At 36.8% G+C, this 60,821-nt stretch overlaps 7 protein-coding genes across 8 annotated transcripts; 5 read left to right on the top strand and 2 right to left on the bottom strand.

The window, feature by feature from the left end:
* The first annotated feature begins 7,622 nt into the window (after positions 1–7,622).
* LOC147864692 (acid phosphatase 1-like) lies at positions 7,623–11,046 on the top strand. The gene is made up of 4 exons (XM_087318820.1): positions 7,623–7,833; positions 8,906–9,371; positions 9,760–9,969; positions 10,619–11,046. The coding sequence occupies exons 1-4, from the start codon at positions 7,713–7,715 to the stop codon at positions 10,794–10,796; spliced, it is 975 nt and encodes a 324-aa protein (XP_087174946.1). The 5' UTR covers positions 7,623–7,712; the 3' UTR covers positions 10,797–11,046.
* Positions 11,047–12,824: 1,778 nt separating this feature from the next.
* On the top strand, positions 12,825–14,711 carry LOC147864691 (uncharacterized). Its single transcript, XM_087318818.1, has 2 exons — positions 12,825–13,056; positions 14,039–14,711. The coding sequence occupies exons 1-2, from the start codon at positions 12,946–12,948 to the stop codon at positions 14,492–14,494; spliced, it is 567 nt and encodes a 188-aa protein (XP_087174944.1). The 5' UTR covers positions 12,825–12,945; the 3' UTR covers positions 14,495–14,711.
* Positions 14,712–18,874: 4,163 nt separating this feature from the next.
* On the bottom strand, positions 18,875–24,492 carry LOC147864690 (uncharacterized). The gene is made up of 5 exons (XM_087318606.1): positions 24,348–24,492; positions 22,277–22,472; positions 21,946–22,152; positions 21,497–21,688; positions 18,875–19,180 (listed from the first exon to the last, which is right to left on the bottom strand). The coding sequence occupies exons 1-5, from the start codon at positions 24,428–24,430 to the stop codon at positions 19,034–19,036; spliced, it is 825 nt and encodes a 274-aa protein (XP_087174732.1). The 5' UTR covers positions 24,431–24,492; the 3' UTR covers positions 18,875–19,033.
* A 2,035-nt stretch (positions 24,493–26,527) lies between these two features.
* On the top strand, positions 26,528–29,365 carry LOC147864689 (pentatricopeptide repeat-containing protein At2g03380, mitochondrial-like). Its single transcript, XM_087318817.1, has 2 exons — positions 26,528–26,726; positions 26,940–29,365. Exon 2 carries the CDS (start codon positions 27,648–27,650, stop codon positions 29,337–29,339), a length of 1,692 nt encoding a protein of 563 aa, XP_087174943.1. The 5' UTR covers positions 26,528–26,726; positions 26,940–27,647; the 3' UTR covers positions 29,340–29,365.
* Positions 29,366–35,851: 6,486 nt separating this feature from the next.
* On the top strand, positions 35,852–40,098 carry LOC147864688 (two-component response regulator-like PRR1). Of its 2 annotated transcripts, XM_087318816.1 has the most exons (7): positions 35,852–36,171; positions 36,728–36,898; positions 37,079–37,240; positions 38,189–38,322; positions 38,413–38,592; positions 38,768–38,849; positions 38,931–40,098. In XM_087318816.1, exons 2-7 carry the CDS (start codon positions 36,739–36,741, stop codon positions 39,899–39,901), a joined length of 1,689 nt encoding a protein of 562 aa, XP_087174942.1. In that variant the 5' UTR covers positions 35,852–36,171; positions 36,728–36,738; the 3' UTR covers positions 39,902–40,098. The 2 variants fall into 2 exon arrangements, with proteins under 2 accessions (XP_087174942.1, XP_087174941.1); XM_087318815.1 differs by lacking the exon at positions 35,852–36,171 and having other exon boundaries at positions 36,276–36,898.
* Positions 40,099–41,139: 1,041 nt separating this feature from the next.
* Positions 41,140–49,236, bottom strand: LOC147864687 (kinesin-like protein KIN-5C). The gene is made up of 23 exons (XM_087318813.1): positions 49,087–49,236; positions 48,552–48,681; positions 47,564–47,722; positions 46,732–47,066; positions 46,133–46,271; positions 45,716–45,813; positions 45,402–45,558; positions 45,243–45,312; positions 45,074–45,150; positions 44,940–44,993; positions 44,740–44,820; positions 44,548–44,659; positions 44,367–44,453; positions 44,104–44,279; positions 43,863–44,024; positions 43,674–43,781; positions 43,356–43,514; positions 42,840–42,923; positions 42,548–42,753; positions 42,271–42,372; positions 42,033–42,142; positions 41,801–41,949; positions 41,140–41,669 (listed from the first exon to the last, which is right to left on the bottom strand). The coding sequence occupies exons 1-23, from the start codon at positions 49,158–49,160 to the stop codon at positions 41,418–41,420; spliced, it is 3,081 nt and encodes a 1,026-aa protein (XP_087174939.1). The 5' UTR covers positions 49,161–49,236; the 3' UTR covers positions 41,140–41,417.
* Positions 49,237–54,426: 5,190 nt separating this feature from the next.
* On the top strand, positions 54,427–59,741 carry LOC147864686 (UDP-D-apiose/UDP-D-xylose synthase 1-like). Its single transcript, XM_087318814.1, has 9 exons — positions 54,427–54,851; positions 56,191–56,283; positions 56,646–56,753; positions 57,340–57,454; positions 57,735–57,868; positions 58,256–58,357; positions 58,439–58,531; positions 58,774–58,909; positions 59,243–59,741. The coding sequence occupies exons 1-9, from the start codon at positions 54,573–54,575 to the stop codon at positions 59,356–59,358; spliced, it is 1,176 nt and encodes a 391-aa protein (XP_087174940.1). The 5' UTR covers positions 54,427–54,572; the 3' UTR covers positions 59,359–59,741.
* Positions 59,742–60,821: the final 1,080 nt, after the last annotated feature.

Below are 60,821 nucleotides of genomic sequence, written 5' to 3'. Positions count from 1 at the left end.
GTTTAGATACACTTTATGTTTTTAGTTTGCATTTCTATTAGTGCAAAAATGTCTATATTTTAGTCCACGCCAAACGTGGTGTGGTTTTTAGATAATGACATTAAGGCTCTATTTTTAAGTCCGTGACTATATGCTTTAGGCAAGTGGCCCGTTTAGATTGGTTATGTCATTGCTTTTGAAGGCTACTTCATCACTTGACGATACATGACCATCCAATGTCCATGACCCATGGATAACCTCTCCGTTCCATACACATAAAAATATACAGCAAATAAATATTAATACAATGGAATAACATAATAACAAAAATGCCTCTATAAAATATTGAATAAAAGCCAATTTATCAAATTGAAATAAAAATAAAATAAATATCTTTATTTAAGCATTTTTTTTTGAGGGAGGATATGCTTTAAAAAATGCTTTTTAAATATATTTTTTGGGATTTAGCTTTCGTCCAATGGGCGAATAAACCCCTCTAAAAAAAAGATTTATTTATTTATTTTTGCATAAAAAATATAATACATTAGTATTAAGAAATCGCCTTAGGGTTGTACAAGAAATTACTTTATACACATGATACCTACCTCCCCCTTGAATAAATGTTTCAATCTCGAGTAAAACTACTCCATCTTATTGAAAAGCTGCTAATAAGATATACATGTGTCCAATATGGCATGCAATTACAGTTGTTGCAATCTTGTTGGTTGGGTATTGCCTTTTATATTACCAAAACAACCGCTGAGATTATACAAAATCTTTGTCCGAATTCTAGAGGTTGTTTGGGTAGACCGTAAGCATTTATGTCACATTTTGGAATACCTTCAAGCACCTTGCTTTCCGAATATACCAAATCGTAATGCTACTTACTAATTGCCATATTTTAGTTTTAACAATAGCTAGTTTTAGATTGAAGGGTATATTTGCTTTTTACATCCAACCATGTCGAAAAGAAATAGCATCTACAACATCCTCATGATACAACATTGGTTGCCCTTAACCCCCATGCATACACTACTTGATAATATACTAATGTTAATCTTCTTCAAATTCTCTTCAAATTTTCCATTGCAAAATCACAACTCCACAAACACTGATTAGTAGTCTCCATTGGATGCATACAAAAATGACACTTTGTTGTCTGCATTCGCACCACCATTTTTAGAATTGCTTGAATGTTGTGGAGAATTTTCATTCCTCCTCCATAAAACATTCACAACAAGTTCCTTCCTCAAACTATCACATATTTTCCTTCCAATCTTCACAAAATATTGAAAAAAGACACATGTTATTTGGTCCTAAACTGGCGCTTCCCAATAAAGTTTTTTGAGGATCCCAAGTTCCAATCTCCTTCCATATTCCAAAACCTCCATAAATGATCAACCTTTTGTGGATTCACATATAAGAACCATGAGTTCAATCCATCATTTTGCAACCACCTTTGTAAATAACAAGAAAACAACTCTTTTTCTTTTTTGAAAAAATATCCTCCATTGGTATTAAAATTAAAGTGGCCAGAGGCAATATATAAAAACAGTCCAATAGTCCAATCTTTCTAGGTAAAGATAATTACTTTTCGCACACCCTCAAGTTGCATTCTCTCATAAAGCTTGAGAGCTTCATCTCCATTTCCATGCTCAGCATATCATATCCAGTAAATAAGTGCCGATAACTAGATCCTTTTCTAATATTCCCTCTCTTGCAATGACAACATGTATTTCTATCTACAACTTGCATGCTTCCACAAACTTTCAACATGGAAACAAATGCTTAAGATGTGTAGGAGAACTATCATCTCTAGTTCAGCTTCAATCTTGCCCTTATTATCCAACAAAAGTAATCTTGTATTAGATGTTAAATGCATGAATTCTACCATGTCAACTAATCTGATCTTAAATCACCATCAAGAAGGAAGAATGCTACAGCAAGATCACGATGGTGTTTTCCATTAGAACATATGCATTTTAATGCAACAACCTATTTTTTCTACTCCTGAGAATCTCGAGTTAGAAATACATGCGTTTGTGTAATAACCGACCATCATTATGTATGTCAAAAGTCATAAGACGTCCAATCAAAACATCCAACAGAGTAAAGAAACCTATCCACTTATTTGTCTAAATAATAATAACAACAATAATAAAAGAAATTTATTTTGTTTCATCAATCTAATCATTTTTGTTTTTTTTACCATTGTAAGGGTTGTGGATTAGGTTATGTCCGTCTATATTCCTTTAGATGGGAATACTCAATGTAAACCTACTTCAATTATCTTTTAAGAAAAGCAATAAATAATTAACTTATGCTTTTTTACAAAGGGCACAAATTGCCTTATTTCATGTTGATATTCTTACTTATTCGCTATGTTGTAAGATAGGAAAATGAAAAATGATGCAACAATCAATTGCTCAATAATGTTCACGAAGTCAATTTTGTAGGATTTTACCCCATTACTCTTGGCTACTCCAAAATTTTCAAAGCCCTTTATTCGATGATGCTAAAGGATTTCATCTTTTCTATCCTTTTTCCATTTTTCAAATTCTAATTACCCACCACTCTCATTACTTATTCCTAGAATAATGTTGATCCCATACAATATACTATGTTGTACAAAACCTTCAATTGTCTTCTTTAGTTTTTGTTCTTTTTTGAATGATTACTTGCAATTACACTTTATTCCTATATAATTCATGTCTTGGAATGACTTTGTACCACATATGATTACAACAATAATATGAACTTGATCTGATGTGTCACGACTCATGACTATTAAAGCACGTCATAATTTGCCCATCAACTCAACGATTGAGACTTCTTATGATGTACTTGGACTTTGACTCTACTTCTTGGTGAGGATCACAAGGTAAGGTGGGAAATGTCTACGGTGTTAATCTAATTGGGTGCAAGTAAAACAAGATCATGGAGTGGGACCTCAACAAAGTGAGGTAAGAAACATTGTATTATTCATGGGAGTGGTGTTATCCAATATACATACACATAATGGAAGCTACATTTCTTATGATTTTATCGAATACCACTTTTGTATTTCTTATGATTTTATAATACCAAAGCTACGTTTCAAAAGAATACAAGGCAACCACATCTCAAAGTGTATCAAACTGTGATTCAAACTCGTGAATGGCCAATTGCAACAAGAAAACAAGCCTAGTGGAAACCTATGTTTTCAAGGGTATCATCACCATGTTATATCAAAAGAATACAAGTTGACCATATGTCAAATGTAGAAAACTTAGATTTAAACTCGTGAAGGCCCAATCATAAACACTTGCACATATTTTCCTGTCCCTCTTTGGTTTCCACTTGTGAATTTGTCCTCTCACACTTCTATAGTATGAGGACAAGCAACATGAACAGGACACTAAACTAATGTTGGATATACTTTTTGATTAATTGTCATGATAGATTGAGATTCACATGATGAGTCACTTATTCACTCATCGTCTCTCTAATTCTTGGTGGGTTTACTTTAGTAGTTGCCTAAATGTTAAGGTCATGGTTAAATGTTCAAATTCTTATTTTCACACATATTGGTTCATGCCACATCAGTGTATGGAATCAATGACCTCATGATCTCAAACCAATTTGTGTACACGTCTCAACTCTAGTTTATTCTCTCTCTCTCTCTCTCTCTCTCTCTCTCTCTCTCTCTCTCTCTCTCTCTCTCTCTCTCTCTCTCCTTCCTGTCTAATTTATTGTAGTACCAAAGTCATAAATATGAGAGAACTGAAGGTGGATCATTAACTTTTGATATATCACAAAGATTATGCTGCCCATCACAAACCAAGCACATTTGAAATCTCGTACCAATTCATATGAGATATTGGTTGAGATAAGAAGGTGAAGATGGAGTATTTCCCTTCAAAGGGCAATTTTGTATATCACTTTATGAGGGTTTGATAGAACCGAATAGATTGAGAAGTTATTTTGATAGAAGAAATTCCTATTTCACATGAACAATGCAATATCAAACATCACATTTGGTTTTTTAAGTCACTAAATGTTAAACTTGAGCATAAGATAAAGGGAAACCATTTTGAATGAACAATAGGATTATTCCTAGAATCCACAAGATAAATGATGTAAACATCCTTCTTCACATGATGGTCTAATTTTACCTTCCAGTTGTGGGTTCAAGTTTTGGAGTTTTGTTTCTCTAGGCATCACAGGTATGGACTTTTGTGTTCATAGAAGTTATTCAAATATCTAATTGATACGAAGAGGAGCTCCCCTTAATATACCATTGAATATCTTTCTTTTGTAGTTGGTCACATGTAGAGGGCCCTAATGTGATCAAGTTGCAACTTTCACTACGCTCATGAATTAATATATGAAATGTTCCATAAGATCTTGCCATTTTTCAATTGACTATTTTGCATTAGCAACAACTCTTGATATAAAATAGCCAAAATAAGCATTGGTTTGCTTAAAACCCCTTGATTGGAAAACAAGATATTGACGATACTATGTTTCATTACAATAGAATACACATAGGTTGCAGATATAAAAAATGGAATGTGTCAATGTTGTAAAGCTTGCAAAAGTATTAGCGGTTGTGATCTCAAACTAATAAATTGTGCCTTGACCTCTAAGTCATAGATGGATCAAATGTGTTATTCACCGCTTAGAGGAGGATGCATATTCTCGAAGGTTTAATAGTTCCTTGGTAATTGAGGAGTTTTTCCACAATGCCATTATATCACAACTTAGGAAATTTCTAGAAACACACTTTTTACACATTGCAAAAAAACACAAAACCATTTTCTTCCTCAAACGAGCAAGCCACCCTTGCACATATATGCTAGAGTTTGACTTAGTCCCGACTCCCACACACATAATGTGTAAATCTTCAAATTTGTCCCATAGGCCATATATAGCCTCTAAAGATGATATCGTAGTCTATCTATTTCTTTTCTTTATTTGTAAAAGTATTCTATATATACCAAGACAATGTGACAACACAAATAACCTTGTTGGTCCTATGGTAAGGTAAACCATCTAAAGAGTAGTAAGACTAACCAACATGGGCCAAGTTGCCAATAGAGCTTAGCTAGAGAAACTCCCAAGTTATTTTTTCTAGCTTACACACATGTTGTGGTACTCCTTGGACACCATGAAACTCAAACACATTCTCATACATTGATTGTATCTTAGACACTAGTAATGCCCAACGTAATCCCACACCACCTTATACAACGAGAAGATTAAACCTTCAGCATTTGGAGGTAAAACCCACTCGAAAGGTGAGAAGCATGATGTGCTAATTGTGCCTAAAAGGACAAATGCAATAGAGCTTTAGCTAAAGGTAGTAAGTGATTGGAATGTTGAAATAATATGGACTTTTTTAATCATAGTCTACAAATTTAGGGTCTAGTGAGTGGGATGTTGATGTTTTTGCATACTTAATCAATTTCATTTTGGACTAACCATGAATATTAACCATGGCATTTTGGTAGTAAATAAATGAGACTAACTTAATGGGTGAACCAAACCTTTGCATTTCCTACTTTGGAACGATACATAAATCATATTTATTTGAGGAGAGGATCAAATAACAAGTGGATGAGAAGATGATCTATTTTAGTGTGTAATGTATTTGTCCTGAATGACCTTTCTTAAAATTTTAATCACGTGTCCATCGTTCTCCCTAATAAACTTAAACCAAATTTGTGGAACAAAAAAACTACATTTGTATCTAAATTTTCAATTGAACTTGAGCAACTATTTGAACATTAGTGAACAACTTGCATACCAACTTCAACACTACCAATGACACATCATGAATATCAAACATTTAATTTAATATTTCAAAGTCAACCTCTATGTAGACATGCTTATTGAACACATCCCTTGCACTTCAAAGAAATACAAAAGAAAAACCACCTAGTTTTCCACCCTTATACACACTAATTCTCATTGTTTAAAAACACATTTTCGCGTGTCTATATAGGGAACTTAATGTGATAACTCCTAAGAATCAAGATGCGAGTCGATTCTTTCCTAGATAAAGTTAAGTGTGGTTTTGTATCTAACAAAACTATCTTGAGATGAACCAATAAGCTAACCGTGGCAAATTTGTTTGCAATATAGAAAAGAATGGTTTGGTGACGAAACCAAACCGTTTCACATCGTTGTTTGTTGGCGAAGCAAGAACTGGTGCGTAGGCTTTATGTCACTTACTGTATGAGAAGGGAGCCCGAAAAACATCTCTGAAGTATCATCAAAGAAAGATGACGTTTATGCATTGATGCAAAGCAAGAAGGCATTGAAGAAGTTATCATCAGAAATGTAGTCATTATGCTTCTGTTATGCAAATGTGTGTTGTTTCTTGCAAATACTTTAGATGTTGTCCAAAAGCATACGAGTGTACTAAAATAATTATGTATACATAGTAAGTTGTGTGTCAACAACACCAAAACAAAAGTTATGGTTCAACTTCAAACGACTCAAAACAAGGATAATTGTGTACAAAAATGACCCATAAAACCTATAGAAAGCTTAAAATATCATGGGTTTAATGTCTGTCTCCTATAGTTATTTATAGATGGGATGAATGTGCTAGCCACAACTTGTAAGTAAGAAAGAGGGATTTACTATGCATTAAAGAGCATATGCAATAGTGAAGAAATTAAATGTTGGGTTGTCAAGAAATACTTCTTTGACACATTGGTAACATTGACATTTTCTTATGGGGTGCTATTAGCGAACACCCCTAAGTCCACTTGAAAAGAGTTTCAAAACGGCAAAAATGCTTTCTTATTTCTTCAAGTCAATCTACAAATGCCTATAGATTCTCCTACATTTTGAAACCGAAACATAAGGCAGTTAGAAGAAATGGACGGGCGGACTAAAGAAGCCCTCTTGGGTAGGAACCGACAATAGTTCAGTTTTGGCTAAGTCGGTTTGGCTTGGTTCAAACCAAACTGGTTAAGCCTTAATTGGTTTGGGAGTTCGCAAACTTGAACCGAACCGGGTTCCTCAACCAGTTAAGCCTAAACCAAGTTGATTAAGCCTTAACTAGTTTGGCCCAAATTGGTTCGGTTTGGGCTCGAGCCATCCCAAACCGAGCTCAAACCGATTAACGAAGCTCAAACCTAAACCAGTTTGGATGGCTCGAGCCCAAACCGAACCAAATTGGGCCAAACCAGTTAAGGCTTAATCAACTTGATTTAGGCTTAACTAGTTTGGCCCAAATTGGTTTGGTTTGGGCTCAAGCCATCCTAAACCGAGCTCAAACCGATTAAGGAAGCTCAAACCTAAACCGAACCGATAAACCGTGTTTAAAAAAGAAGAAGCTAGCGGTTTGGTTCAGGCTTGAGCCGAACACATATTTTTACATAGACACAAAAATGCAGCTCCTAAACACAAACGCACAAAAAAAGCAGGAGGAGGAAAAGCAGGCAAGAGAAAAGCAAAAGATTCCAAAGAAATTGGGCAAATTAATTGGCAAAGAAAAGAAAAGAAAATAGAATAGAAATAAATAATTTAAGCCTTTTTTAATTTTATTTTAATTTTTTTTTTTCTGGTTGCATAGATGTGCATATGAATCAGAGGAGCACAACACAGCGCAGAGAGGAGACGAGAGGAGAAAGGAAGACTGAGACAGAGATCTTGTTCTTGATCTTCATTTTAATCTTCATCTTCATCTTCATCTTGATCGTGATCTTCATCTTCATCTTCATCCTGATCGTGTGGACATGGCTTCTTCCGACGAAAAGCAGGACCCCGAGTCTGACGTCCCCCCCCTCCCTTCCAACCCTTCTTTCAGATTCGATCAGAACGACTCGCAGCAGAGCCTCCTCAGCCGCAATGGCTCTGGTCAGCCCCTCTCGCTTCCCCTGTGTTATGTCTCTCGATCTCTTTTGTGTCTGTGCTTCTTCCTTTTTTCTAGAGGTTTGGGTGTATCCGGTTTAGGGTTTTGACTTCTTTTTTGTATATTTGCTTAGAGTTTTGGTTTAGAATGTATTTGGTTAGGGTTTAGGGACTTTTGGAATTACGGTTTAGGTATAAGATTATAGGGATAGGATTTAAGCTATTCTGGTTAACGATTAGGGTTATGTTTATTATTAGGCTGGAGGCCCATTGGGTTAGGATTTGTGCGTTTTCGTTTTGAAAAAGACAATCTGAATCCCTCATTATGCTCTTGACTACGCAATGTCAAAAATTGCTGTAGTTCTTCAGTATATTAGAATCTGGACTGTCCAAATGGCGAGTGATGACAAGGTTTGAACTGCTCATGTCATATTTGCTAAAACTTAACCACTTGTTCTTCCTTGCAATGTGTTATGTATTTTCAGGTTAGTTTTACATACAGTGATTTTTGAAAGTACATTCTCGAATAATGGGAGTAAGGGATGATTTGAATTTATTGAGTGTTTGCATGGCTTGGTTTTTGTGCTTTAGGGAAAGGCTATATGAGTCACTCATCTCCTAGATTGTTGAAAGGTTACTTTTGTTCTTCTTTATAGTGTATAACTAAGGCTAGTGGAACCACTTGTTGCAATGTGTAATGTATTTAATCATCAGGATTAGCTCCCCTTGGTGTATGGTGAATCAGGGCTCGTTTATGTGTTTACATCCCTTGAGATTTCAAAACTCCCCAAAATAGCATTCCCAATGAATTAGGGTTTGCATGATGGCGTAGAATTCGTTTATATCATGTAAAGGGAAATTGGAATGATTCATTGATGTTTTTGAAAAGACTTGAGTGGGAGGGCTTTAGTTTAGTAAGTAACAAAGGCGGAGAATGGAAAGTATCTATACCTAAGTGTTTTGATTTGATACTTGCATTGTGAACTGGGGTTTATGGGTTATGTGCATTGTCAACTAAAGCTTTCGCTTGTATTGTTAACTAAAACATGAAAAGCAAAATGTACTATGGAATATGCAGGTTATGAAAGTCAATATGGAAGCTTATTTGGAAGCAGGTTCAGTATTACAGATGGATCAGGCATATTTATATCTTCATTGGCTATAACTATTATCACCTCAGCTATTGCAGTCGTGGGCATCATTCTGGTTGCAGTAATCATCACACTTGCCGTGATGCTATCTTCTTGCGGAAATCCCACGGTTAGTTTGGGATCACAAGTGTTGCCCAGTATGTGTTCCAGCTACCATTTAAACCTCGAGCTAAACAATTTGCAAAGATGGGAGATTCCTTTGGCTTGCGAAAGCCATATCTCAAATTATATTCATCGGGGCCAGTATTCCAAGGATGTTGAAGTGGCTGTAGCTTCAGCACGAAGCTATTTGATGAATTTGAAGGTGGATCACGAACCACATTATGCTATCATATTTGATATTGATGAAACAGCTCTATTGCATTCACATTACCATGGGAACCCTGCGATAGAGTATGTCCTTTGCTTTTGTCCATATTTATTTTACATTTTGTTCTATCTTTTGTTTTCTAGTAATGAGACTGTATCCTTCTAGTTGCTCTTTGTAAATAGTGGTATCTCTACATTCGAGAGAGAAAGAAATGAAAAATGTGGATCATCAAAATAGCCTATGAGATCTAAAATGAGGTTACAACTAGAAAAATGTTTGTATCAGCTATGAATACAATGAAGGAATCGAAATGGGTAGAACTACCCGATGACAACTTATGAAACAACAAACCTAGACATTGGCAATAGTTGCTGAGTGATACTGGCCTCAATTTAAAAATGACGAGAGTGTAGGAGATTATGGAGAGAGATGAGAGAGACAAAGATACAAGAGTTTTCTTGTATTCAACAGATCCATTAGCCTTGATAATTACATGTGGGCTATCTCCATGAACAAAAGCAACACTTTGCCAAATGTCCACGTGCTAAATCTATACCGTGAAGTTCGTGCCGCAAATTGGAGTGTTTTCTTTATTTCAGAGAGGCCTGAGAGCACATTCGACTTAACCAAGAGAAATTTAATGGAAGCTGGCTATGAAGGTTGGACATCGTTGATTTTGAGGTATGTACTGTTTTGTCAGATTCTTTTGTACGTTCCGGGAAGGGATTCTTCAGAGCCAGCTTGGCATTGTTAAATTTTTCAGCTTCATGTAAACACTTAGGTTGGTGAAACCTGAAGTAATTATAAGATATTATAATAGCCACAGTCCCATTACATTGTGTGATAGAGCTATATTAAAACTTCAAAACGTTATTTAAAGAATCATCTTCTCACACCTTTCTTCATGTTTTAATAAATTTCCACAGCATGTCCTTTCTATTAAACCTTTTAAAATACTTGGATTTTAATTAATATTAATGAGATTTTAAGCACAGTAACCAATCAAATTTCTCTCATCTCCAGTGGAAAGTGGAGCTTCCTGTTTTTAATCCATTTTTTCTTTCAATTATATTCAAATTTTAGGTCTATGCAAGGCTAGAATTGAAGAGATTTAGTAAATACCTTTCATAATGATTTTGAATTTTAGAAGACCAGAATATAAAACATGCTAGCATTTTTTTGTTTCTTAATGATATTAATCTGTAGTGTAGGGAAGTCTTTGAAAGGGTTTTTGGGATTAATGATGTGTTTCATAAATATATATTATTTGGATTCAACATAATTGGTCATTGTGATGTTATTTGGATCTTTGTTGTTGCATAATATATAGATCGAATGAAGACACTGGATTGAGTGTTCAATCGTACAAAGACGGAAAACGGCGTGAAATTCAAAAGCAAGGATATAAAATCCTTGCTGTACTGGGTGATCAATGGAACGATATTATTGGTTGCGATTCCAGTGTCCGAACATTCAAGCTTCCAAATCCCATTTATCAGATTCTCTAAGTGGCTGGTAGTTTCTTTTATCCAGATGGGGATGATCTACCACGAATCAAATCAGTCAATGGTGATTTAGATCCTCTTATTTTTTTTATTTTTTTGTAAAATTTTATGCCAACGATGAAATCAAGGGAATGTAGCTCGACCCATTGCGAATATTTTCTTTTTCTTTTTCTTTTTTACAAAGTATGTATGATGATTATTCATATCTGTTTTGGATTTCAAAGGCATTATTATTTATTTTTTGTTTGATTAATTCTTGACTACTGGGGGCATATTTTGCTTAATTGGAGGCAATCAAATGTTACCTACAGGATAAGGGGAAATTAATTACGATTTCATGACACTATGCTCAGGTAAATTAGTTTGTTCCATACATCATGTTCGTAACTGATGAGAAAGATATGAGTACGAGGTTTGCTTCCAGAAAAGAGAGGCAGGCATTTTTGCAATTACAAAAACACTCTGTGGAATTCTTGTAGATATGGGTAAATGCAGTTATAGAGTGGCATTTTGGCAATTCTCAATTATCTTGTATGTCTGTCAAGTGTTTTAAACTTACATGCAAATGTCGTATTGCGTTGATCAGATTCAGCTGAATTCTGTCGTATGTTTGATGATGACCAATCTATTTGCCCATTGCCACCAAAGAAAAGAGTCTCTTATTTTATTTGTATGGAAGGGTGAGTATATCAAGTCATTTTGCTATCCTCTGATTAGTTAGTAGGTGATGAATAATTGACCCAATAATTAAAGGAAGTGCTAAGAGTACAGAAAGCTGAGTGTGAAGTGAGAACAGTATATGTGAACAAAATATGTGGGTGATGTCTGTGTTCGAATCAGGGTTTCTACCATCAAACATGAAAGCATTACGCATATTCCAATGTGGTTGGCATGGCATTTCCATTTACCATTTCGTGCAAAGGTATTCATATGGAGAGGTATGATTGGTGGGCTCCCATTAGGTTGAGCCTTAAAGAGATGATGACTAGGGTCAGGAACTTGTTTCTTTTGCACTATTTTGTTGGAGGATAGTACACATAGGTTCATTAAATGTCCTATAACATGTAACATTTGGAAGTACTTATCGGAAGTTTGGCACGTTATAACCCATCATTATTTGAGGCCTCAACAATGGCTTTTTTCTCAGTATGCTCAAAATGATCCATGTGGCGAGATGGAGATACTGTTCCAATTTTTACAATATCGGGGACTACAACACAATTGGAATATGCGTAATGCTTTTCATGTTTGATGGTAGACATGGGGTGAAAGCCTATATGAAGAAGTTAAAAGGAATTCTTACGTGGAATTTGTAGATGTTAGAGCATGTGGGGATAATTTCCTCAAGTGCATATATTCAGGTTTTCTAGTGGTGTTACAAGACGTCCCTCTCCCTAAGAATTGTTGTAAGACATGGATTTTGGCATACAATTAATATAATTGTGTGCTTTTACCAAGGAGAGAGAGAGAGACCCCTACATTCCACAATGGCATCTAGTGAATTAAGAGAAATGTATGGAGTAAGAAAGAGGGTGAGAAAATTAGGTTTCGAACCCAAGACATAATAATGCTAATAGTGTAAACAACTAGCCTCTAGGGTAAGCTGATAAGAGAGAGAGAGAGAAAGAGAGAGAGAGAGAGAGAGAGAGAGAGAGAGAATTCAAGCTCTATATTAGTGGGCATCTAGCAAAATTAAGAGGATAAAGTATGTATGTATGGAGGAGTAATATTATAGAGAAGTGAGAAGATTAGGTTTCGAACCCAAGACATAGACATAGTGGTGTATGTGGTAGCTTCCAACTCAAGCTATGAGTACATATGTGTGTAAAGATGGGAGGGGAATATTCCCTCTGTTTGTCCTTTGGTGCTGCTTGTTGTCAACATACATACATACATACATACATACATACTATGTATAATTACGATCTTCTCCATGACCCATCCATCCATCCATCCATCCATCCATCAATTCTAGACTCCATTCTATATATTCTGAAACCCAAATTCACCCTCTTTACACATTCACCCCCCTTTCACCATCAAATTCCCCTCCTCCTCTGCTGCTGCTGCTGATTCCTCTTCAACCCTAAGTTTTGTCTCCACCAAAACCCTCCTCCTCCTCCTCCTCCTCCTCCTCCTGCTGCTGCTTTCCATGGCCTCTGATGCTGAGTATCGTTGCTTTGTAGGTGGCCTCGCTTGGGCCACCGACGATCGTGGCCTCGGTGATGCGTTTCGTTCTTTCGGTGAAGTTATTGAATCCAAGGTGCTTAACCTCTCTCTGCCCCCCCTCCCCCGTTTCCGATCTGTATTTTGCTCATGTCTGTTTTCTTGCTCAGATTTGTACGTGGTTAGAATATATTTCATTAGAGAATTCTCAGGTTTTGCTGTGGAATCTCTCTGATCTGTGTACTTTTGAGGACTAGATTTGCTATGATTTGATGATGGAATTCACTCAGATCTGTGTTTATTTTGTGATCAATTAAGAATATTCACTCAGATCTGTATAGATATAGGATAGATTGATGGAATTCTCTGAGTTTTGTGTAGATTTAGGATAAATTTGACGACGCATTGTAAAAGTTCTTTCCTCCTCACTGACGGAGATCACCTGTGCTAGTAACCTTGTGAAATTGCACAAGAAGGTTATACAGTATACTGGAAATCTTATACAGCTTTATTTTGACCCCTTAAATATTGAAAATTTAAATATTTTGGGATATTTTTGAAACAACTTTAAAGATATTGTTTAAGCATTGTCGATCTTTGGGAAAACCTATGCACATATGGGAACCATATATATTCGTATGTGTTAATATGGAAACTTATATATCCCTTGATTGTTGTTCTTTAAACTTCCTTTTTTACATACATTATCGAGGGAGAATTATAGCCCCTTTGTGTATGCCCTTCCTTTAAATGGTATTCTTTACTCTATTCACACACTATAAGATGAAATTATAGTGTGCTTCCTTTTTATCTTTAATATTGTGATTGAAGAATTCTGAGAGATATACTCATAGAAAAGAAAGGAGATGGTTGTACATGGGTTTGAAATTTCAGAAAGATATTTCAACATCCACATAGTTTGTATAGTCACATACTTCTAGTGGTGCAAGATGTTTGTTACAGAAAGATGTGGTGCCATATCACGTGATTGTTAACATGCATTTGGAGTTTAGGGTTATGGATTGTGCACATATATAGCGCTAAAATATGCTTCTTTATGTTATTGTGTTCAATTCTAGGTTATCAATGATCGTGAAACTGGCCGATCTCGTGGCTTTGGCTTTGTTACGTTTGCTGATGAGCAATCTATGCTCGATGCCATTGAGGCTATGAACGGAAAAGAACTCGATGGCAGGAACATAACTGTAAATCAGGCACAAACCAGAGGTGGCGGCGGTGGCGGTGGCGGTGGCGGTTATCGTAACGGTGGCAGCGGTGGTGGAGGATATGGTGGTTCACGATATGAAGACCGTGGGAGCAGAGGGGGCTATGGTAACAAAGAGAGATCTGATCGTGGTTATGGTGGTAGCCAGGGTGGCCGTAGTAGTGGTTATGGTGGTGGAAATGGAGGATATGGTGGGGGTGGGGGTGGTGGAAATGGAGGATATGGTGGGGGTGGAAATGGAGGATACGGTGGTGGAAACCGAAGTGGTGGTTATGGTGGAGGGAATTCTGAATCCAATTGGCGGAAGTAAAAGCATAATAGTTTAGTTTGGTATAGCTTGGCTTGGTTTGTTACTATATTTAAAAGGTTACTGGAGATTGGCCGTGTTTTATTTCCTTTGTTTGTATGATGGTGATGATGATGATGGGGAAGGAAGGTTTCTGCAGAGGAGCTGTGATTTCTGGACTAATGGTTAAAGAAAAGTGTGGTTCTTAACTATCTTATAAAAAATGCTGCGTTTCTCATCATCATCATCTAAGCATTAGCATCATGAAGAACCCATTTCTCTCAATGTCTCTTTTCGCAAAAGAGAATTAGGGAGATGGATTTGTGTGAAAGTGGAAGACATTCATCTTTCAGAAGCAGAACGGAATACCCCCTTCTTTTCGTGTTTATAACTCGATCGTTTTTCTGAGGCTGTGTATTCCCTCTCTGATGGTAAGCAAAATCTACTTATCGTTTTCTAGCTACATGAGATTGATGATGGAATCATTTGGTCCTACTAAGGGTCTCCTTTCCCCCGTTAATCCTTTACCAGGATGAACTGAAGTCAACCAAGTTGAACTGAAGTTGGAAAAAGGATGCCTTTTTCCCAGATGGATACTCTTATTATTCACTGTAGGTTTTTGCTGGCTGAATTGTTCTTTGTTCTATTGTGCTTAGCCATGGTTTTTCTCGCATTTGTTGTAACTACAAGTACTTGGATCTTATCACAATGGTTTGATGAGAACTTGGGTTTTCAGATATATTCTTGGATCTTATCTTGATGCTTTTATGGGAGCTTGGGTTTTTGCATAGAAACTCAAAGCTTTGGGTTTATGAGAACTTGGATTGCTCGAACTTATCTCAAAGGTTTAATAAGAGATTGGAGTTTCAGATAGACCCTCGAATCTTATCTCGATGCTTTTATGGGAACTTCAGTTTTTGGATAGAAACTTGGATCTTTGGTTTTTGTGAGGTCTTGGATTTGCTGGAAATTATCCCAACTATTTGATGAGGACTTGGGTTTTTGGATAGACGGGTTGAATCCTATCTCAATGGCTTTTATTGGAACTCGGGTTTTTGGATAAGAGCTTTGGATCTTTAGTTTTATGAGAACTTGATTCGTTGCAGACTATCTTGATTGTTTTATGTGACCTCAAGTTTTTGGATCTTATCTCAATTGCTTTATGATACCTAAGATTTATTAATATTATCTCAATGGTTGGTGGGTTAATGATACATCTGGTAATTGGATATTATCTGAATGCATTGAGGGACCTTCTGTTTTTGGGGTATCAGCTGAAATCATTTCATGATACCTCGAGTTGGTTTAATGTGACCTCGAGTTATTGGATCTTATCTCGGTTGCTTTATGATACCTAAGGTTTTTGAATAGTATCTTGATAGTCAGTGGGTTGATAATACCTTTGGTAATTGGATATTATCTCAATGCATTGAAGGATCTCCTGTTTTTGGGTATCAGCTGAAATGGTTTTATGATGATATCTTGAGTCCTTGTTTTTTTTTTGGAAAAAATAACTATCATTGGTTTTGATGGTATCTGCTCCAGAACTGTTTATTGGGTGGGATCTTAAGTATCTCTTATCAGGAAGGCAATATATCACCATGTTTTCCAGACCTTTTTTCCAACTGATCTATCACTAGGTCATGTACAGATTTTGATTCATGTGTAAAAATTCATATTAATTTCTTGATCCAAATGCTTGAAAATGCATGTCTAAATTATTGTGTGAGTATCATTTATATGTTGCTTGGAAGTTTTTGTTATTTCTTTTGATTATTGAGTATTGCCTTTTTCTAAAATGATTTGAGTTGGCTCTGAAGAAGAAACTCTGAAATACCCTGTCAGGCTGTCAAGACTCAGGACTCAGGGGCCTTTCTTCATTTCCCAAAGGCCATTGAGTTTTAGTTATCTCCAAGAGTAAAGGAGCACTCCCCCAAAGTTTACTGTAGTTTTTCCCAAACATTTGTAGCCATAAGACCTATAAAATTAACAAGCCTATATGGAAAGTACAATATTCTACAATGTTTTAAAGATTTTCTCTACAGTTTTCCTAGATCTTACAACTTGAGATGTGAAAAATACAGTGTTATGGAATGCCTAATATGTTAGGAATGCACCTACAACCCACATTTAAGACTTGGGCTTGATGGTTACAGGCACACTTCGTGGTGTTCACAATCAAGTTATAGTATTAGATATAATCTCCCATAGTTGGGGGAACACTCCATACCCCACACTAGAGTTAAGAAGAGTACATCTTCAAATCACAAGCCATTGCATGTAAGAAACAAAAACTTGAGATTCGACATTTTTAGTGAATGGTTTGCCTTGTGATCATATCCTTGACATGCTAGGAATAGTTTGAGCAACCAGTATTAGAAACTTCATGAAGATTATGTAGTTGATTGATACTTATTTTTTATTTCACAATTGTGGGTTGTAATTTCAATCACTCAAAAGGTTGTCACAAAGGCAACATTGCGATGTAGTGAATGGTTTGCCTTGTGGTCATATCCTTGATATGCTAGGAACAATTTGTTGAGCAACTAGTATTAGAAGCTTCATGAAGATTATGTAGTTTTGTCAACAATTGATACTTACAATGTTGCAATTGTGGGGTGCATGTCCATTTATAATGTGCATGCCAACTCGTTAGATCTCATGTTCCTCTTTTCATTGTTAAATTGAAGCCTTAAACTATAGCATATGCACTTCTTTCAAATTGGGATTATGAATTTGCATCTTGAGGTATGCTTACAAACTACTTTCTTACATGTTCTATTCTATTCTATGTATGTATGGATGCCATCAAATGTAGTCATGCTCTCAAGTTGGTTCCCTATAATACACACTATCTTCTTTCAAATTGGTATTCTAAATATCCATCTTTAGGTGTGCCTATATATGTCTTTCTCTCATCTTCTATACCATGTATGGATTGAAGCTATAACATATGGAAATCCTCTCTTCTCACTAATAATTTAATTATTGTCTTCTCTTGTGACAATGTAGCCGAACTTTCCAACACATTTTCCTAGTATCTTACATATGGACTATACTACTAATATACGCTAAACAATAATAGAATTGCTTAATCACAATGATTTGCAAATGAGAGAGAGAGAGAGAGAGAGAGAGAGAGAGAGAGAGGCATTTTGCTTTTTCAATCAAAGTTACAATGTGGTCGGCGAGCTCACCTATAAAACCATGTACACCTACACTCACACTTACACATATATATTTCATACATCATTTTACCAACTCATATATATAACACAAGTGTACCATCTATGTAACGTAACTATAAATCATACATGTGTGTACTAATATAATCCAAAACATAGCCTACAAGGCATCAATCTATTAGATAACCATATATACACTCATGCATACATGTATAAGTGCCCAAGAGATTGCCAATTTATCTATAAAGCTATACCATGTGAACATTACATAGTGCATCCATATTACCTAGATGTATGTATATGCATGATAACTACATGATATGCGTATACATTGTCAACCCAATCTAGGGCACAAACATTTGGAATATTACACCGATACTCTCAATTAATAATAAAATAAGCTCCCATAAGGGAACTTTTGATTGAACTTTTGCTGTTACATTTTAAAGAATTTTTAAAGAAACATTGAAACTTCATTGTACATTTCCAAATTGAGCGATCCTTGCGATTAAGACCTTTCCAATTATAGTTATATGATACGTTCAAACCTTCATTCACCACCACTCAATGCCTAAGTATTTGGATGGCTACCATTACTCACAAGCCCCAATTTTGTTGAGAACTATTTCACATTAAAGGTTTTTATGAATTGTGTGAAAACACTTCTCAAGAGAGAACTATAGGGACAATAATGAGCCAACAACTTACCCTCATGCATCTCAAATTCATACTGTGAACTATAATGTGGGAAAATGATGGAGAATAATAATAATACAACATAGTTGCAGAATTCCTATTATATTTTGAATTCAAATCATAAACCATAATGTGAGAGAATGAATTCTTTTTGCTCTTGTACAAGATTTCATATTTTTTAATCATGGTCTCTTTTAAACTTTGTACATGTCCATTTTCTCAAGAATTTCCTTTTTTAACTCCAATTTTCCTGTGTTGAGACATTGAAGTAAAAACCCATCAAGACCTAAAATTATCTATATACTAGCTACACCCAAAACTAGATGGCAAAAGCTCAAATACACATGAATCTAGTGAAAACCTCAAACGTCGCTTACGAATACTAGTGTGCAAATTTGACTGCAATTCAATTTTTGCCTCAAGCAATTAATTGAACATGAAAATGAAAGAAATTAAATAGCAACATATCATCATGCAAAATTCGACTCTTCACAAACATTCATTACGATTTCATCTTACCATATTATACATAGTTAGAATTTCTTGGTTATTGATAAATAACCAACAATAACTATCATCGACTTTATTGGAACATATTAATTCCTTTCAATGCCTACATTTTATCGCAAGAATCCTTCATTTACTGATGGATAACCGAATTGTTGCATCCATCATGATGGGCTCATATATCCTTCCATAGCTCTTGTGGGATCTTGAAGCCAAATTCATGCTCCTTCCAGCAATTATTTTCCAAGAACCTTTCATAAAGACTTACTTGGCCATCATTGTCAACAAAGAACAATATCATGCTTCTAGTACCATATGGTCCCTGTAAAAATAAACTCATTAGCTATATGAGGAGAAAGAAGAGGTAATATTATTAAATGCACGAAAGGAAGAAAACACCTACATTAAATTCCAACCAAAGTTACTATGTAGCCAGGTTAAGGGCAAAATGTAGCACTGAAACTATATATGCAAAATATGATAATTCCTATGACATAAGTATTGGAACACCAAATAACACGTAGATTGCAATGTTAACAAAGGAGCAAAAAAAAAGTTCTGATTGACTTTCGTGACAAGTGAGCTCTTGAATTAAAAAATTCAAGCACTTCATAATGAATAGCAACTATCATGGATCAAGATATTAACAAGGTTTTCCAAAAGATTGTATCATGGACAAGATTAAACCAATTCACAAAGGAGGAAACAAAACTCAGATGTCCAATTATCGTAGAATCATGGTTAGCTCAGGTATGGTCAAGTTATATAACAAGGTTTTCCAAACGATTATATCGTGGACTACATTAAACCAATTCACGAGGAGATAAAACTCAGATATCCAATTATTGCACAATCATGGTTAGCGTAGTTACGGCCAAGTTATATAGCACTATCATGGATCAAAATATTAGTTTATGGGCTCAAAAACATAACAAATCAACATTCTATTCTCGTTTTGTAGATTTCAAGGAATATGGATTCTATGCAACACTTGGTGTTTTGGAAACATTTTGTCAAAATAATGAACTAACTAAGAAAATGAATAAAACAAAATGTTGGCAGTAAGGATCACTCAGCCAAGAAACTACCCAGTTTTACATGTATCTAGTGCAAAGCTCTAAATATCTTGGTATTGCTGTCCCACCAACAAACAAATGGAGTCTATGCTATATGCCTAGACTTCAAAGAGGTTGGAACATGTTTGAGAATCAAACTTACCAAAGCAATACTCAGTGATGAGAAGTGAGATTGATGCTATTTAATGCTATGGTGGTCCAAGAGTTGCTTCAAGGAGTGGAACTATGGAGTGCCGCTATGGCACTTAGCACATTGAATGACAAAAAGAAAATTCAAAAAAGTTCACGAGGAGACAATTAAGAGTTCAATCCTATACAATGTATGAGGATCCATCCATAGAGGTGTTAGCATGAAATAAGTATATTACTTAAAAGTCCAGAATATGGCATAACACCAATTGCGAAAACTTGCATGCAACATAGGATTCAAGATACAAAAACTAATAACAGAAAAATCCTCTCACCTGGTAAGGTGTTCAGAAATTTAGAAATAGTTTAAAAGATGGGGACTGTAAGTTTTATTGGAGCCCTCAAGTGATGCAATGAAGTATCTAATTATTAAAGACTGGCTGATGGAGGCATTGAGGAAGAAATGGTAAGATGTTAAAATGTCAAAACTGGAATATGACATTGTGAAAATCAATCCTGAATGTTACTGTATCTGATCATTAAAGACTGGCTAATGGAGGCATTGAGGAAGAAATGGTAAGATGTTAAAAGCCAAAACTGGAATATTACATTGCTAACAGCAATCCTGAATATTACAAGGTAACAATGCCAGAACACATCCAGCCACATCTTACCACTCCCATAAGCCTCAGCTCACGTATAGCCCTTACACTTCTAGTTACATATCGATGTAGTGTCATAAAAAACATATAAGGATGCAATGAAGGTATGCAACAAAGACTAGTGGAAGAAAAAACTCACTTCTCATATACTCAGCATATAATGTGACTTGCAACAATTATGAATTCTTAAGAGAACGTGTTAACTTAGGTGCTACACTCGTAGCCCGACCTGGAAGGTTGAGCATATTTGTGCATGCATTATTTTCTCATAGAGATTTTAAAGCAAGAATTCCCCTACTCAGAAAGCAGACACATAAAAGATGTATGTGTTTATTCTAGTACCACCGGTTAAATTTTGGCCTTGTGGACAATAAATTTATAATTCTATGCCATGGGGCAAGCCAAGCCTTTACCTACCCATACACTCCGGTTCAAACCTCACTAATGCACTACTTTATTTAATGCCACTGTGGAAGTTGGGAATCGAACATTTGACATTCTGCTCTCCATCAGATAACCTTCAACTGAGATACATACAACAACGCATCCTATGAGAGCTAAAATCCATTTTTCAACACACATGCAACAAGATTTCTGAGAGGCATGATGCATGCATAACTACTTTTGTCATAAATTGCTCCACATTCTAAAACATAGGTTTCATTTTCCCTGCATATATACGTAGGGAAATGTATGCACACGTTTGTAGGTGTGTAAGTGTGTAATATACAATACATGTCTGTATCATTGTATATAGAGTATGTTGTGTACCTCATTGCTGTTGCAATTCACACATATCGAGCTCATTTTGTGCTCCCATTCTAAGCTGCATCCAGTTTTTGGCAAATGTGCCTTGTCAGCTTTCACATCATCCATGAGCAACTCTAGTATTTGCGCTTTTGGTATCTCGTAAGGCCCTATATCATCTATCAACTGTTGCATTTTAGCCTTTCCTCTCATGACCTTGTAGAATGGGGAAATAAAATAGCGCATTGATCAAAAAATGAAAGAGATCAACAGTAGATGAACCAAAAACCAGAATAAAAGTAAGGGAAAAAAACATCAAAATACCCCTAACTTGTTGGATTTTACCAGAATGGCCATACGTTTTCAGAGGGGTATTCTAGTAAAGGTTTTAACCTCACAGGTATTCTGATAAATAACCAAAAGGTTATGGATACTTGCATGTTTTTATCCATAAAAGTAAACAAGAAATGCACCTTTGGCCATGGTGTATTTAATGAGGCATTGCAAAGAACATGGAATCCAGGCAATACATTCTGTGTCTGAATTGGGTTCTTTTTTGGTCGATTCGAGACATAAGCCATCTTTCCAGTGCAAAGATCAGCCACTAGAATGTTAAATCCATTGTATTTTTCACCCACCTCTGATACAGCTTTCACATAGTCTGAGGGGGTCTGAGAGCCCTAGATTATTATAAGATATAAATTAACATCAAAAAAATCATTTATCATTGAATATTTTAAAACATATAAATTATCAAACTGGTTTTATTCCATGCAGCTTCTCTCTGTAGTGCTTCTAACTAACCTTCAAAAAGGTAGTAACTAGTTCGCCCCTACTAATTGCATCATGGGAATGTGAAACCTCCCGAAATGTTGTGACCAGCGCAACCCGGCCATTCTTCGTGCAACCGAACCATGTGCCACCTTTACAAAGGTCTTTCCCACTCAGGATGTCAATGTCATCTTGGTCTGACGTCCACCAATGTACAGGAAGTGTAGGCCTGCATTCCATGTGAACGAAAAATCAAACTAGACACTTCATATTTCTAAATAAATGCCTGAAACAACGAAGTTTTAATGTGCAATTAAATAATGGGTATTGAGAGTTTGTAACATCCATAAATAACTATCAATCTATTTCTACATCTACAGTTACATCTACATCGACATCGATCGATGTATAGATAGATAGATAGTTTTGATTCTCGAACCACAGAAATGTGGCATTTTTATCCCTAGGTAGAGTAGTTTGAACTTCTGGCTTTTCAACCTTATCAGTCATAATTTGCAGTGTGCGTGAGAAGCCCCTTAACTCAAAAAATGAATATAAATATATATGCATAATTCATGCATGACTATGGATATATAGCACATGAACACATGGCCCATGCATGTATAGCACATGGATAACATTATTATGCGAAAAATAAGAACTGTTATACTTTGAAATACCATGTGATTAATCATGGGCATTGAGGAGATTGGCATCAAGAATACATGCATGCATGTGATTAAGAATGGTTATTCAGAAGGTCGAATCAAACATAGATACACAGAATAGATGCATGACCATGCACATGCATACACACACACATATGTGGAAACAAAAACAGTAAATAAGAATAACATGCGATTAATTAATAATGGCTCGATCAATTATGTATGGCCAACCATGGTGATAAGAGGTTAGTGTCATATTTTGTGATCTGCAATATTCATATTTTCGTATATTCGCAGCAAAGACACATAAGCATGAATCTGTGTACACATCCATATATCACTGCAGAATGGATGCACAAACGTATCTATATCATACAAAGAACATGAGATTTATCATGCGCATAAATAATACAGATATTCATGTAAATGCAAAACAAAATAGATAAATAAACATCCATAAATCTGCATAATGAATGCACATAATGTAAAAGTGATATACAAACATCCATAAATCTGCATAATGAATGCATATAATGTAAAAATGATATATAAACACCTAAATGTCTGCAAAATGGAGGCATAAACATCCACATATCTTTACCATTGATGGATATAAAATAAGAAATAGACGCATAAAAAATCCATTTCTGCATAATAGACGCATGATCAAGCACATATCCATATACATGCAAAGTAGTTGCATAAACATCCATACATCTACATAATAGATGCACTAAAAATGCACGTAGCAAATGCATATATGTACGCACACATAAGCATGCACACATCCATATACATTCAAAAACAGATGCATAAATGCCTACACATCTGCATAATGGATGCATAAAACGTGCACACATCCATCTGCAAGCAAAAAATAAACATGACATATATACATAATCAAATTTGTGATAAGAAAGTAAGGGCATATATATACATAATCAAATTTGTGATAAGAAAGTAAGGGCATATATATTGTGGTGTCCATTTCACAATATACATAATCAAATTTGTGATGTAAAAGTATGGGCATATACATATTCAAATTTGTGATGCATGAACATGCACATATCCATATTTCTGCAAAACGGATGCATAAACACATGTGTACGTATCCTAGAAACTGGATTCAGAAACCTGTGCATATCCACGAAAATGGATGTGTAAACATGCATTGCCATACGAAATAGGCTTACACATCCACATAGCAAATGCATACAAACATACACACACACACACACACACACACACACACACGTGTGTGTGTGTGTGTGTTGAGCATATGGATCACACACGTGTGCCCACACACAAGCATAAATACATATACATATACATGTACAAGCACATGTGCGTACAGATATACACATGCACACGTACACACTACATACACACACATGCCTACATGCACATAGTGAGCATGGAAAGAGAGAGAATACCTGGAGAGGACCTCATCGCGATTAAGGGCAAGGTACAGACGGTATTGGGGGTGGTATTGCCACAGGATGAAAGCTATGCACATGATTCCTACGGCAGAATCACCACCGTGATGACATGAACCGATGATATGGTGAGGGTGAGGGTGACTGCACGATGGGTGGATGGATGGATGGAATCTGGAGCATCGATCCAGAAGCGCGGGTAGGTACTGTTGAATCTTGATGATGAGTGTGACGGGAATCTTGCAAGGGACCCGGGATTTGTGATCGAAGCGGTTACTGTTGAATCTTGCTGATGAGTGTGAGACACGAAACTTGCAGAGGGACCCAGGATTTGTGGTGGGTGGGGTCCAAACCCGAAACCCTAAACCCTCAAAAACCCTAAAACAAACCAAGAAATGTGCCGATATGGTGGAACAGAATTGGCTGAGATATTAGTTGCCACAAGAATCAAAGATTTTTGGCTGTAGCATGAGAGAGAAAGAGAAACATTTGCATTGATACGTGGCGCGCACAAATTTATTATGATTCCCCACCCCCAATAGCTTTAGCCTTTAACTAACTAATTAACTAACTAACCGGACATAATTGGAATTATGTACATATAATGAGGTTCTAATGCTGTGGAACCCAACTTCCTTGGTTGCACAAAAGACACATTGGGAAGGTCTTGTATTATGTATTATGTATTATGTATTATGTATTATGTATTATGTATTATGTATTATGTATTTATGTATTTATGTATTTATGTATTTATGTATTTATGTATTTATGTATTTATGTATCATGGGTCTTTCAACCTCTCTCTTGTGTTGTTGTGCTCGTCTCTTGGCATGCATGCTCCCCAATCGTATGGTCGTCACAGAAGGCTTCCAATTTCATCGGGTCATACTACCCAATCATATGGACTTCCGATTCAATCGGGCCATACTACCCAATCATATGGTCACAGTAGACTTCCTTTTGGATCGGCTCATACTACCCAATCGTATGGTCACGATGGACGTCCAATTGAATCGACTTGTACGACCCAATCATAAGGTCTGAGTAGACTTCCAATTGAATCGGCTCATACTACCGAATCGTATGGTCACAATGGACTTCCAATTCAATTGGGTCATACTACCCAATTAGATGGTCACAATATACTTTTGATTGAATTGTGCCATAGTATATACTTCCTTCCAACTGAATCATGTCATGCTACCCAAATGTATGGTCATAGTATGTTTCCTTCCAATTGAATTTGGGTCATACTACCCAATTGTATGGTCAAATTATACTTCCAATTGAATCAAGTCACAATATACTTCCAATTGGATCAAAGATCATACTGCTCAATAGTATGGTTGCAATTGCCTTCCAGTTGAACCACTTTGTCGACAAACACAACCCGAGTGACCGACCAATCATGGCCTCCATTTGTCAATGTAGTAGAGAAGAAGAGAATATACAACATGTGTAGTCACGACAGAGCAATAACAAGACAGGAAAAGAACGAGAGAAGGTCACTCAAATCTTTTATTCTAAAGATGACAACAAGCAATCAAAAAGCAAGCTAATAATGGGGAGAATGTGGATCTAAAATATGTATGTAAATGCACATATATCACTCCCGAGGGAACGCATTATGTACATATTTGTATTCTTCGTAATGGCCAACCGGGTTTTACATAGCCACTCGGACATTAGGGTTAGGGTTCCATGCTAAACCTTCAATTGTCAATGGAACTCGAGCAGTAGTAGTAGTAGGCCTTGGCACGAGCCGGCGCCTGAAAGTGGTCGGAATCGGCCGCGGATTCGGAATCGGGCCTCGGGAATCCGTGGAATCTCCTATTAGCTAGCTATATGTATGCACATAACCGGTAGGAATTGGGTGCTCAGAGAGGGGCCCTCTCCTCGCCTCTCTGTATGATATGTATCTCCTGGATTCTTGACGAAACACCCAAAACCCTAATAATAACATTGAATTCCTCAATTCTGTGGTTTTTCTGACGCTGGAAGGCACATCAGGACTCTGTGTCGTACGCAAGGTAAGAGGCTTAAATCTCTCCTTGTTTCTTTCTGGGTATATTTTGATAGGTTTCTCTTGCTTTAAAATGCGTGTGTTTACGATTCTGTGAGTTTAGTCCTTCTTTGTTTAATCATCTAGGAAGTTAGAAGTATCATGTGTTGTTATAAAGAAACATGAACTCTGATGGTGACGATGCCATAGCTGATGCATATGTTGCCTTTCAATATGTATGGCGAGGGTTTCTTTCATTACATTGTTTATTGACGCTTTTAAGGCTTGGTTCGTCATCCTTTAATCATCTAAAGAAGTAGAAATATCATGGGGTAACGTAAAGATGCAGCTAATGATGCCACTTTTGACAGGTCTGATGCTTTTCTGCTTATATTTTGATAATTATTCCCTTAAAAAGTCTTGGCTTTTGCAATTTCTGTTTTCTCTCTTCAAGCATCTAGGAATGTAAAAACTTCACGGGCTATAGTGCCATTCCCAGCTATGCATATTTTGATGATTCATTGTATTCAGAATTGTTATTTTTCAGAATTATTTATTTGGGTCTTTTTTCTTTATTCATTTAGGAAGGTAAAAATAATATGGATTATCGTGAAGATGGAGGTGTTGATTGTGTCATGACCATTCCTAATACATCTGATGCTAATCTGGATCAAAATAAATTTCATGTTTTACTTTATGATAAAGATCCAGAGTTAGACCTTCATGCAATGAAACTCAATCAACAGTGTTTGTATCATGGTACGTGTAAAAGCATATGAGCTTGCCGATGTGCCAATGGAGAAACCTTCTCATGATTCAGGATTATCCATGTTATGATGCTTTTTCTCATTGGCGAGTTTTCACTGTTTGCTCCAACATGACTACATCTCTGATCGATCCAGTTAGACTTCAAGGAAGTCACCAACCATCCCAAGCAAAGATGCAAAAGGTTTTCAAGTAAATTGTTTCAACTTTTGCAGCTATTGACCAAGATTCTTCGATCAACTTGAGATTCTTCTTCTTCTTCTTTATGTACATATTTAAGACATGGATAGTATCATGAAAGGTCCAGAGCAGATCTTCTTTTCCACTGTGAACATTTTGAACATGTGTTTCAGCTTTTACCACCATTACCAATGTATGCAATGCAAAATCAGCAACAAAAGATTTGACTGCATTTTCTTGCCTGTTCCAGTAATCGTTGTACTGATGCCAGATCAATTTCTTCATTGTTTGACATTGTATTATGCACAATTAGTGCTGTTTTCTTTTGAAAAGTTGCATGTCAGGTCATGAACTTGGAGGAGGCACTGGCTGTGCTGAAAGGGAAGGCATGTCGTGTGTCATTCTCATCATTGAAAGATGTTATCCATGTCTTGAATATGTGCAGAAAGAAGAAGAAGCTTGAGTATGCGAAAATGGTATATAAGCACATCCAAAATTTTAAATTTGATGTAGAAGAAGCACTTGGAAGCCACCTTGTTGCAATGTTTGTTGAATGTGGTAGTGTTCATGATGCTCATACAGTGTTCAGAACCTTAACATACCGAAACGATTACTCATGGACATTTCTTATTCGAGGATTTATCGAATCTGGTGATTGTAAGCATGCCTTGGAATTATATTGTGATATGAAGAAGGATGGTGTTTGTCCCAACAGTTACACATTCCAGTTCCTATTGCACGCTTGTGTTGTGGTTGACTCGTTGGAAAAAGGAAGGAAATTGCATGCCGAGGTCGCTGAAGAAGGACTAGAAAGACATCCTTTCGTTGGCACTGCATTGGTGCATATGTATTCTAAGTATGGATTTCTTGAAGAGGCACAAGATGTTTTCAATGAATTGCAAATCCGGGATGTGGTCACATGGACTGCCCTTATCACTGGGTATGTTGAGAATGGATTCATTGAAAAAGGGGTAAATTGCTTCAAATTGATGCAAGGTGAAGGTGTCTCTCCCAACTCTACAACACTTCTTAGCATCTTGCGAAGTGGTTGTAATGCTTCTACTTCTACTTCTTCTGGCGGTGCTGGGCAAGAAATATATGCTGCGATCATCAAATTAGGGTTAGAAAAAGACTCCATCCTCGGAAATGCTCTGGTAGATATGTATGTAAAGTGTGACATGCCCAAAGATGCCTGGAAAGTGTTTGAAAACATCATTACTCGTGATGTGGTTTCATGGACATCGGTTATCATGGGAGATGCCAAACATGGATTCAGTCGAGAGGCATTTGTATCATTAGAGAGGATGAGGCTTGAGGGTGTGCTTCCCAACAATATCACATATATGTGCATCTTGAAAGCTTGTGGTAGCTCAGGAGATATTGATATTGGCCAGGAAGTGCATGCTCATGTTTGTATAGAGGGGTTTGATGGGAATATGGAGGTTGGAAATACCTTAGTTTGTATGTATGCTAAGTGTGGTTCACTTTCGGAAGCATGGAGGATATTCAACCAGTTACATGTTCGAGATATAGTCTCGTGGAGCGCTCTTATTGCTGGCCATGCCGACAAGGGAGAGAGCAAGAATGCACTCGATTTGTTTGAAAGAATGAAGGATGAAAAGATTAAACCGGACCATGTCGTATTTCTTAGTGTTCTAAAAGCATGTAGTCATGCGGGTCTTGTTGTCAAGGGTCAAGATCTATTTAATGACATGTATGAATTGCATAACATCCCACCAACAATAGAGCATTATAATTGTATGGTCGATGTACTAGGTCGTGCTGGGCAACTTCAGGATGCATTGTCGTGGATAGAGAAAATGCCTGTTAAACCAAACACTGTAACTTGGAACGTTCTCCTAGCTGCATGTCAGAAATGGAGAAATGCTGATGTTGCGAGGCATGCCTTTGATCGAGCTTTGAAATTAGATGCTAAACAAGTAACATGCTTTATTGTAATGTCTAACATCTACATTGATGCCGGCATGTTGGAGGAGGCTATGAAGATCAATGCAATGCGAGCAACCTTACATACATAATTATATGTTTGTTAGCATTCTTATTTTGGGATTGTTGGAGAGGAACGATGGAGGCGGACGAGCTGCTGTTTTCCCTTACCTGCAGAGAAAATGTCGAACAGCACACAGACAGAAAAATACACAAAACAACTTTTTGGGGGCACACAGAAACCCTCGTTTCTATTGCTTTTATACCTATGCTTAATAGTAAGAAATTATGTTTTTGGCCTTTTCTCACTATCAATCTCCCACTAAAAGGCCAAACAAGGGATCAGCAAAGCTGATGGGAAGATTGAACAAGACCAACACATCCTACTTGATGAGTATGTTACACCATATACAAGAAACAATGTGTAACCTCATGACCTAAGTAATCCCCATCAAGTGGTAGCAATGCTCTAGTGCTTCATGCGGTAGAGCTTTGGTCAATGCATCTGTGGCATTTTCTTGAGAAACAACTTTCTCAAGATTGATGTAGCCAGCAACTATGCATTCTTGAATGAAGTGATATCTCACTCCAATGTGCTTGGTCTTTGCATGGTATATTGGGTTTTTAGCCAATGCAATGGCACTCTGACTATCACAAAATAGTATGGGTACAAGCTCAGATATGCCCATGTCACAAGCTAATCTAGACAGCCATACGGCTTCCTTACATACTCCTATCGCGAGTGATACGCATACCAAGAATATGTTTTGCATCTCCCAAATCCTTCATGTCAAAGTTCTAGCCCAAGTTTTTCTTTAACGAGGATAACTCATCCTTGTTTTTACCAACAATAAGCATGTCATCAACATATAATATCAAAGTGATAAAACTCCCATCTGAACAGTTTTTTGTATAAAGACATGCATCCTCATTGCTTCTAATATATCCTTGAGCCTTCATAAAAGCATCGAATTTCTGGTACCATAACCTCGGGGATTGCTTAAGCCCATACAAACTCTTCTTGAGTTTACATACCAAATGTTCTTTTCCCGATACTCCATGACCTTTTGGTTGTTCCATATAAATATCCTCATCAAGGTCCCCATGCAAGAAGGCAGTCTTCACATCCATTTGGACAAGTTCCAAATTCTGATTTGCAACCATGAAAGCAACATACGTAATGTAGTCATCTTAACTACAGGAGAAAAGGTTTCATCAAAATCAATTCCATATTCTTGTTTGAAACCTTTGGCAACCAAGCGTGCTTTATACTTTGGGGAAGCACTATCAGATGTATACTTATACTTGTATACCCATTTGCATGGCAATGCTTTCCTGTCCTTTGGCAAAGGTACTAAATCCCAAGTACCATTTTTATAAATGCTATCCAATTCATTTTGCATGGCTTGTTTCCATTTAGTATGGTCATGAACAAATATGGCTTCATTGTAACATGAAGGCTCACCGGCATCTGTTAGCATTACATAATCAACAAACTTACTAGGTGCCTTGGAGACACGTAGATCTCCTCAATGATTCCTGAACCTGAATACCATCAGGTTGTGCATGAGAAACATCATTCTGAGCATCATCATTATGAGCATAAACATCATCTTGCACATCATTGTGCTGAGCATCATCATTTTGGGCATCTTCATCCTGACCAATAACAGGTTTTTGTGACTGCCCACATGTAGAAGCATCTACATCAGTAAGATTTTTCTGTTTTACATCAACAAAAGGCGTACTATCTTTAAATGCAACCTTTCTCACTTCTACCTCCTTTACGGTCTGTTTATGCATTTTGTTCTCATCAAAAACAACATCACTACTTCTGACCACAGTACGTGTGTCAGGATCCCATAAGCGATATCCAAACTGCCCATCAATTCCGTAACCAAGGAATATACATTTTCTTCATTTATAGTCTAATTTCTTTCTTAAGGTTTTTGGAATGTGTACATATGCTTCGCATCCAAAAACTCTAAGATGAGCATAATGAGGTGTCTTGCCTGTCCACAACTCTTGTGCCACTTTTAGACCTATGGTTGTGTTCGGTGATAGGTTAATCACATGGACTGCTGTTAAAATAGCTTCTTCCCAAAAACCTTGCGAGAGGTTTACATGGTGTAGCATAGAGACAACTTTGTCCTGGATGGTTCTGTTCATCCTCTCAGCCACACCATTTTGGACAGGGGTGTAAGGAGTTGTAAACTCTCTCTGAATGCCTCTAAACTTACAAAAGTCATCAAATTCATGAGAGGTATACTCACCTCCATTGTCTGAACGTAAGGCCTTGAGCTTTATGTCCTTTTCCAGCTCAACCGAACTAAGCCATTTCTGAAAGTGGGGTATACATCATCCTTTCCCTTAATTGGATAAGCCCAAACTTTCCTAGTGGCATCATCAATGAAAGTAACAAAATATAGTGCACCGCCCAAAGATCTTGTGGGCATAGGTCCACAAACATCCGTGTGGACAAGATCCAATGGTTTAGTGGATGAGTTAACACTGGTCTTATGTGCACTTCTAGTTTGCTTACCATGTTGACAATGTTCACATAAAGCAAAATCAGAGAATGACAACTTAGGTAAGTGGCCATAACGAGATAGGATTTCCATGCCATTTCTTGACATGTGACCTAAACGACCATGCCAAATGCTCGTCATTGGTTGTTCTATGACAGCCAACAAGTGTTCCTTTTGATGAACAAATAAAGGGTAGAGGGAACCAACTTTGTTCCCTTTTGCAACAATCATATTTCCTTTCGTTATACGAAAGGACTGAGAAGCAAATATCACCTTATATCCATTGTCCTCTAGCTGACCAACGGAAATCAAACTACGAGTTAGTTGAGGAACATGGCGTACATCTTTAATGGTGAGATGAGAACCATCACTAAAATGCATTGAGATATCTCCAATGCCAATCACATCACACTGATGTGAGTCTCCAAGTCGAACTTTCCCAAGTGCCTTGGCTTCATAACATGTGAACCACTCTCTATGTGGAGTCACATGAAATGATGCACTGGAGTCCAACAACCACGTATGTGATGGGGAAAAGACCATGTTCACCCCATGTGTGCTAACATCATCTAAGACCAAGATGTCCGTCTCATCACATGTTGCATTTACTTCCTCTATTTCCATCGAGGAAGAAGGACCACTAGATTGTCTACCATGCCCTCTAGCATTATCTTTCTCCTTATTTTTTAGGGCATAACAATCTTTCTTAAGGTGTCACTTTTTATGACAGTAATGACACTCCATATTTTTCTTCCTAGATTTGCTTCTACCTATATCATTTCCACTACTATTTCTTGTTTGGCTCCTACCACGGTGTTGGTTCTTGCGAGGACCAACATCAGAAACATTATATGCATCTCCATTGTGTGATGCAATCATAGATTTTCTACGAATTTCTTCACCCAAAAGAGCTCCACATATGTCATTATAGACTAATTTCCCATTTGGTGCACTAGCACTAATAGCGGTGCAAAAAATGTTCCATGAGCTAGGCAAAGTGCATAATAAAAATACACATTTCAGCTCATCATCAAAAATCATTTTCTGAGCTAGTAATTGTGACCATAATGCATCAAAATCATTCAAATGAGAGGCGACATTGTCATTGTCCTTCATTCGAAGATCATAAATTTTTCTCATTAGATAAACTTTGTTTGATGCAGTCTCTTTTTCGTATGTACTGGATAGTTTAGTCCATAGCTTTTCAGCTGAGTCACAGTCCAAGATCGTGAAATACACGTTGTCAGCTAGGTGCAGTCTTATGGTAGACATTGCCAAGAGATCAAGCTCTTCCCAATCGTCCTTGGTCATGCCCTTGGGTCTCTTGGCTTCACCACTTATAGGTCTTAATTGCCTTCTTTGAATCATGACATCTCTCATCTGATTCTTCCACAGGGCAAAGTTGGATCCGTCAAATTTACGGATCTCAAGGTGGTCTTTTCCGCTCATAGATTGATTTCTATGGGAATTAAAGGAACCACTGCGTGAGGTACTTGAAACCTCGGACATTTCAGAGGCAACCATTTGGATGGTAGGTAAACTTAGTCAATTCCAAATCTAAGCAACTAACGATAGTTGAGACACTACTCACTACCTAGTCTCAAGTACAACTATCACTGTGTTCTAGGGTAGGTATGTGTGTTCGACTAAGGACAACACCTCACTCTTATATCAGCCAAGACAGATGGAATGTAGCCGAGATGTAACTTCCAACGTCACAATCTCACATCAAGTGAGCAAGCATCGGAAAAACCAAATACAAGTTTTTATGTGTAAATCCTCTCTTCTGTATACTAGAAACAATGAGTCCTCTCTGTTTCTACCTTTCACCAAAGGTCTAATTTTCTTTTCCCAAAAAAAAATTGGCACAAAGAATGTTCATACAGAAACGTGTACTAGATATTATCTCTGTCGAGGTCCTGGAAAAATAACATGCGCAGAGGGGGAAAAACAAAGAAATCGGATGCTTTCTACCACATGCAGTCTTCACGAATCCCTGCGCTCTGATACCACTATTGGAGAGGAACGATGGAGGCGGACGAGCTGCTGTTTTCCCTTACCTGCAGAGAAAATGTCGAACAACACACAGACGGAGAAAAATACACAAACCAACTTTTTGGGGGCACACAGAAACCCTCGTTTCTATTGCTTTTATACCTATGCTTAATAGTAAGAAATTATGTTTTTGGCCTTTTCTCACTATCAGGGATCAACAATTGAGTATTGGTAAGGAAATTTGTAGAAGAGATTTCTAACTTTTCACCGTCATTAGATATGGAATGGGTTCATTTATTTTTTATTTTTACTGAAATTTAGTATGCTGCAAAGTGCTGATTTGGCCATGATCTCACTAGATTTTTACGATCCTTGTGAGGGTTGTGATGTTCTTATTGGCAGGGTATTTAAAATTTTCAAGAATGCTCAAAGAATCGTTCGATATAATAAACCCAGATTTTGCGTGATGTTTCATTGGGAGAGTTATGATTCCAAAACTGTTAATGTCATTAGATTTCTATTTTTAGTACCTTGATAGACTGTTGACGAAAATTGAGTGATTGTGGAGATTAACAGCCTTAAAAAATTTCAAGAATGCTAAAAGGATTGTTTAAAATTGATGAACCTAGTTTTTGAGTGATGTTTTCATTGGGAGAATTCTATTTCCAAAATTGTTGAATATAAAATCTCGATAGAACGTCAACCAAGATTGAGTGATTGTGGAGTATACACTTCCACATCATTTTTATGCAAGGTGGTTGCAAATTTTGCCTTTTGGCATCGTCATTTTAAAGCCCATCATGAGTACTAAGCAACTTCTAACTAACTAGGTAAGTTGAATCTAATTAACCCAAGCAATGTTATTGTTCTCGGTCTTTATATCCTAGACAATATGTGATTGTCCATCTTGTAAACCCATTGCTTTGTAGCAAACTAATCACAAAAACTAAAATTTATAATAGTGTGGTAAATATAATGTCAACATAATTGCTAGTGACAATTGTAATGTTGTGCACAAGAAGAAAAGATTTATTGTCTTCATGTTGGTGTCTATGTGTTTTGGGAAACAATTCACAGAATGAACCATGCTACTCAATAGTGATGTGTTGCCAATTGAAAATCTTTGTTGACAGGCAACCTAAGTAATCATGGCCAAACATTACATCCAATAATGGAATCAAGTTAATGACAACAATAACATATTATATATATTTGGAGCAAACAATTAACAATAAAATCAAGCTACTTGCACAACGTTGACCTTAAATATATAGTTCCTATGGTGACACACTATTGTATTGTCCCTTATACAATGGCCTCGTTAGGTTTTTGCAACAATTGAACGTTAGGATCATGGTCCCATGTTGTAACATCCATCGTTTATAAATCTTGAGCAATATGTCTTGCTGTGAAACTTAGTTGACGTTGCTTGAATAAGCACTTTTCCTTCCATGTTACTCAATAGTGATGTGTTGCCAATTGAAAATCTTCCATGCACTTCTAATATTTGCTCAAGCCCATACATACATTATACATACATACATACACAGAATACATGCATGCATATATACATAAATATAATACATACTTGCATACATACATGCATATATACATACATTACTTACATGCCATTCGGGTGCAATTGCCCAACAATTTGTTGGGCAAAGGGGGCAAAGGAAAGGCCGAGAGAGTAAAGGGGGTAGTATGTATACATTCTATGTATGTATGTATGTATGTATGTATGTATGTATGTATGTAGAGAAACTATAACTTTCAATTATGTATACAAATATGTATGAATGAATGAATGTAGAGAGACTATGCCTTTCAATTATGTATACAAATATGTATGTATGTATGAATGAATGCATGTATGTAGAGAGACTATGACTTTCAATTATGTATACAAATATGTTTCGGTAACATACGCATTCGTTTGAATTCGTATGGAAACGAATGCTTTCCCATGCATTCGAGTATATTGCGTACTATGGAGCGTGGAACAATTATTGAAGTGAGTAGTGAGTAGAATGGAAAGGGGCCAAAAAGTGCTTATCCGAGGGCCAGTCAGCATTGCAGATATTTTGAGCCAAGAAAGCAGAGGAAAGAAGAAGAAAAGTGCAAAAAGATCAATTCCATTTTCTCTGAGTCACGTGGCTATGGATAAACCCTAAAAATACACAGCAGCCACAGAGATAGAGCCTCTTCTTCTTCGTCTTCTTCTCCCCCTTCCCCTCTTGTTCTTTTGTGAATTAACGTTAGTGAACTATTAGAAGGGAAAGAAAAGAGATCGCCATGGATTCTTGACGAAAGACCCAAATCCCTAAAACCGTCGGAGCAGAATTTGAGTCTTTCAATTTTCTGCTATCTCTCCTTTTCGAAGGCTCTGCTCTATACACAGGTAAGAAATCTAACTTTCCTTAAATTTTGGTGATTGCAATACGCGTTTATGCTTTTTTTTAAAAAGGTGTTTATGCTTTTGTGACTTGGTTCTTCTCTGTTTAGTCATTTTGGAAGGTAGAAGCATTATGAGTTCTTGTAAAGATGTGACCAGTGATGGTGATGATGCCATTACTGATACGTCTGATGCTTTTCAATGTGTATGTTGGTGATTCTTCCATTACAAAGTGTTTATTTATGCCATTGAGGCTTGGTTCTTCTTCCGTTAATCATCTGGGAAAGGTAACTATCATGAGATAACGTGAAAATGGGGATATTGATGGCCGTCCCTAACAGATCTAATGCTTTTCTTGATATTTCTCGGCTTTTGTAAACTTTGTTTCTTATTTATTCAATCACCTATGAAGACATTAGTTTCATGGGCTATGGTCAAGATGAGGATGTTGATGGTGATAATATCATTCCTAACGATGCGTCTTTTAATGATCTATTCTATTTAAAGATGTTATTTTTCAGCTTTCGTGATTTGGGCCTTTTTTCTTTAACCATCTGTGAAGGTAAAAGTATCATGGATTATTGTGAAGATGGAAGTACTGAAGGTGATAAGGCCATTCCTGATACATCTGATGCTAATCTGGATCGAAGTAAAGTTCATGTTTTGCTTTGTGATAAAGATCCAGACTCAAGCCTTCATGTAATGAAACTCCTTCAACAGTGCTTGTATCAAGGTACGGATAAAAGCATCTGAGTTTGTCAATGTGTCAATGGACAAATCCATAGGTTATAAGTTATAACTAATCCTGAAGATCAAATTTCCATTTATTTTCAGAAAGTAAGAGTGCATCTCTAAAGATATATAAAGCACACCCTTTTTTACTTCATTAAGAAAAGGGTAGTCTTTGTTGCAGTTACTTGTGTAAAAAGCGCAGGGCAAGTATTGGAGGTTTTGAGGTCATGTAGCTATGAAGTTGACCTCATTCTTAGTGAGGTTGAGCTGCCAAAGGAGAAAGGATTGAAGATGTTAAAACACATCGTTCGCAAAGAGCAACTCCATCGCATTCCAATAGTGAGTAAGTGATCAAGCACCTTTCAGCATTTTGTATTCGTGAATTAGAGTATTACTATGGGTATTTTGCAAGAGTTTGTACATGCATGTGGATAGATAGAAATGAAATGAAATGTTTATGTTAAACATCTTCAAAAAGCCAAAATGGCCAATGAGACAAACAATGCTATCCAGTAAGATCTGATATAATTCCTGAAAACAAGAAAAATAAAGAATAAATATCTGATAATACATCCATCCGTGAGAGGCCAACATAACTGATCCTTGATACAAGATGTACAAAAGTGGGAAAACTCTCTGGAAATTCAGTAAAAATGCCCTCAGCTCTCATAGTAGGCTTACAAATGTAGTGCCCATCTAATGAAAGAAAGGTGTGAAACAGTCATCTTAGAAAGTTTGGCATTGAGTGTAAACTCATCAGAAATTTAATGGAGCTGCCTATGGTCAATTCTAAGGTTTTTCTAAAAAGGAGGAGAAGCTTGTGACTTCGGTGTATATGTTGTATACCAAGATTGTACTGTCCATATTGGTAGCTGGCCTCAATCCGGTTGGAAGTAGGTCATCTCAGCCTTGATAAGTCATCGTAGAGATCTTACCTTATGGCTTAAAGGCCTTCATTTTTTGCCTCTATTTACTCTTAGTTCGGTTTATATTGTACTTTACGTAATTGTGTTGAGGAGAGTGGAAAATGGCTAGTGGCTAGTTGGACATTGGGTAGTAATTACAGGCTGAGGTAGAACTATCGGTTTTCTCAGAAGGGAATGGTGGGACGATTGCGTGGACAACTGCGATTAAATGGATAATTGAAGGAGAGATGTACATAGAGCAACCACTAGGGTTTCCTCTCTTTCTTTCCCCTTTAGTTTTTTGGTTTGTCCTGAAGTTGAAGTAATTCCATGTGTCAATGTATGGATAATTCTCTAAAAGAACTAATTCCGAAGTTACATTGCAGTTATGTCAACAAGAGATGAAATGGGTCTAATAGTCAAGTGCTTAAGTTTGGGAGCTGTTGATTATCTGTTGAAGCCACTTCGGATGAACGAGCTTCTTAATCTGTGGACTCATACCTGGAGAAGGAGACGAATGGTGATTTAGATTAGACCCCTTGCTAAGACTTTCGTTATCACAATTCATGGCCACTACATCATTAAATAGTTTCTTTTGGCTTGGATGCAGCTTGGGCTTAGTGAGAAACACTCATTGAACAAGAAATTAAGGATTCCTTTCGATCTCATTGTATCAGAAACAAGTGAATCCAACAATACAAATGGTACAAATATTCTTTCTGACGATATGGATGACCTCAAATATTTTGATGATGAACCTGCACGCAACTTTGTCCCTTGTAGAGTTGAGGTATGATGAATTACAAAACCTTGATACGTTCATAAGCAGTTTATTATTGTTTATTACGACTGCCTATCAATTGTTTGTGTGTTTTGTAGTGAGCATTTCTTTATAGAGTGCATCACATTGTTGTGATATGCATGTAAAGTTTTATTTATATGCTGAAAATCTCTATTTTTATCAGCCAGAGGGAAATCCACAGCTGGAGCTTTCTTTGAGAATATCATTAGACATGAGTAATCCTGAAGTTTCCTCTTCAAAAGAAGGTGAGAAATAGCTAAATTATTGAGTTTGGTCAACTGACCAAAATTGCATTCTAGTGAAAAAAAAACATTGTGCTCTTGCAGCTCTGGTTGCATCATGCCCTAAGAAAACAGAGCTCAAAATTGCTCGTTCATCAGCATTTCTCTCCTATGCGAAAGTTAATGAGATATCAAATACTAGACAAACACCAATTCCATGCGAAATGGAAAGTGATACTGAAAAGTTATCAACAAGGCAAATTAGGGATTGTGATTCGACTAACAGCAATCCAAGACCTGAAGTTATTCGAGTACCTCCAAGCCAAGGTACACAGTCGAGGAATTTCGAAAAACTACCCATAGAAGTTCAGTCAACAAATGCATCATACTTTGGCATCAATGATGAATTGGGGTCCAAGAATGAATCAGATCAAATAGAGAGTTCAGGCACATTTGCACAATTTAATGATTCACATATGAAGACTCCAAGTTTTCATCTATTGACGCATGTTGATGGTGGAATCACCTCCTCCATGCCATCATTATCACCCATGTTACCATCAACCCTACAAATCCATCATGGGTTTACACGGGAAAATTCAGTTAACGTGGTCACAGGAATACCTCTTATGCAACCTCCGAATTTAGGTCAACAAGGTCCCTCAACACCATATCTTTTCCCCTATTATACTCACACAGCAAATATGGCCGCCCCTCAATTGAGTTCATTTAATGGGTGGTTTCCTGCAACAAATCATATTATTAATACTACTAGTACTACAGTGGTAGGACATCAGTTTTGTCGGTCTGAGAGAAGAGAAGCTGCGTTGGACAAATTCAGGCGAAAACGCAAGGATCGATGCTTTGATAAAAAAATACGTTACGTGAGTCGGAAAAAGCTTGCTGAACAAAGGCCCCGAATCAAAGGGCAGTTTGTAAAGAGAGGTAATGGCAAAGATAATATGAATGATAGTAGTGGAGCCTTTGAAGAGTATGAAGAGGGCGATGATGATGAACAAGGCTTTGAAGAGCAAAATGTGGGTTCTTCACCAGAGAGTGTTGCTGAAGACCCTTGATGAGAATTTTGTGTCTTTGTTCGTGACTATGCATTATCCATCAATGGAGTCTCCATATACCCTCTAAATGCATAGTGGAAGACAATTTACTATTTAAATTTGTATGTGATGCATGCGGGGAAGATGTATATTGATTTGAATTTGTAACTTCTGACTGGATTGGTTATATTGAGGTCTAATTCTTGGAAGTGTCCCAATTAATTTGTACACTTCTGATATAGAATAGTTTAGCTTATTTTATGACATGTCAATAGTTCGATACATTTGCACGTTACATGATCATTTGTATTATCACATAGGTCTATATACACTAGCTTGACATGCATGTGCACATGCTAGAAACTCTTGATTGGTCATTGATCCGTACAAATCATAGGGAGGGGGACAATCTGTCACGATGTGCAATTATATTTGCCTTGGGATCCTTTGGCTCATAGCTATTCAACCAACGTACAGTTAGTAAAAACCCCCTTTAAATGTATTATAGGCTTGTCCTAGGTAATTTACAGTTTCTTTATCTGGGAACAAAGGTTTTCCTACAAATACACATTCATAGAGCCAAATGTGCTTTGCTGCATCTTAATTGATCATTACAAATGGCAAATCACTCTTTCAAAAATGAGTCAGTAGTTGGTGATTCACATGAAAGCACGTGTCATATTTCCAACCCAACCTGTTATACAAAAGCTGGTAATGGCTTTGAAAGTTTGACATTACTAGGGCTTTTGTGGAAACACAATAATATTACTTGCATGTGAAAACACTACAATGATAGCACTCTCTTTCTTACCACATTACTCTAACATCAGAAACTCATAATGATCTGTAGGGCTTTATGTAAAGGGAGGAGCACATTACATGGATAGACTGATGAAACAAAACACATTCTTGGACTCGGTTATTTGCACTAACCCTCTATGAACATATATCAATATATAGATATCATAAACTCCTTACTATCTGAATTTATACTGTCAACTGCAATTTGAAGATCCACAAGCTATATATATTGTAGTGCCCCCTGTTTATAAATTTAGCGCATATTCTGGTTATTATTCTCAGACTCATTTTCTCAAATACATGTATGCATCAATAACTATGATAATGTCTGACAATCACATGTCAACACTCGCTTCAAGTTCAACGCATCATATGCATATCTTTATACACATATTGGAAGGCAAAAACTCACTTCTACACTACCAAATTCCTTCATCATTGCCATTTCAAACAAAAAGAAAAAAGAAAAGAAACCATTGCAATTTACACCATGTCCGACTACAATAATCTCATATTCACATACATCGATACGTTTGCTATTCCTTCTTAGTACAATCTACTGAGAAATAGCACCATACTCAATCAAAATCGATACTTTGTTAGAAAGGGCATAGCGGCATCCAATTATCAAAAGCAGGATGATATTTGCTCTTAATGCATTATTGGAATCATTACAATACAAGACAGAATTTATGTCATATATGACAAATAAATAACTAACCCTCTTCACATGAAATTAGTTTAACCTGGCAAGAGGTATCCGAGTAGGGAGGATATGGTACACCTGTGAAGAAGGCTTATTTGTAGGATTTTCACAATCTACAGCTTTATCTTCTTTAGCAACAACGCTTAACCTTTCATTATACTTCTTCTCCCTATATTTTGTAAGGATAATCTCTGTCTTGGGAGCTCGCAATTCATCTATGGAGTCCTTGCTCGGCACATGAATATTCCGCCTCATAGGCGTCATGCTAGTAGGCTGATCTTCCTGAAATATATCCATTCCATAAGGGTACTGAGTTCATGCAAAGATGAATAAAATGTACTAGACTTCATAACGATAGAGCCAAATAAAATATTAGTTAGTGACAAAAATTTAGAGGATAGAGAACAGATTACCTTGATGTCTGAAAAGGAATGATCTGAGAAACTTTGCATCTCTTCAACTAGAGTACTATGACAACTCTGGAGTGTGGCAAGTTCTCTTAGTTGGCTCGAGATGCAGCATTGTAATGTGTTCCCTATTTCCTCGTCAAGGGTTACACACTCTGCAAGAATGTTTGTGGCATTTTGTTAGTAGGCGTATTTAATGTAAAGGAACTACACAAATGTTCTAGTCTTTAGAACATACCATGCATTTGTTCATATAAATGGTTATTGCCTGCCTCAATTTCTACTTGAGTTGCTGATATTTCGGTCTTGAATTCTGATCTTAAACTGGCATTGATGTCCTTTGATTGCCTGTAATCAAAATAAAACAAGCCAAAATATGGCAAATATTAAGAACTAAGAGAACTGGCCAAGCACATCCAACAGACAAAAAATAGGTAAAAGATCTCTTATGAATACTCTGAAAATGGCTAGCAAACCTGACTATGGACCTAATCGCAGGTGTATGATCTTTAATGCACTGATCAACTCTAGTTTGAACTTTTCCCCAAAGATTTGCAGTCTCGTTTGCACTCTTGAAGCTACAAAACCGAAGTACAAACACTAAAAAAGGCAGAAATATATCTGAGCCACAGATGAAAGGAATTCACTACTGCGGAACAATCTGAGTGACAATATGAACTAAGGGATATTTGTTGAAATTAAGAAAACCAAGATGTACTTGCGAGTTTTTCCCTAGATAGTTTCATAATATACCAGTTTTGTACAAGCATTTCCAATTGGCCATGACTTGCTCCAAGCTTCCGAAGGTCTTCAGAACTATAGGCTTCAGAATGATTGATGAAAGATTCACATCCACTGCGAGCCTGTGATGTTAAGCTTTTCACCTTATTTAAGCTATCTTTTATAGCGTGTCTTTCTGATGCAGCTTGCTCTCTTAGACAAGATACAGTATCACGTATCTTTGCATGTATGAAACACAGTCAATTAGGAACATTTAAAGTAGTATCTTGAGAAAAATGAGGGGAAAAGAGTTGCAAGCAGTAACCTTGGCAGATCTTCGAGCTTTTGACTTTGTTAACAGAGAAGTGATAGCTTCAAGCATTTGCTGCTCCTCTTCTCTAGCTTGTTCCTTTGAATAGAGAAATCTTCTTAGTACTAGATAATTTCTTTTGAAAATCCTAAATTTCTCGAACACTTCTAGGTCAACCCCCCAAAGTCGGAAAAAGTGGGTCAATTGACCATATAATTGTTCACATATCACATATTGAGAGAGAAAGGAGACTGGCAATGGGTATTTGGGAACTATCAAAAACTTAGCAGCATTATAGGAAATTAATGTAAAAAAATCAGGGCTATTTTTTTTTCCTGAAAATAATTGTGCTTCTTTATTGATGGAGTTTGCTCACACCAGCCCCCCCTCCTCTAGTTTGTCTATCTTCTATTTTACATCATGTATGAAAATTCATTATTACATTCTCACAAATAAGATGACCGCTATCTATACATGTAATGTCTTGTGTTACCATGAAGCAAGTTTGCACCCTAAGACTTAAAAAGATACCTCAAATGTTTTCTCAAATTCGGATAAGCTGTGTTCCTGAACCAAACCACATTCCTCGATGCAGCAGAATATATCAGCGGTTTCATTGCCAAGTTGATCAAATGCATCAAATGTGGATTTGCAAAGGACTTTTGTAGCCAAAATATTCTTTTCAACACCCTGAAAAAAAAATATAAAAACGTCTCTAAAAGACCTATGACAGCCAACAAAGATTGCAACTGTTTATGACCTGAGAAACTGTGACTTCAGTTTGGCTTCGTTTGTATTAAAAAGAAAACTCGTGATTCTATAAGTTATAATATACAGACAAAGGAATACCTCTTTTTGTTGCTGAGCAAAGACTGCTATTTCATTTTGTTGCTTTGTTAACGTATTTTGTATATCTTGTACAATTAATTCAGCCTCAACTACAGCTTCATGTAGCACCTGGTTGGGAAATAAGTTTGGTCTTTAAAAAAACAAACATAGTACAGAAGTATCACATAATACATTGAATTTTGACCTTACATCTTGAAGTGTAATAGCATGATCAGAAGATGTGTTGTTAAATTTTTGGAACATTGAATTAGCATTGCTTTCATGAGATTGAACCAATTCTTGCAAACCTTGAAGTCGTGAAAGATATACCAACTTCAAGTCATCCATCTGCAATTTTAATCTTCCTGCAGACTACATAAAAGGCACTCAAATATAAGAACTTGGTCCTTCTGTGGAAAACAATTACTACTAAAACATAAAAAATACATACATGTTTTTTGGAAGACATGAATGCACAGATCCGATTATCAATAGATGTTAAATCTTCTTGTTGTTTTGAAATGGATGTTACAATATCTTTTTGGAGAGCGTTTAAGCATTTGGCAAGCTCAGATTGGAAGTTCTTGAGGGTTTTCGTGTTATGCACATCAATTTGCTTCTTCAGATCTTCACAACCAGGAAAAAAGAAAACTTAGTCCCTGATGTAGATTCACACAAACTTGCCTATAGTTACATAGAACTGTAGCTTTTTACCAAGCTTTGTGAAAAGACCGATGACATCTTGGGCAGTTTGCTCGAAGTTCACTCGTACATCGTTTGTCTTCTCAAGCAAGACACTTTCTGCTCAATAGAAGTCAAACCAACTCGTTAAACATAAAAACCATTGTCTAGTTTGCAAACATGATATATCAATGAAGGCATTCATAGTACAAACCATATTGCCTTTGGCTTGAGATTATAAAGTCTCTCTCAACAATCTTTTCATTGGCAATCCTGATATCTTCTCTGGCTTTTATAAGAGCATCTTTTGTGTCTTTCAAATCTTTCTGTAAAACTAATAGCTAGCTTACTCTCTATAATAGAGAAAAAAGCAAACACAGAAAACCAGGTCCTAACCATTCTCAACCTGCTTTTCTTGTAAGTGGGCACTGATGTTATTACAAAGCTCAAGTTCGGATTCATATCGACATTGCATTTCCTCCAAAAGCTGCATCAGCAATAAGAAAATTTATTCCACTCTTAACACACAATGTAGTAATGTTTCGTATATGTAAGGACCCAGATAGATGAGTTGAGAATCCTCATCATAATAAAAAAACGCCACACCTTTCGATTGGATTCCAACTCATCCTCCACTTGCTCAATCTTCATGGCCATGGTCTGTTTAATCAAAAGTATAGTAAGAATCAACCCTACAATATCTTCATGATTCTAAGACCAGAAAGTCCACGACATCAAACCTTTTTATCAGCTTCTTCTTGATAAAAGCGATCTTTCGGAATGTAAACCCCGTTTTTCTCACGTGAAGCATGTAGTTCTGTTATCCGCAAAAGTTTCAGTCTTCAAAAACAGACCTTACCAATTTAAGAGAAAAATGAAATGGAAGAACTTAGGAAAACCAAGACTCACCTGTCTTCAGTCTTTCAATCTCAGCATAGAGCTCCTTGATTAAAGTGGTTTTCATTAATTTTTGGTTTACCTTAAACAAAAAGAAAGGAACCACAAAAGAAATCAAGATTTAGAATGCAAGTATATCACAACATTAACCAGGATCATTAGATGATGCACCTCTGGTTTGTTCTTGATGTTCTTTGCTCGTTGGGCATAGTCCAGTGTACTCATAGTTTCTTCAAGGCAGTGCACAGATGGAGAAACAGTTGCAATGATGCAAGTTTTGGTTCTTCCACCTAGAGAGTCCCTCAGAAGCCTTGTCAGCTTACTGTCCCTTTTAGGATAAAGAATACAACACAAGAGATACATTAGGAATATAAATTGGCAATGTTTTGTTTTTAAAAAAATCTACATTTGTTTTTGACTTTCAAAATCTACACCTGGAATCTATTACTTGTTTCGACAATCAAAGTCTACATCTCGATTCTTACCTATAGGGAACATGTCCAAGATGTTCAACAAGGCTTGTTATGACACGGCCTAGTGTCAAGAGACTCTTATTGATTTCACCAGCTTCCCTTGCTCGACCCTACATAAAATAAAGAAATTGGGTAACTGCACGAAATGAATGAGCTCATTATCTTTGTCCATAAATATGTATGTTACAGCTTACATTCTTATGAATATGCCATATTTATAAGAGTATGTCAGCCTGCAGATAACAGGACTTCATAGTATACACACATTCTCATTGCGCTAGTAAGACATGCATATGTACATTTAATGTTACATCCAGAAAAATCGTACCCATCACGAGCACAAGAGGGGAGACAGTTATACACTAATCAGGATAGATTACAGGATGCCTCAGGTAAGAATGGTACGGTACTTTGGACCAAAATGCTAACCTCTCTGGCACCAGAGCGACAGATGTTCTCAGAACCAGCAAGATCCACAAGATTAAGCTTGCCACATTTCATCAAATCCTCCCCTTCTGGCGTCGATTCTTTGATGTGAATGGTTATCGAAAATATGGAGTGTGATCGACTGGTAAAACACAATATGACAATGTCAAAACAAAGAAATTTATGGAGTAATGTAATGTAAACTCAAACCATTCATTTTATAATTTTCTGGGCAGTATTGTGATATTGAATAGCCTATTAGCCATTTTAAAATGGATTTGATATGTAACATAAATCAACTGCTTAATTTGAAAAACGTTGGATACATCAACAATGTAAAAAATCATTTTAAAAATCTTCCGGTAGTACAGGAAAATATTCATTTTACAAACCTCTGTGTAGTAATAGCATGAAACTATTCACCTTAAAAGAAGTTGATAATAATGCATGAAATTATTCTTATTAAAAATGTTTGGTAGCAATGTAGTGCAAGCTGAAACCATGCACTTGGAAAAGGATTTTGTAGCAATGCCACAAAATTATTTGAAGCTTTAGGAAACCACCGTACAAAGGAACAATTAAGAGAAAAAAACACTATCTACCTGGATTGCTTGTTTAAGAGAGTCTCAGCAGTTCGCCGCTTGGCCGAACCTCTATCTAACAGATTGAAAATTTCTGTTGAGTTTGTTACAATAACCTCTTCCAAACCACGAACAATAACTCCACCTTTCCCATCTTCCATAAGCGTTAAAGGCCTTCTCTTATCATCAGGAACTCTGCATAGCTCCTCAGGTGCCAACAAATCAGTGGTTTCCTCATTATAAAGCTCTAAGAATGTGACTTTAACGGAATATTCAGCATTTTGAAGCTCCAAGGTGTCAAAAATCTGTTTGATAGCCCTAGGTATCACTCCAGCATCAGGTGGAAGCTCCTCATTCTAACCAATTACACCACAAGAGAAGGATCAAAATGTAGTATCTGAGCAATCACATCGAAAGAAATGTTCTCAGCGTGACACAGAAACCCCTGCTTTCTTTATCCGTTATATTGAATGAACTGGTTCAAAAGGATAAAAACCCCCATTTTGATCAATCAATATTCAAAGATAATTTTTAAAATGACAACCATAGTTCTCTGATGAATAAAGTTGAAAGAACGTGTCAGAAAAGCGGTCAACATTGCAGAAGGATGAAAATAACAGTAAACCGTCATTTTCTGATCAAACTCTCATTGAGATAAAAGGATCAAACTGACCGTAAACTCTCGTTTTCTGATCAAACACATTAAAATAAAGGACCAAAATAACAATAAACTCTAATCATCCGATCAAAACTATAGCCGCCGGTAATAATCCAAGAACCAGCGGAATTATCTATACACATTTTACCATTCTAGGTAAATCCACTATGTTTATGACTGAATTGAATCTAGTACCTGTGACCTCTTTCCTGAACCTTCCATTGTATAAGTTTTTCCTGTTCCAGTCTGTCCATAAGCAAAGATAGTACAATTGAAACCCTCCAGAACTTCATTGACAATAGGGATGATAGCTTGATCATATAGATCTTTCTGCTGAGACTGTGGACCAAAGACCTACGAAAATGTTGCATCAAAAGAAATGAGATGAGATGCAGAAAACAATACTGATCAAAAGTCAGACAGAAAGCAAGAGAAACGTTAGCTATACAAAGGGTTGGCAAGAGAACGTTTAAGATAAATGAAGAATGGAAGAGAATATTGGCAGTGAAAATGGGTAACAGATTAGATAGAGAAAACAATAGCTACGGAAGGTGAAGAAAAAAAAGAAAAATGTAAGAGAAAAAAAGCAGAAGAGGCACACCCTCCTAGGAAATATGTAAAAGAAAGAATGAGAAATGCGAAGGGAAAATGAAACTTTACCGTATCTTATGAGCAACATTAGATATGGAAAGGGATGAGGATGAGAGGTGTATGAGAACAAACAGAAAAGAAAAGAAAATTAGGAGAAATTGCTATGGTGGTGGAACGAAGAGGTAGAAGCAAAAAAAGAAATTTTGTAACGGCAAAAAAATGAAGTAACATGAAGAAATGTAAGGAAGGTACAGAGGCGAGAACGAAAACGGAGAACTGTGAAAGTGAAAATGGAGAAAGATGAGGAAACGTGATGAAAGAGTAGAAATGTATGAGCGGCAAGTAGCCAAATTTATGAAAGGAAGCAGATTATATAAAAAATAGATAGATATAAACGGGAAAATAGGGATTTGTGAAGGAGACTGAAGAAAAATATGACGGCATGTAATAGAAGTAGAGAATTTTAGAAAAGTGTGGGAGGAAATTTGGAGAAAAAAGAGGAAATGTAATGGATATAGATAGGCTTTTTATAAGAGGAAAATGGAGAAACGTGGAAGGAGACAGAAAGGAAAAGAGAAGAGAAATGGCTTACCTTATCGTACATGAAAGTGCGCTCCAGTTGTTTCCCTGCGATGTTTTGAGAGACAGAGACCTCACGCTTTGAGTCATGGCACGTGATGACCTGCGGAGCATTGGAAAGGAGCTCTTCTTCGTTGAATGGCCTGTATATGAAGAAGACAGCGCAGATGATAATGATGAAGAATCGGGGTAGAAAAGAGCATATAGTTTGGATTAGCAGGAATCAGATAAGGAAAGAGAGAGAACCACAGAAGAGAGGAAATATGTGGATTCGCATAGATCTGACAGAAAGGAAGAATGGAGTAATAAAGAGCTATATATATATATATATATATATGTATATACATAAGAGAGAGGGGGGGAGAGGGAGATGCTTCTGATGAGATGGATTAGCAGAGAAAGGAAAGAATTAGAAGATAATTGAGAGGGAGAGAGGGAGAGAGAGAAATTTTGGATCAAACCTGTATAGGGAGGGAGAGAGAAACGAAGGAAGAATGAATGGACGAAGCACAGAGAGAGAGAGAGAGAGAGAGAGAGAGGAAAATCACCTGCATCTGAGGAGGACTTGAACGTTGACGCTTTTCTCTTTGTCTTTCTCTTTGTCTCTGTCGAGGCGAGCCATGGCGGAAGAAAGAAGGGAAGGGAGCAGAAGACTGAGATGAAGAAGAAGAAGAAGAAGGATTTTGTGTGCAGCTGTTTTTACAGTTCTTTCTTTCGTTCTTTCTTTCTTTCTTTCTTTCTTTCTGTCTTCTTCTGTTTGAATTTTGTGTGTGTTTCTTCTTCTTTCAGCTTCGCGCTTTAATTTTTGTTTGAGCTCTCGTGTTTGTTTCTTTCCTTCTCTCTCTCTCTCTCTCTCTCTCTCTCTCTCTCTCTCTCTCTAGGCATGGCCATGGCCCATGACCATGATGGCCAACAAGAGAGGAAGGTGGGTGCAAATGTCCGGCCGCCCAATACAGGCCGTCAGGTCGGGGCTCGTGTACATAAATAAAAGGCCCATCCCGTTGCGAATCGGCAATGACTCGGCTCAAGCCTAAACCAAACCGTTAAACCGTTTTAAACGGTTCGGTTCGGTTTAAGCTTGAGCCTCGATAACCGGTTTGAGTCCGGTTGGGGATGGCTCAAGCCAAACTGAGCCGAAACCAAATCGGTTAAGGCTTAAATTTGGCTTGACTAAACTTGCTCCTAAACCGGTTTAGGCTTATCCGGTTTGGCCTTGTCCAAACCAAACTAGTTAAGCCTAAATCGAACCGTTGCCAATTCCTACATCCCGCATCCTTCGAACGAGCGCTCGTCCGCTCGGGTCATCTTGAAGCAATTCATTCACGTCGAGCCCGAGCAAAAAACCAACACTCCATCCCCAAAGGAACTCTACCCCGTCCAGAACTCTCATCATGAACCATGTTAAGAAAACCAAGAGAAAGACCCTATTTCTTTCGAGCATATGGACAACCAACTGAATTCACCCGATTGTCGACCACCGATCACGACGGTCAATCTTGTATATTACAATTTACATCACTACATGCCATCGAGAGTAATACTAGTGCGTCGGGGTCTCTAATGGTTGTATTTAATTGCGGTAATTACACCCTCGAGGTTGACCCTGTCTTGCATTGTTGTGAGGTGGTGGGTCTAAGGGTAGAAATAGGGATAGCCATGTCAATGTAAATGTCTATGAAAGACATGTAAAGTTCAAGTCTTTGTTTGGCCTTGAAAGGGCTACCCTTTTATATATATTTTAAGTAAATGATATAGGTGAGCATTAAATGTGGTTGGTGGTGCCTTTTGTCAGTAAAAACTTAAAAGAGAAGAGTAGAGCTTATTTTAGGGTTTGGTCTTTTTTGGAGATCGTATTTTTTTTAGCTTTAGGGTTTTTGCTTCTTGGCTATTGGACCACCTTTCCTTCAACCTCTTCTTCTTAAGTGAGTATGTGTTGGGGGGGGGGGGGGGGGGGGGCACCTATTATATTCACCTCCCTTTGAACATTTAAACATTTGTCGATCTGACCACCTTGGGTTGGGGCAAAGTGCTCGATTTGATTAAAAGGACTCACTTGTTGGCAATTAGTTTGTCTTTGATATGGGGTTGAAATTCATCCTCGAGTATTCAACATTTGTCTTGAGTTTATGTCTTGTTTGTTACATTGACACTTAAATGAATTCATACATAGAGATAATGGACAATGGAGAGCAAAGCAAGAAAGCTACGTAACATGTACACTACACACGTATGTATGTATTAACAATTTTACTCCTTTTTGCATAAGGTTCCCTTTGTTTACAACATTCAATGTGAAGGTTTTGAAGCCAAGTCGATGCTTGTGTCTATTTTCTACCGAATATCAAATTGGGGATGAGGGAATCATGGCAACGAACGATGCATGGATGGCATCACAAATCATGCAAAATTTACATTGTAAGAGCCTTATCCAATAAAAGCAGGAGAATTTCTAACCCAACTTTGTCCGTACCTTTGTCGTGCCTAACCCGATTTTTTTCATACCTCTATCATTTGTAATCCAGTCGCATTATTTTCTAAGCCCAATATATTTAGCATGAGTTGACTCTTCATTTGCATCCATGGGTTGAATTTGATTGGTAATCCATTTGTGACATCTTTTTAAGTATCAACCGTGACCTTGAGCACTCATAATAAAAAACTTTAACCATGAGTTCATATGTACCTTAATTGAAGGCAAAAAACACTAACAAAACAAAACATCAAGAGATCTAGGTAACTCTCCAATGCTTCATTTTGATAAAGTTTCCTCAAATTCAAATTATGAACCAAATATCCCTTTGTTTATGAGTTGAACCACCTACAAACGACAATATAGGGTGTGCAAATGTTCCAAGATTGTCAAATACTACTCTACACTTAAATATGTGCGATCTTTGAAACATTTGGTCTTTTGATGTGTTCTAGGTTAGATGCATGTAGTCGGGTTAGATTTAGGCGGTCAAGTTAGAAAATTAGGTCGGGTTAGATGCAGATAACCAAGTTAGAGAAAGGTGGGTTAGGTTAGATGCAAGACATTGAGTTAGGATTTTGGGTTTGTTTAGATGTAGGTAGCCCAAAATACAAACATACAACAATATAAACAATCTAGCATTTACAACAATATATATCCAACCACATGTAGAAGAGGTTCATTTTCCATGTACTTGCAAACATAATGTCGTCGATTATGAGTGACAAACATAGCAAAGACAAATTCAACCTTCTACATGCAAGTTGGAACTTGTTTTGTAGATAAAAAAAACCCAAATGAACTTTTCCTTCAATTAAATAAGATATCCGGAATTACCTTAAAACAAGCCATACACGTGAAGCTTTGTCCACTTTTCATATTAGGTGATCTTGTGGCTTTCCCACGGGCAATTTGAACACTTCCTAAGTCATCGAGTTCATCATCTATATTATTAGACTAGATCATCACACATTGGCTAGGATCCACCTTTTTCCATCTAGCTGAAAATTTTGCTCTTTCGGAACTTGGGTCAACTAATGATTGTTTCTTCTTTTGACTCCCCCATGAGATGTCCCCATTATCTTCAACACATTGTAACTGGTGAGCCATACATTGCAATTACATACTCTGACATTATGTAGGTTTTGATAGAATGGAGGAAGTGGTAAGATGCACAATACTTATGCAAGATTCATATCCGTTTGCAATCTTTGATTGGATCTTCTCTGTATGCTTCTCTTTTGTTTAATCATAGATTGTCATCACTGATGTAGATAACTATTGTACAAATTCATTATCCGTCATGATTCAAAGTGCTTCAGGGATTGCATTGTGTGGATGAATTGCTTACTTATTATCAATATTTGAAACAATCGATGAGCTTTGTCACATTTCAACTTTGTATTGAAATAACATTAGATTGACATCTCCATTTCGTAAATGTTGAAAATGGAGGCAAAGTAATCTTCCCCTTCTAACAACTGCTCCTCATCATTTTTATCTTTGGTCCACTTGGAATCGACATCTTGCTTTTGAACCCCCTTCTTAGATAAACCCTACTACTACTTAGAAGAGAATAAGTTTGGATGCATGCATTAGAAGTCTAGTTTGAAATATAGTGTTGAAAAATGAAAAATAATTGTGTGAATAATTACAAAAAGGCTGGTTCAAAATACATTGCTTCAACACTTCTTTCACCACAAAGTTGAATTCCTCTCGAGGAACTTTGACGACTTGCCAACCATCTATACAAGCAATGCAAAAAACAATCGATTACATTACAACGACTCTTATGTGTACCAAAAATTGGGCAATTGGAGAACATTGGATTACATGCATGATGCAATGAATATAGGAATTCAATGAATTGTATGCTATGTTAATATGTACAACAAAAACAATTTTTATAAACATATATTTATATCCCCAAATCCTTGAATCTCTCGTTTTTTTGACTTGCGAGCCATCTATGAAATCTACACTGCCTAACAATCCGGAATATGTTTGGCATCCGGATCCCATTCTGCCATGACCTATTTGTGTACCGGATGTTTCTGTGGCAATTTTCTCTCAATATTTTACATGCAACGATATATTCCAATCACTTGGTTATATGAAATGTTCATGCAGGCTTAATAAAAAATTAGAATTAAGAAATGTTCCTTTCCTTTCTCTACGTGCCATGAAAAACTAAACCCTAAACCTCAAACATCCAAAGTTTGCAAATTGAATAGAAGTGAACTACAAACTCTTGCATGCAATATATTCTGTTGAAGGGAAAAAGAAAATACATACCAGATAACAAAGGTTTTTGATCACAAGCGGAGGTAAGTTGAGAGGTTTGGCAGGAGAAAGCCGAGTTAGGCACGAGCAGAGGAGGCAAGGGGACAAATTCGGGTTAGAAAATAGCAAGGTTCCGATTTCATGCACTTTTATTGAACAATGCTCCGATGGGCCGCAAATTCCGAACGGATCTGGACGCGATTCCGAACGGATCTGGACACGATTCCGAACGGATCTGCACCGTAGCCAATCTATTTATTTATTTAATATTAGGGTGGTAGCCAATAGAAATGTGCCACGTGGGTAGGGATTAGGCTAGAATAGCCAATAGAAATGTGCCAAGTGGATGGACCTTAGGCTAGGACAACTAATAGAAATGTGCCAAGTGGATGGAGCTAGGCCAGGTAGCCAATAGAAATGTGCCAAGTGGATGGAACTTAGGCCAGGTGGCCAATAGAAATGTGCCAAGTGGATGGAGCTTAGGCCAGGTGGCCAATAGAAATGTGCCAAGTGGATCGATGGACCTCTTTTCTTCAGGCTCGGCAGGTGGCTAGGAGCCCCCCCCGAAGCCAAAGCAACCGAGGCTACGGGCGATAGGCGGTAAGCCGGTGACAGTCTGCACACTCATCCCGTCCACTGTCTGTGTGCCTGCAGTTCTCCATTCTTTCGTTCTTGCTCTTTCTTCTTCTTCTTCTTCTTCGTTCTTCGTTCTTCGTTCTTCTTTCTTCTTTCTTCTTCTGCAGACAGCAGCTCCTGCGAACGGCCCGACCAGTCGAAGGAAGCTCCATCGCTCCATCGCTCCATATCCATCTTCTCCTCCAGCCTCATCTTCCTTCTCCATCTGCACTGTCGAGCTTCTGTGAACGAAGAAACAAAGGGAACTCTCTCTCTTCATCTTCATATCTCTGCTACAGCCGAGCTCCTCACGCTCAGGCCATTCAAAGCTCAGAAAACCTCTCAAAAGCCATCCGCCTCTCTTCACCTCCTTTTTTTTTGTTTACACACCCGAGCTTTCGCAAAACAGGCAGAGAAAGCTTTTGCTTAGAGAACCTCGCAACAACCTTTTCGTTTGTTATCCCCATCTTCATTCTTGTTATCATTGCCATCATCGTCTTCTTTACACCGTCGAGCTGCTGTAATCGCAGACAACTTAATTCTTTCTCTTCTTCTGTTTGTTATTTGCTCCTGCATTTTGCCATCTTTCTTCTTCTGTGCTTTTCTTTTCCTCTTTCTCCTACTTCTGTTTCCTTCTTTTCTTTTTCAAAAAAATTAAATCTAGCCATGTCTTCTTCTGCTGCCCCACAAAGGATCGATCTTGATGGATCTCCCATTCAACCTCTGACGATCTGTATGATTGGAGCAGGAGGATTCATCGGGTCTCATCTCTGCGAGAAATTATTGTGGGAGACTGAGCATACTGTGCTCGCCATCGATGTCTACAGTGACAAGATTCAACACCTTCTTGAACCTGGTCAACCATGGAGTTCTCGCATCGAATTCCATAGGCTCAATATCAAGAATGATTCTCGGCTTGAAGGACTCATCAAGATCTCTAATCTGGTAAAGAAGCACAGAAGAAAATCGAAATTCCTACTATTCTATGCATTAGTTAGCTCTGATATTCTATCATCGAGCTCAACTTCTTGACATTAAATTAACTGTCTGAGTAAATGCTTCTCTTTATGCATTTTGGATATCTCCATGCCATTTTTGTACAGTCTTTGCACTTCTTTTATGTAGTTTATTTATTTATAATCTTTGATGCATTACATACACCGCCTGTGCATGTATTTAATGTAATCGTGTTTCGTGTACTTTCTGTCCTGGTAAATACTACATTGTGCAATCTAAGCTCGGATATTCTTTTATAAGCTCAAATATTTTGCTCATTTTCTTTTCAAAGGTGAAAAATGTTTATTTTTATGTATGTGCGCATAATCCCTACATCTTCCTTGTACAAATTTTGTACTGAATTACTATTGTCTTACCATACATTTATTCTCAAAATTCTCTTGTTTCTTTATCTCCCTAAAATCCAGACTGCATTTTGAGTATTCTAAGCTCTGATCTTACGCAATATTACTCAATTCTTAGATTAACTATCAGAGAAAGTGCACCTTTCTGTATATGATTGGATATCCCATGGCTTCTTGTACGGATTTTGCTCTGTGTTTGTCTGTTTTATGTTGTCTACATACAGGATCAAACATACAATAAACTCTTCCTGCATTGTACATTCTATGCCGGGATCTTATTTTTATAAGTTCACTTTCTTGCTCTAACCATTTGTTTAATGCAGAACATTCTTATCTTTGTGTATTGTTCTATTGTTGCTTAACGATTTCAACTAACAGAGAAATTCATATATTTATTACTCATTCAAGATCGCTATAGATTTTGTGAACAGCTTCAGTGCTGTTTCTTCATTTCATAAAAATGTTAAGTTCATGACTTGAATTCACAAGCTAAACATTATATGTTGAGATTCAGGTCCTCACTGTCTGCACTCAATTTTCTGTCATTTTTGTTGCACTCTCAATGTGATTAACGTAGGCATGCATTCATTATTTTGTCTTCAAATACAGTCATGAATTATATTAACAAGCAAACGAGAATATGTTGTCACTCAGACTCATAGTCTGCCCACATATTGCTATTTTGTTGTTGATTGAAATGTGAATTAATCTAGTTTGTTTTAATGTACTTCAAATATCTCATTTCACTCAGCCGACGTCCTCTTAGATGAGAGCAACTTTTAGTTGTAATCTCTTGTTCGTTTTCTTCATAATTGTCCTCATCATGATAATGTCTATTCTATTCTATGGCAGGTATGTTATTATATCTCTCCTCCACGTGGTCACTAAATTTTCTAACTCTTTTTGTTTCTTGTGCTTGAAAGGTGATTAATCTAGCTGCCATATGCACGCCTGCAGATTACAACACACGGCCTCTAGACACAATTTATAGCAATTTTACGGATGCCCTTCCAGTGGTATTGTGTGTTATACAGATTGCAAAACTCTGTTACATCCTCGAGTTTTTCTTATTTGCCATAATGTCTAGGAGTTCTTGGTATTTCTCAAATGCTCTCAGTTAACCTCGAAAGAGCATTTATATGGTCAATTCATGTTCATTCTTCTCGATTACGTGTGCTATTTGATCAATCTGGGTTTACTGAGGGTGTTTGAGGAAACAACAAAAACTCAATTGCATTTGGGGAAATCAGGAAACATTTGAGGGTATTTCAGAGTTTCGCCCTCAATATTTGGTTTATTTTTGTGGATTTCATATTAGTAAACTTAAGCTTTAGTCAATCCTAACTCTATGTTTTGTATGCATTTTATATATGTCTAGGTTCGATACTGCTCTGATAATGGGAAGCGTTTGATTCATTTCTCTACTTGCGAAGTCTATGGCAAGACCATTGGAAGCTTTCTTCCCAAAGATCACCCGCTTCGAGAGGTCTGCATATTAGTTTGTTGCATATTGTTGTAAATTTTCTGTCTCTGATCAATGTTGTACATTTTTATCATATCTGACAGTACATGGTACATATGCCGTCATTTTAAAGTGTAGTACATAGTCATCATGAATTAACATTAAAGACATATGATGATATCTGAAAGTATATATTGTATGTATATTTTGTCATTTTAAAGTGTTGTGCATATGCATCATGAATTAACATTGGTTGTCTTCGGGACTGCCATATGTGTTCATTATGGCTGACACTATTAAATTGCTGTTCATTTTAGAGTTAGTACATACAATTGAAATTGTTGTATTGATTGATCTAGCTGTAACCTATGCTTGTATTTGTTTCTTTATGTTTAATATGGCCTTGCAATGGTTTATTTTAAAATACTGTTACCATTTCATTAGGTTATTGTCCTCTTAGTCATACCTATAGTTCCCACTGAGTAAGACACATCTCACATGATGGTTTATTATCTCTATCGATCAGCTATGTGGTTGTCATGTCTTCTTGCAGGCTTCATAGAAAAGGGAAGTTATCCGCACTTATAGAAGTTTCTAATGATTTGTGCAGGACCCAGAATTTTATGTGTTGAAGGAAGATACATCACCTTGCATTTTTGGTCCCATCGAGAAGCAAAGATGGTCGTATGCCTGTGCAAAACAGCTCATTGAGAGACTTATTTATGGTTAGCTGCAGAATCATCCATAACAAATAACTACATTTGGTTATATTTTTTTGGGGTGGTGTTAAAAATACTCCTTTGAAAGAGGCCATGCACATGCCACCCCTTGGAATTATAAAAATGCAGTTGGCTATATTTCATCTCAAATAATTTTAAAATATTACTTCTACTTCTACTTCTAATGTGGTTACTCTTAGAACCATGGATAATAAGAGAATGCTTATGGTTCTGAAATTTCTCCCCCCATTTCAAAATGCTAAGTTGCATTTGATCATCTTTTCAGCTGAAGGTGCCGAAAATGGTTTAGACTTCACAATTGTGAGACCATTCAACTGGATTGGCCCAAGAATGGATTTCATCCCTGGAGTTGATGGTCCTAGTGAAGGAGTGCCTAGAGTATTGGCATGCTTCAGTAATGTGAGTTTATGTTTATCATTTTATTTTTGCTTTGTTCATGTATGAAGAATACGTAATGTTCTATATGGAAGAGTGCATATATAAACGAAGCTCAGTACCTTTAGCTAGAAATTCTCTGATTTAATAACCAATGGAGAGCTCTTGTACCATTATATCTAGCAGTAGATAGAGTAAATTCAATACATTTTGATCAAGATAATCTATTTATGTAGCCAACATAACTTTTCTAATATGGCATCAAATGAAAACGTTTTGGTTTGAAGTGAAGAGACCATTTCAACAGTATATTACCTGGACCTTTTATGTAATGTGTGCCTTTCACAATGAACATAGATTTTGAACAATTCTTTGTTACATGGTGACAAATTTACTTATCCTGCTATATAGAATTTGCTGAGAGGTGAACCACTCAAGCTTGTAGATGGTGGTGTATCGCAACGTACATTTATCTATATCAAGGATGCTATTGAGGCAGTGTGTCTTATGATTGTAAGTCTTTTATTGTTTGCTTTCTATATAAACAAGCAATAACTATCTCTGCAGAATCTCAATGCGGCTTTTCTGATCCAGGAAAACCCTAATAGGGCCAATGGGCACATTTTCAATGTTGGCAATCCTAATAATGAAGTAACAGTCAGAGAACTTGCTGAATTAATGTTGGAGGTATTGTATGTTTTGGAAAATCACTGAAATAACCCTCAATTTACTATAAATTGACCAGAATACACCGAACACTTCAAAAGTTACCCAAAACGTAGTAAATTTACCTTCTGGCAAATGTTTTGAAACTTATGGGGGTATTCTGGTAAAAGACTTAACAAGTCTTAGTTGTACTTTGATGTAATTTATGTAATATTATCTTGATTTTGAGACACTGACGTGTCATCAATCATGTGTACCTATAGATATATTGCAAAGTGAGTGAACGGCCCATGATAAAGGTACCCACCATTGATGTAAGCTCAAAGGAGTTCTATGGAGAGGGTTATGATGACAGTGACAAAAGGATTCCAGATATGACAATAATCAAGGAACAATTAGGTCAGTGAGCATGCAGTGAACTTTAGTGTCTTCTTTTGTGGTCCTTCAAGTATTTCTGAGTTTCTATTTTTGCATTTGGTTCTTCAGTGCTGATTGCATTTAGTCATTGCGCAATCCTCGCACATTAGGAATTTCTTGATCACATATATAGATCTGTGCATAATCCTCTGTCAAACATATAATTTGGAAGTTTATATAAGTAAATGGTGTGCTAATTACTGATTTCTTCAATCCGTAGGGTTATATGCATCTGGAATCTTTGACCAATATAGAGTTTGGAAATAGACAGGATTCTAAAAAAATGATGGATTTGTTTTTCTTGTCTTTGCACAGGTTGGGAACCACATACTTCTTTGCCTGACTTGCTACATACAACCTTGACATATCAACACAAAACTTATGCTACTGCTGTCAAACAAACAATGTCCAAATCATTGGCATCACACTGAGTGTAATTGCCATCAAAATTTTACATAAAAGATGAGGTTTCAATCAACAATCCTCTTCCATCTTTCAAATTCTTTTTGTTTTGTTTTCCAATCTCTTAACCATATATATATTTTCCCCTTATCCATATATTTTCTACAATTGACATTTATTGAACTACTTACTAAATATCCAATGAAGATCCTAGTATAAAACTGTCTAGTTTTGTACATGTATTACATACCGAAGTCAACCAACCATATTGGCTCATTTGTTTTCTTGTTTACATCTTTCTACTTTTCTGTAGTAGAGATTTAACACAACCTTAGCTTCATCTATATCTTCATGACATTCAAATGCACTAGTCTTCCATGGTGATATCAAAAGGTCTCTTTGATAGTACATTTTTAGAAAACACTTGAATTGTGTTACTTGGCCCATGTTTTTGGCCTGTTCTGCATTTGTTGCGGCCTTTAATGTCTCATTTGTGGCTCTCCCTGATAGTGTCATTGACCAAAGGGTAGATAATAATAGAAACTTTATTATGAGCTCAATTTGACATGAAGATAATGTCACAAGCTAGGTCTGACATTGATTGAATTTGACATGGAAATAATATCACAAACTAGATTTGATGTGCCACAGTCAAGTCAATTGCTATTGTTGGGTCTTGGGTTATCTATTTAGTTGCATATCATTACCCTAAAGGGTTAGTAGAGCATCTAGAATGATCGCTTTTGAATTAAAGCATCTTGTTGTGCTAAGATTTGCCTGAAGGTGTTTAGATTTCGATATTTTTGTGAGCCTCGTCCAATACTAGCACGTGTTGTGCAATTTGTAATGTAATTACTTACTAGAGTTACCTCTTGACAGCTGTGAACAAACATAAAGAATGGACTACCTTACAAAACAAAATATAGGCCCATCCTACCTGTCATAAGTATCTAGATGAGAACTTTGTTTGCACCTTCTACCAAACAGTGATTCTGAAATGTTTTGGTGCATTTGATAAAACAAATTTGGCAAGGGTTTGGGTTTTATGTGTCAAGTGTTGCTCACCGTCTATCTATTGATGTAATGCATTTTGCGTACACAATTGTGATTCACCATTGGCAGTAGCCACTAAAGGGTCCACGTATGCTTTTTGAACAAAGAGTTTAAGAGGCAGGGGGCAAATAGCACTACCCAACATTTAAGACAAACTCTTGTATGTAAAACTTTTACTCATCATTTTATGTGTTAACACATTACCCCATACACACATGTATACATGTATCAAATGAAAGATATTTACATGTACCTTTATTGTAAGAAAATGAACCCCATAAATGTGCTATTTAGTAGCATTGTGAAAATATAACATGTATCTTGTGGTAATTCTAATTGATAATGTAAAGCATAGGTTGTAGTGGCCAACCTTACGTGCAGTTGAGCATAGATGGAAAGTCTTGGTGTGAAGAACTAGCCTTTGCAATAGACATGCGAT

The sequence above is a fragment of the Azolla caroliniana genome, unplaced genomic scaffold (assembly GCF_043228905.1).
Source record: "Azolla caroliniana isolate FFs.n. ecotype wild unplaced genomic scaffold, voAzoCaro1.0.p SCAF_4, whole genome shotgun sequence".
Lineage (NCBI taxonomy): Eukaryota > Viridiplantae > Streptophyta > Polypodiopsida > Salviniales > Salviniaceae > Azolla > Azolla caroliniana.
Note: the sequence above shows the minus strand (reverse complement) of the source record. Positions and strands in the feature narration are given on the sequence as shown.

Excerpts from the sequence above, each read along its gene's own strand:
- LOC147864689 (XM_087318817.1), top strand. The coding sequence starts at position 27,648 with ATGAACTTGGAGGAGGCACTGGCTGTGCTGAAAGGGAAGGCATGTCGT.
- LOC147864686 (XM_087318814.1), top strand. The coding sequence starts at position 54,573 with ATGTCTTCTTCTGCTGCCCCACAAAGGATCGATCTTGATGGATCTCCC. Across the intron at positions 56,284-56,645 it reads TTACGGATGCCCTTCCAGTG|GTTCGATACTGCTCTGATAA; the intron begins GTATTGTGTGTT and ends ATATATGTCTAG. Across the intron at positions 58,358-58,438 it reads AGGCAGTGTGTCTTATGATT|GAAAACCCTAATAGGGCCAA; the intron begins GTAAGTCTTTTA and ends TTTCTGATCCAG.
- LOC147864690 (XM_087318606.1), bottom strand. The coding sequence starts at position 24,430 with ATGTGCATAGCTTTCATCCTGTGGCAATACCACCCCCAATACCGTCTG. Across the intron at positions 22,473-24,347 it reads CGCGATGAGGTCCTCTCCAG|GCCTACACTTCCTGTACATT; the intron begins GTATTCTCTCTC and ends CATGGAATGCAG. Across the intron at positions 19,181-21,496 it reads TGAATTGCAACAGCAATGAG|GGACCATATGGTACTAGAAG; the intron begins GTACACAACATA and ends TTATTTTTACAG.
- LOC147864688 (XM_087318815.1), top strand. The coding sequence starts at position 36,589 with ATGGGCTATGGTCAAGATGAGGATGTTGATGGTGATAATATCATTCCT. Across the intron at positions 37,241-38,188 it reads CCATCGCATTCCAATAGTGA|TTATGTCAACAAGAGATGAA; the intron begins GTAAGTGATCAA and ends GTTACATTGCAG. Across the intron at positions 38,593-38,767 it reads TTGTCCCTTGTAGAGTTGAG|CCAGAGGGAAATCCACAGCT; the intron begins GTATGATGAATT and ends TATTTTTATCAG.
- LOC147864692 (XM_087318820.1), top strand. The coding sequence starts at position 7,713 with ATGGCTTCTTCCGACGAAAAGCAGGACCCCGAGTCTGACGTCCCCCCC. Across the intron at positions 7,834-8,905 it reads CCTCAGCCGCAATGGCTCTG|GTTATGAAAGTCAATATGGA; the intron begins GTCAGCCCCTCT and ends TGGAATATGCAG. Across the intron at positions 9,372-9,759 it reads CATGGGAACCCTGCGATAGA|ATCCATTAGCCTTGATAATT; the intron begins GTATGTCCTTTG and ends TGTATTCAACAG.
- LOC147864687 (XM_087318813.1), bottom strand. The coding sequence starts at position 49,160 with ATGGCTCGCCTCGACAGAGACAAAGAGAAAGACAAAGAGAAAAGCGTC. Across the intron at positions 47,067-47,563 it reads GTTCAGGAAAGAGGTCACAG|AATGAGGAGCTTCCACCTGA; the intron begins GTACTAGATTCA and ends GTAATTGGTTAG. Across the intron at positions 44,280-44,366 it reads CGGTCTTTTCACAAAGCTTG|ATCTGAAGAAGCAAATTGAT; the intron begins GTAAAAAGCTAC and ends CTGGTTGTGAAG.
- LOC147864691 (XM_087318818.1), top strand. The coding sequence starts at position 12,946 with ATGGCCTCTGATGCTGAGTATCGTTGCTTTGTAGGTGGCCTCGCTTGG. Across the intron at positions 13,057-14,038 it reads GTGAAGTTATTGAATCCAAG|GTTATCAATGATCGTGAAAC; the intron begins GTGCTTAACCTC and ends GTTCAATTCTAG.